Below are 72,089 nucleotides of genomic sequence, written 5' to 3'. Positions count from 1 at the left end.
ATCATTTGACGAACATACACAGGTAGTAGATCCAGTTAAAATTATAATTCCCTCCATTCACCAGGTAATACTTTTCTTCCATCATAGAAAGAGAACTCAGCTGAAAGATTATGATTGGAAATGAGTAAAAGCCTGTCATTCACGTAGGACAGTGATTCTCAGCTTTCCTGTGCATCAGAATCATCTGGAGAGCTTGTCAAAAGAAATTGCTAGGCCCCACTCCTGGAATTCCTGATTCAGTGGGTCTAGGGTAGGGCCTGAGAATTTGTGTTTCTAATAAGTTCCCAGGTAATGAGGATGATGCCATTCAAGGCCCCACACTTTAAGAACCGTTGACCTATGTTACTATTAGAGAATTGATCATGTTGTAACTTTCAGAGTAAATAAGGAATATTTACAACACACTCCCATCTTCAGAGCAAACTTAGATTTTTATATATATATGTATATATCAGGGGCTTAGCCTTCCTCCTTGCCACTAGCTATTAGCTGACCAGCTATGTCTGTTAACTATTAATTAACTTGCTGACCTACATTCCCATTGTATCTCTCCAATTGTGTATGATAAATAAAATGTTGACTGAAATAATCACTTGCCCAGAGTTTAAGACTTAACAATTCTTTAGAATGTTGAATCAGTTCCATTAAATAGTTTCGGCATTAAAAAAATTGAATATAAACCAAAGGAGTTCAAGAAGGAGTGCGAGACAGGTTTTGTGAATCAACTAGGTAGACAGATCATCAAATTTTCACTTAAAGTGTCTTTTTGACAGTAGTAATTGACTACCATGGTCCGCTTAAGTGGAGGAAATCTGACTTACAGGTACGCGATGGCATATTTATATATGTGGAAAGAGGCTATGGGCAAAGTAAGGGGCTCATTCAGTCACAGTGATACATTCCCTATGGCATCAGAAAATATTGTAGATTTCATGGATTCTGGGACTGCTCAGACTTCTCCCATTTTGGAGTTGCCACATAAAATACAGAATGCCCAGTTAAATTGAATTTCAAATAAACAAGTATTTTTTTTATCATAAGTATATCCGAAACATTACATGGAGCATACTTTACCAGAAAGTATTTGTTATTTATCTGAGCACCAAATTTAATTGGGTATTGTTATTTGCTAAAACTGGCAACTTTTTTTTTTGGTGAGGAGATGGGCCCTGTGCTAATATCTGCCAATCCTTCTCTATTTTTTTTTTTTTTTTTTTTGCTGAGGAAGACTGGCCATGGGCTGACATCCATGCCCATCTTCCTCCACTTTATATGGGACGCCGCCACAGCATGGCCTGACAAGCGGTGCATCGTTGTGCGCCCGGGATCCAAACCGGCGAACCTCGGGCCGCTGCAGCAGAGTGCGTGCGCTTAACCGCTTGCGCCACTGTGCTGGCCCCAGCTGCTGTATTCTAATTGGACTTGCTCATGTGAAAGGTTGGCAGGAGCCCTATGAGCATGTATATTTAGTTATGAGTAGAGTCTTTTTCTTTTTTCCCCTCTAAATATATCGTTGTTTGTATGATGCAGTGTTTAATCAGGGAAACAGAACTCTATTGAGTATTAACACCTTACACATTTGTTGGAGAAGTTGAGGAAGAGAAGGTCCAAAAGGAGAAAGTTACTAACCAACCTCCTGAAACACTCGTATAGTTTGTAAAGTCAAAACTGGCATGAAAATCTGGGAAGCCAGGCGTGGCCAGCTGCCGGAGTGGGACTGTGAGAGAAAGCTAGTGGAGAAGCTCATGGAAAGCTCCTGCCTCTGCCTTTGGAGGTGAGCCTACGGGAACCAAGGATATTATGGCCGCCTGGTGATTGAACATACAGGATAAAGATCAAGATGTAAAAGAGCAAAGTTGGAATTGGAGATACAGATTTAAGAATGGTGCGGTATGCTGCTACTATACCTGCTCCTACCGCACACTGTTACAGGTTGTTACATTGTAGACCTCCTGTTAGTAAGGAGATGGGCTTAATTGAATCCTCACAGCTGTGTCTTGGTTTATGTCGAAACAGTAAAGCTTTTTAAATCTGTGGTAAATAAGTTTGAATCAAAGCCCTATAGAAAAAATAGAGAACAAAGACAGAGATGACTGGTTGCTTAAAAAAGGCAGGGAGGACACTTAATTTTTTTTTTTTTACTTTCCTAACCCATACTTTCTTATGAAAACAAGATTAGAAGGAACTGAGGAAAAGACATTGATCCTCTTCATTGGTAGATGTTTATTGTTGATGAAAGTAAGAGTAAGGTGTATCTTCTATATCTCCTAGCCTCTCCATTTTGGCATAATGCCAAAAGAGTATTCTACATATCTGAACATAATATAGGCTATAGTCTATTTTGATTAAATTGTCTAGTCAGTTCAAACAACCATTAAAATCAGGCAACTAGTTTGGATTTCCCTGCTATGTGAGCAGCCTAGGCTGCTCTGTCACAGATCAACCCAACACTGTGTTGGTCGCGTTCATTCTGAGTCTGCAATTTAGTCCTTCAATTCACTCTCTCAAGCAGGAAAATCAGTCAAATAGTAGATGGCTTCACAGTTAAATTACAGTCAAAATCATCTGAACAACTTAATCCTCTACATTCTGTCATTTTTTAATATCTATATTTTTAAAATTTTCTAAGTAAAATGTATTGATTTAATAAATAAATTTTAAAAATCTAGTAGTTTTATCTTGTACAAGTGCATAGAATATACATCAGTTTAAAGACTATTAAAACTATTAAGATGATACAAATAGCAAGTACTTATTTTTATTGTTTCAAACTCTACTCTTTTAAACGGTCTTGCATTTTTCACCACATGCCAGTTTCTCAGAATAAGGAATGACTTATTTTAGGGGTGGAGCTATTAGTGCTGCATACTGTGAATCATCTGATACTTTAATAATGCAGAGCTTGTCTTCAGTTATATTCCATTACTTAGCATAGAAATAGCCCACTTAAGAAATATTCTTTGTTAGTATTGCTCCATGACTTTCTATATAAATTGAACGTTTCTCAACGTCTGGAATAAAACATTGGTTTTAAAATTTCTGCACCGCCATTTTCTATTATAATGGGATCAGAGAAATATTACAAAGTAAACTAATTTGGCAAATATTATGAAATTATTAACCTTCTATGGTGTTTCTTAGAGATTTATTTTATTGTCTTCACTTTTGTTTACACAAATAAGTATACTGGTACACTATTTATTAGTGATAAGTTTATAAATATGTTCTAATAGTATTTTTTCTGTAAATTTTTTTTTTATAATTTTATTTTATTTATTTTTTCCCCCCAAAGCCCCAGTAGATAGTTGTATGTCATAGTTGCACATCCCTCTAGTTGCTGCACGTGGGAGGCGGCCTCAGCATGGCCAGAGAAGCGGTGCATTGGTGCGCGCCTGGGATCTGAACCTGGGCCGCCAGCAGTGGAGCTCCAGCACCCAACCGCTAAGCCATGGGGCCGGCCCTTTTCTGTAAAATTTATTAAGCAATTTGTTATTCTTTAAATGTAGACTAAAAGAAAAATGATATATGGACCCTTTTCATAGTGCACCATTCCTTTGAATATTTCCAGTCTATTATTTCAAATTGAATGATAATACATTACAGCAGCAGCCACTCATTGAACAAGCTACTCTTATCTGTACACTTCTGCTACTGATTACTAGGAAAAGAAGAACTCATTGTGGATATAGAAATTTTGGTTACTTAGCAACAAACAAAAGATCAAATTCAAGGATTTAAGATAACGGAGAAGAGATAAACACAGGTATATATGAATGAACGCTTAAAATATTCATTTGAAATATAGAAAACTGCTAACTGTAGTGCATTCCACCAGCTGCCCTGAAGCTTGTTGGTGGGATTCACAATCTTTTTCCTGCTTGCCCACCCCCCCAACTCATGGATCCCCACTAAGGCACAGGAGATCTTCTGCATACTGTTTGTTAAGTGTAAGTGATTTGTCACTTAAACATGAATATATGTCTAAGAAAATTCTAAGCGAAGATTTGCCTCTCTGTATAGGTAACTCTCGGAACACTTAGTGCACATGGAGGAAAAACGCCAAATGGAAAGAGTTATAAAACACATATGAGGCTCTGTCCTGTTTGCTTCACTTTTGATAATACCCTAAATTTAAAGGAACATGATTCATTTAATCCTAAAAAATATTTACTTCCTCCATTTTATACAATGAAAAATTCATATAAGCATTTTTTGAATTAATGACTCTAAATTGCTTTTGATGTATATACATACATATATATCACCTTCATATATTCATAATTTGTATATGTGAAGATTGTAAATATTAAAATTATGTGATTAAGTTACAATATTTCATGAACTAATGTAAAGATGAGATTGAAATAGGAAAGAGGGCATCTATGTCCCAAATGCCAGATCTCCCAGTGGTTTAAACATCTTCTAAGAAAGATTCCATCTTGTAAACCCTAACATTTAAGCAGAAATGAGAGAGAAACCTTTGAAGAGTGTCTACATCTATCATATGCTCAAGCCAGTGGACTGGCTTGGATTTAATAAAAAATAAGCCAATGATTTGTCACTTAAACATAAATGTATGTCTGACTTTTGGCATGTATTCTCCAATTTAAGTCTCATGTATTATTTGCAGAAAAAAATTAGATACACCGGAGGGAGGATCATAATAGCCACCATTAGCTTCTCTGCTTCCAGTTAAACCTTCATTTCTAGCACAAATAATGAAACAGAAAAATTAATAAATGGGCCTTCCTTCAAAGTTGATCTCAGCATACATTTTTTTTAATCTACTTTGGAAGACAACCAGAAATACACAGCATAAGTTGTTTCGTTTTGTTTTAAATAAAACAGAACGGAAGTGGGAAGGCTTTTGGGAAAGTCTATGAATTATTTTGAGCCATTTTTCCAGAATGTTTTAAAATTAGAGTAATCTAGTCACAATCTATGTGTCCCTAGGAAAATTCCTTAACATTTGTCTTCTCTTCTACTTTATAAAATGACAGAATTGTGTTTTGGTTAAATGAATTAATATGTAGGTAAATATAGATATAGAGATCTGCCCCAGGGCAGAGTTTTAGGCAACATACAGATATATAGACAGAATTAGGTCAATAGAAGTTTCAGAGCCTCTGTACAACCAGGCAGGAGGGGCAAGGTTAGTACAGCATTTGAAGAGAAGTGACTAGAAGTTTCAAAATTGTAAAGCCATAGTTTTTACCCATAGATATATAGGCAGTCAATGTAAGATGCCCTTCTCTGTAGAAAAAATGAGGCTGAAGGACAATTCAGGCTAGAACAGCAATGCCCTCTGCTGAGAGAGCAGATCAGTCAGTGCCCTGAAGAATGGCACAGTTCAAGATGTGGAAGTCTTGGAAATTTTGGTTCTGACAATTTGTCAGGGCCAGTGATCTCAAACACCACCCTCCAGAGGATGGTTGACAATCAAGACTTTGTCACTGATAATGGAACCACAGTTGGCTGATTAAATCATCCCTTCTTGAGAAATGAAGCCGTGATATGATAATCCCAGATTTATGTTACTGATAACATTTGGACTGGGTAATGAAGAGTAGAAAGAAGAGAATTAAAATATTTAGTAAAATTTTAAGTAAAGATAATTTTATTTAATTGTTTTAACTTTGATCTCTTTGTAACTTTAAAATTAGTGGACTTCTTCCCAGGAAATTCGTAACAGTGCTGAGTTTGTTTTTAAATTTGGGACATTTTATGTTGCTGGCATTCTACTCTTGGAGCATCTTCATGTTGCCATTTATTTCTTGCAAAACCTTGAATGGGCTTATTGGATAATACAGTATATAACAGATAGAACAGAGTGAATTTTCTGAGTATCTTTGGAATTAATTAAAGAAAATAATTATTTTTGTTTCCTAGACACAAAAGATAAAATTCCCTTTCTTAGTGTTACGGGACTATACGAAGAGCATGCAGTATTAGATTTTGGAGGAGTTGCTGCAGGAAAGTGGAAGAATTTTCCTGAAAGAAGTTCCTCTCTACTTGTGAGGGGCACTCAACCCTCAGAGACAGTAGACTTTACAGCAAAGACCACAGACTAAGAGAACAAAGCTGGAGAAGATGTTAGGAAAGCACAATATGTCCCACTTCCCAAGTATAACTCTCCCTGCTTCTCTCCATCCTTTATATAGTCTTCCCCAGCGAGCTAGAGACACATGCCTGATTGGTGAGTCTGGAAGAAGAAACTGGACATTGGATGATAAAGTATTTCTTATCTCTCCTTTGGAGGGCTTTGCCTCCATGAGGTTAGCATTTGTTCCAGTCTTCTCTGTTCCTACTTGCTAGTTTTACAGTGGCCTGTAATCCTCAAACTTCCCTCCTGACTAGGGAAAAGTAAATATAATTCATGCCTGCTGTACTGCAGGTCTAAACTTCATCCCCAAACCCAGCATTTAGCGGTGATGTCTGATTTTTTTTTTCATCATTTCCATGATTTCTACCTCTATTTTTCAACAGCTTCAGAACTTGGATGGGGAAAGAAGTCATATTTATAACTCAAACTCAGTAGCAATCATGACAATGACAGTTGCACGAAAATATGAAGTCTACCTCTCTTTTTTCTTTATCTAAAATGTCCTTTCCTATTTCTGCTGAATGGACACTTTTGTATTAAATCTTATTGTTTCAGCTAAGTGTTATCACTACTATAAACACTTCTGTGACCTTAACCCTAACCCTAACCCAACTGTTCCATTTTCAGTGCTTCCATATTATTTGCTATATTTCTGTATCATATCAAGAATTATATTCATTCGACATGGCACATTTTCATGCCTGTCTTTACTTTGTGGTTGTAGTTGTTATTGTTGCATTGGTTTCTCTAGCACAAACCAAAGACCACAAACCATAGCAGGAATTCACAAACGTTATTCAATAAATGAATACATTTGCCCAAATTTTAATACTTCTTTCCTATGCAGTTTTTACTTTCAAGTGTCTTCAGCAGAGTCTACAAACCACTACTCAAAGGTCAAATCTGTCACTACCCCTATCCCCATTGGCTTGTTTTATTAAATAATATTTTATAGAGAAACAGTCACTCTCATTAATTTATGTACTGTCTATGACAGCTAAAATGGCAAAGTTGAGTAGTTGTCACACAGGTCTTCAGGCCAGCAAACCTAAATCAACTACTTTCTGCCCCTTAACAGTGTCAGGAAGGAAAAACTTTTCTTCTACTCTCTTAAGTGAAATACCAGGGGCCACACAAATTAAACTAACAAAAGACAAATTAGGAGAAAGGCACACAAGTTTCACTAATATTTATGTGCACAGGAGTTCATAAAAAAGAAGTGAAACTCACTGAAGCAGTTAGACATGGGGGTGTATATCCCCTTTTAACAGAGGAAAGCGTTTAGGTTTCAAGGGACAATAAATTTTGGAGAAGTGACTAGGGAATATATGGGGGAACTAATGGAAGATAAGATCTATTTTAATAAGGTCTATTTTAATAAGGTCTGTTTATGCAAACTCATCTTGGTGACTCCCTGTCTTCAATGATGTGTCATTCTTTCCCTGGAGGAGGGGAGGGGGGCAGGCAGGGAAACACCTTCTTCAAAGGGAAATTTATGCCCTGCTTTTAGGCAGATGAGAGGAGAGCAGAGAACTCTTCCTGAATCTGTTGATTCTCAATTGCCTTCAGCTCAAAATAGTCCTTATGCCAAAGTGGCACATTTTGGAGTGGCATGTTCTGGACCCCTCCAACAGAAAGAGTTTGCTGACACTGCTTTAAAGTATGAAAGCCCTTTATTAAGGAAACGCAGGATAGCATTCTAAAGTCTCTAGAGTTAAAATAATTTTTTTCTCCTCCTAGCATATACTTTAATTTCTCAGTATCCTCCTAAATCATTTGTGGCTACTTTCACGTTTAGCAATATTCTTTTAATTTTCTTTATCATACACTTTAGTCTAGTATATAGCACTATAATATTTCTATTGGCATACTTTAAAATAATTTAAATATACCGTTTCCACTTAAAGATTGTCTTAGCCCAGGTTCCCCAGAAAACTGATTCTGAGGGAAAAAAAAAAACCCACAATGTGCAATGTGCTTATATGCTAACACTTTAATGGGAGTGCAATCACAAGGAAGCAGGACAGAGTACAAAACATAAATGAGGCAGAGGAGAAGAAAAGTAAATAAAAAAGGGGCTTCACTAACCTGGTCATGACTTTGTAAAAAGAGTGGCTGATTGCTCTATCTCACAAATTATCTCCAGAGAAGATGTACAAACCATTGCAGCTCCAATCCATCAGAGAGTCGGGGCAGGAGGGGACGAAGGAAGCAGACCATCTCCCACTGGCCACAGTTCGATCACAGGGCATCAACCCTCATGCACTCCAGTTGCACAAACTGGCTTTCATGGCACCCACCACGAAAGCTGATCTCAAGACGGCATCAGTGGCCTCCACGGCACAAGCAATGGATTGTACGTTTAAAGCAAATGAATAAAAACATGGCCAAATGACTTAGACATAATGTTAAGGTTACTTTCCTAGTCAATCAGAGTATTTAATAAATTTATAACTCTTACAGTTAAAAGTATCATAGAATACAGAGTAGTTTGGAAAAGCTTCAAAATTGCCCCCCACCACCTTCTGTTAGAATGTGATAACACCGTGTGTTGGAGCTGAGTTGCATGGAGATCTGGACATGTGCTTCTTGTGCAGAATACAAGTGTCCAGAGAGTCAAGTAGAAAGAAAACCAAGTCAAATTGACCCTGAGCTTCAAATGAGTTTTCAGATACCTGTGTGTGTTAAATTGCATTGGCTATTTCAGGTCAATCATTTTGGAAGGACTTAATTTTTAACTAATATATTCATATTTTCCTTTTAGAGATTTTTTAAATTAAGTCAGCAAATATTGTAGAACCCTGATCTGTAAAGAAGTGAACAAATGTTACATGGGAGGTTGACTTTTTTGCAAAGTAACTTTTATTCCATAAACGTTAATAGAGATGTGGATTTTATCAAACACCAAAACCCAAGAATTCTGCCTTTCAGTTCATTTTTTTGAAAGCTAAAATTCATGAAGCACTATGGTCATTATTTTCTGATAGTAGACAGACAAATTAATAAATAATTACCTATGTGATCATTAAAATATAAAGTTATTCCCATGGAAACCTAACAATGTATCATTAGGAAAAAAACTGACCAGAAATTATTGACATGATATTCAATTACAATAATTATTTTCATTTCATAAGTTGCTTCCCATTTTAGGGCTAATGAGCATACAGCATAAAATTTTTACATATTATTTATGTAATTCTGGATTTAGTTCTTTTAATGACAGGGCTAAATTCCAGTCTCATGCTTTTGATTTTTTCAATTATACTGATTGCACAGTAAGATGTTCTACTCTAAACATCATAAAAGCAGAAAAATATAACATTCATTTATACTTTTGATTAAAAATTTGAAACTTTTTAACTTTAAAGATTTATTTTTCCATAACCCAAAGCTGGCTATAATTGGAAGGTTACTGATAAAATGTTCTGAGAAATGCTTCGAACATCCACAAACACTAAATATGTATTCTAATAAATGCTGCTTTATAGTCTATAACCTTGCAGAGGCAAAAGTATTTGGGATAGCCTATAGATTTTAATAATTCACCTCACGGAGACATAAGTAGATCAAATTAAAGTGCAATTCTGTTGACTTGATATTTCAGGCAAAAATGTTATGATTTGTTATTTCAGGCAAAAAATATTATGATGGGGCAGAATGCAGACAGACATGATATTTGCTCTACTAGATAAAGGGTAGCAAAATCATTACATTTTCCTTTTATTTTGACTCCACGAGAAAACATAGTCTATAACAATCTGTTAGAAAATCAAATTTTTGTCTTTAAAAATTAACAAAAGATCTTTAAAAATTTCATGGAATTACCTATTACAACTTGACTTGATCTTTATGGTTGCTGAAATTATTAACTAATCAGATAACATCTCTCTTGTCACCTTCTCTTGACAAGGTTACCTGGATGACAGGGTCACAAAGGATTCAATCACATTTCTATTGCCCAAATACCTAGACAAAAACTTGCTCAGTTGAAAATCTTAAAGAAAAATGCTTTGTCATTTTCAGACTTCTTGGCCTGAATGGAAAAGAAATGCAGTAAATTTATTTTTCAAAATGGATGTTTCCCAATATCACGTAGTAAACACTCAGAAATAATTAGATTCCAAGAGTATTTTAATTATGCATACTCTTGCCCATTGGATGAGGAAAATCCTCCTAAATGCTAAATGGTCATTGCTTGAGCCTAACAGCTTTAGAATTTCTGAGCCATCTACAAAATTTCTTCAGTGTTCTTTAACAAATATTTTTTGGGTGTTTCTGTGTCCTAGGCACAGGGGACGTGATGATGACAAAATTACACATAGTCTGAGTTCCTTGGGGCTTCTGTTGACTATTTTATATACATTATGAAAGAAGCAAATAGGGAAATGAGCTAGAGAATAACGTGGATGTGCCTACATCAGGAAGGTGATGGATAAGGCCTCTCTGTGGAGGTAATATTGCAGGGGAGATGTAAAAATTGAGAGGGGGATAGTCATAGGAACCATGGGGGGAAGAGCAGCCCGGGAAAGTGGGGTAGCCTTTAGTTGACATGAAGAATTTAACAGAAATCCAGTTTAGATGGAGAAGAGTTAGCGTTGGATGATATTGGAGATGTAGCCATAAGTTTGTATTGTATTTCAAGTAGAATAAAATATAAAGCTAAGGATTTTCCTTCTTCAACTGGAGATGAGGGGCTTAAAATGACTGAGATATTACAGTGACTGAAACTCATCTGCTAAAGATTAATCTATCAGTCAGCAAGTGTAAGTGATTACTACCAGGCACTGTCTTCTTTTAAAAGCCAGGAGGACTCAGAGAGTAGCAGATGCTGTGTGATTGCTGGCTTGGGAGATAGGGAGACATAAACACACCAAGCACTCAGAGTCACTTTCGGGTGTGGGGGTGATCAAAAAGTTAGTCCTGTTTACCTTTAATAACCCTGTGGACAAAATAAGAGTTGGGAGTAAGGGAATTTAGGACTAACACATTTGTGCACTCACCCAGTTTATTGGAACAGGGCCACTCTGATACACGGTTCCCATCAACTATATTTTTGCATGATTCTTTTTTTTAACTTTTGATTGAGGTAACATTGCTTTATAACATTATACACCTTTCAGGTGTACATCATTATATTTCAACTTCCGTATAGACTACATCGTGTTCACCATCAAAGGCCTAATTGCCATCTGTCACCGTACAAGTGTGCCCTTTTACTCCTTTCGCCCTCCCCCACTCCCTTCCCCCGTGGTAACCACCAATCTGTTCTCTATATCTATGTGTTTGTTTGTTTCTTTGTGTGTCTTCCACATATGAGTGAAATCATATGATGTTTGTCTTTCTCTACCTGACATTTCATTTAGCATAATGCCCTCATGATCCATCCATGTTGTCCCAAATGGCAAGATTTTAGGGGCATGGAAGATAAATGATGGAATTTATATTTTTAAAGAGTCACCCGAGTTCATGTGTTGATATTGGCGAATTACAGTAGGATTGGGGAAGCACTTTACAAGGCTGTTATAATAGGATGGGGAGAGCTGATGGTGGGTTTGACTAGGGTAGTAAAGAAGTAATCAGTAACAGCAACTGTGATAGTAACAGTAATGATAATACTTTATAGCGGTTGAGGATATTTGAAAGAGTAATTATAATATTTCATATGGAATTTAGGTTATACAAAGAAGAAAGTGATGTCAGAAGATATCTGAATCATCATGAAAATATTGTGAAGATAACTGCCTGACAGTTACAATGAAATTGAATGATGGTGGCAGTAAGTTTCTCGAGCAAGTGAGATAGCGGCTAGGATTTTGTGGTTGGGAAGCAAAGTTCTTGAAATAAAATTTTAAAGGTGGCCCAAAATCTTGAGATGACAAATCTAGAGGGTGGCAGTAGATAGGTGAGTTGGAAGGGAAGGAAAGACAGATGGATGAGATGGACTGAGAGACCAGAGTGTTAGATAGTTGATCCCTGTGGAGGTTGAATTCACAATGATTAATGACAGACATTGGGAGAGAGGAGCACAAAGTCTTCAGTGAATTAGGTGAAGTTTACCATGAAGTTAAAAGTATAGAGTTACTGGGTTTTCAAATGGAATCATTCTGCTTGAAAATGAATCTAGAAGTTGAGGTTGTAAACAAAACTACAATTGCTCATTGAAGAACGGTAAGACAAAGCAATCTCCTGATCTCTAATGTAGAGAGAATTATATTGGATTTGAGATGATGTAAATTGAAGCATAATTACTTCAACTTTAGCATGATAAAGCCCTTTGAAAGCCTTAGAAAGAAAATGCTGAAAATATACAAACTATTACCTTTATGAAAGCAAGCTTGATCCCAAAATCTCTACCTGGAATGCATTTTATTCTTTTAATTTTGTTTTTATGAGCAATTGTACCACAATACACAATTCAATTTAAATAGATATATAGCATTTAATATGATTTCAGAATTGTTCACTATGCTTTATTGATCTAAGTAAAAGACAAAAATCAATATTTTCCTTAACAAAGCAATGGAGTTATTGTGCAAAGGAAAAGATTGTTTCAGCTTGAATTCCTTGCCAAGCCAGGTCATTAAAACATAGAAACAAATTGCTAAATGTTTTTCATGGAACATAAATACCAATATAAGACATACATCTTTGGAAAGGGTATCATATACCAAGAGTTGGGCCAAAAGAGGAGATGTCATCTGGTGTCTCCAATTTGACATATAAGTAAACTGTGATTGAATTTATCACATAAAAATCCATAAGCATAGGACTTTTAGAAAGTACAAATTATGGGTGATCATAAAGCATGAGCGTCACCTGTGAATCCGAGGTGCTTCTGCTCTAAGGAAAGAGCTTCCTGATTCAAAACTTCTCCCATTTTTTTTGTACTCTGTTTCTTCCTTGTCACAGTTTCCATCAGTCCAGCACAAGCCAGCATCTGCTTAAAGGACCAAAAGCAGGATGAGGAAATCTTAGGGTACAAACGCTAAAACAAATGAATGAATGAAGTTCCCCGTAACTTAAAATATTGTTCATTTTCTTTGGGTTCCTTCCTAAATATTGGCTAGTATTAGGTAAAATTATAAAGCAAAACATATAATTAAAAACATGGCTTCCTTGCATACTGTCCATTCTTGGAATCCTAGGCTGAAAAACAGCCTAGGTTATTTTTATATTTGAATAAAGCACTGCTAGAAAACCCTTACAGATCCAAGAAAGTGATTTTGAAAATCCAGTTTTATTTCCATAGATTTATATTCTCAGGAGAAAAGTTTAGTCACTTCTTGATGTGGCGAAATCTTTTAGCTTTGAATTCTTTTACCCCCTTCCATGTAGAGGTGGATGAATTTTGATACAGCAAAAGATGATCTCTCCCACTCTTTATTTTTTGGATTACAGTGATGAAATTTAACTCAGAAATTTATTAAAGAAAAGGAAATATACTGTGAAAAGGTGTAATGAAAATAGGAAGACTGATGGAAACTTTGATTAAAATAGGGTTGACATCATATAACTCTAGTAACAGTGCCATATTAGAAGCCATTTATCTGATAACATCGTTGCTTTACTTCATAATTATGAGTATGAAGGAGAACTGTCTTACACGTGCATCTGTCAATCAACGCTTTATGATTGCTACAAATACATAATTAAGTGAACTGCTAGCCTTCTTTTGTGTTTAGTAGATAGATCATAAAGAGAAAATAAATGAAATTGATTTGACAGAGTCTAGAAATGAATGCCATAGTAGTGAAGAGCTCAAGTTCTGAATCAGATAAAATTAGATTTAAATTCTGTCTTTCCCACTTTCAGGTGTATAATTTGAGAAATTCAGTTGGTTCCTCTAAGCCTCAGATTCTTCGTTTGTAAAATATTATTCTTAGACTTACAGATTTATGAAAATTAAATAGGTTCCATATATAAAACACTTAACGGCTTGCGTTTAGTAAACCTCAATAAATTATATATACATTGTCTATGTATCACGTGTATTTATATGCATATTTGTAAATGCGTTCATATAGCTAGATGGATATTCAAAATAGGTTTTACTCAGAGAGTTTACATTGCCAAATAATATTATTCTACTAAACAGCTTATTCCATTAAAAAGACACATGCAAAACTCAAATTGAGAGAGCTTGAGAGAGCTATTTCTTAAATAGCGTGTGTATATGCAGGGAAATCATTGTCTACATTAGATTCCATCTTACAATTTTTAGAAAATCAGTTAAAAATAAGTTGGCAAAAGAAATTTAATTTACTGGGTAAAAACGCTGTGAATCTAATCTTTTACTTTTACTTTTTTGTGTCTACTTTGCTGCATGTCTTATACATTTTATGTCCCTGGGTCACCTCAAAATATAGAAGTGCCAGCCTAAACCACATTAAGTTACTCCCAGTATGGTTTTAGAATGTGCTGAAATATTGCCTCACTCAGACTGTCTCCACAACCGCAGCAGCTCACTGTACAGCCGTTAAATAAAAGGAATTTTACTCAACTGCCTCAAAGTTTAGTAGATTGAGAACTGTGCATATCTAGGTCACTGATAATTTTCTAGATACGATGTCTATAAATTTACAAGTTCGCAGACTCACTATGCCTGTAAATTACTTATGTTTGATTTCTCTAAATCTAATTTAAATAAGTAACTGCTTTCCTCAATGAGCAATTTTATAAAGTGGCTATTGTATTACTGCAGATCTGTATAAGAATTGTTTAATGTCACTATGAAGTTTTAAAATTTTTCTGAGAAAACAAATGCACCAGACCTCAAACAGCAAACCAGATAAACAAGTCCCTCTAACACCCGCATTTCACATAAAAATTAGACACACACGTGATATTTTTTATTATATAGAAGATAAATTATTTTGTTCTATAATACGTTTTTAGAATAATTTCTAAATAATCATCATTTCCACATTCTGTATTTTTCTTCTGTGCGCACATTAGTGGTTTCTAGCACTGGTGAGGAGATGTCCTTCCTAATAATTAGCTAAGTATAAATTAAAACAAAAATATGCCACCAAAATGTGAGAAGACCAGTGTTCTTGAAGATGTATTGATATAGAAACTTTCATACTGTCCCCTTATTATTTTTCTGAGATTATTTTCATGGGCAGAATTCTCAAGTTTCTAAGTACTAGAATTCCAGCATTTGATGCCAGAAGAAAATAGCAGGCCTGAGAAGCTGAAACTTACAATGTTGAGAAAGAAAAGTACAGAGAGAATTATTTTAACAAATAAAATATGAGGAATGTACTTTATTGCACCGTAAGCAGACTCTCTTTAATTTACTAATAGACAAAGCATCTCTTGTTCTTCAGATTTCATGTTCTATCTGAATTCATAGTGGGCATTACTTGTTTAGTATCCAGGTAAGAATATTTGTTATGCACCCTTTTATGGCTACAAACCATGCAACATTTTCTAAGCATCCATAAAAGAGAAACACTGCCATTCCTAGTGTTGTTAAAGTATCTTGTATATGTTTTTATACCTTAATTTCTTTAAAGGCCATCAGCCCATGAAAATATAGCCCAGCCTCAATCTGTTATAATTTGGAGACTTCTTTTGGGGGATTAGACCTGAAAACTATGGATAAGATCCAATTTGTCACAAATGCACATGATAAATTCTTGCTAATAAGGTAACGTATTCCTATTGCTGGTTAAAATGAAATCCATTTGTGCAATTGTCACTTAGTTGTTCTAAGTCACCATCCCAGTGACCTTATGATTAACTCACCTCCTTATTATTGACTTGTCCTAAAATGTTAACTAGGGTCTTGTTTTCTCCAGCAGAGCCAGAAACCCCACATGGTGGGACCATCGTGGCTCTTCATGTCATAGAGGTGTGGATCTTTTCCACAAGGAAAGTCAGGGGATAATTCATGGCTGGAGTGCCATAATCCATAATCTAAGAGTTACACAAATTGCCTAGAAACCATGGATAAACCCAGCTCGTACACATAAAAAAACTAAATCTTTTCAGATTATCATAATTTACATACAATTAATATCAATATATCCTGCAAAAATTGAATTTTTAATACAGATTAGGTTTTGTTTATAAACCTGGTTTTCCAGAAACACAGTAAATCTTGGTGTAGTAAAATAATCCAGGGACAGAGATTGCTACAGGGACCACATTTTTAACTGACTAGTGTGAAATAGGAACTTACCACTTTTTGCAAACTAGAACTAGTTAATGCTGATTATTTTAAAGTATATTTTCGACTTCAGCTGTCCCACTGCCACACCTGTCATACCAGGAACTGTCATCTGTACCGGGGATTTACCCCTTAGCACAATTTGGTAATAAGAGTACACCTAACATTTAGAGGCATTATTTACTTGTAAGTTGATAACACAAAGAAATAATGAATCAACATTACATCTTTGTGTTCTTTTAGGCAATATTACAGTAACAATAACTAGGCAATGTCTAGCAGTTTCAATGGGGGCGTGCTTACTTATCAGTAATTCTGGGCCAGTAGTCCAGAACAGAAATTTCAGCTCGAACGGTAGTACAGCATCTAGCATTTCCCAAGACAGCTGCTTACTGGCATAACAATTGATGGTGGTCATTGGGCTGGTTTTCTTCAGGAGAGGAGAGAGGATTAGCAATCTTGCTCAGTCCCTACATTGTTTCAAGTAAGGAGACTTTTATAACGAGAAAGTCAGTTTTGATCTGTGACTGGTGAGTGAGGTAAATAAGACCCATACTTGGTGTATGGAGGGTAAGAGGGAAGAGAGAAAGAAAAGAAATTACAGTCTCCTGTTGACATACAGGCAGGGATGTTGTCGTGTTGGAGCCTTTGCTAACCACACAGTACAGGATAGAACTCATTGACAGCATCTTTGAATAATGGGAGGATGAATGTGTAGCATGGAATTTAATTTGACTGGTCAGCAGGGAGAGGTTAAATTAGAAGGTCTGCCAGCTGCTATCAGGGTCTTCTTGCCAGTCATCACCACCAGAGTGAAATTCAAGTGAGAAGTGGGTTTCTGGTCATGTTTCTAAGGAGAAAAAGAGAAATTAATATTATGAAGTTGTCTAATGGGTACAATTGACATTTTCTAAAATTTGGAAACATAGATCCAAGATGGTAGATGTTGGCGCTTGACAACCCATTATTAGACAGCAAACCATGATCGGCTTTTCCAATGAAGTTCTAGTGAGGTTTTCAGCTGAAGGGCCTTGTTGTGAACCCAATTATCCAACATTTACCTTAACATCGTTTGTCCAAGTCAACCTGTGAAGGAATTCTGTTGACTCACTCTGATGCTCTGGAAAAATATAACACAAAATCACATAAGGGCAGTGCTTCACAAACTTTTTCATGTCAGTATAGACAAAGAGAGTAACAATGTTGATATGGCACACTGGGGTTACCAGACAAGGCTATCCAGGCCTAAGGTGAGGGGTCAGGTGCTCTAAGAAGCCTGGGGCTCTGCCTAGCCACTCTGAGGTGGCTCCTTTGCGCGTGTCTCATCGCACTACTTGGGGAAATCTGATCTGATCTACCAACTGAATATACCAGCCCACTCATTAGCACTTTATATGCATTGAAGAGAATCTAAAGCTCTTCTTTTTCTGAAGCTTCCGTATTTATAAAGACTATAAGCAGAACGTCTGGCAACTTAAGAACTGTTTCTACATAGAATTTAAACATGTTTTGGAATTTCTGATTTGACATTTCAAATGCTCTAGGCAGTGACAGTGCTAATAAATCCAGAAGAGACTATAACCCTCTCTACCAACAGACCTGTAAAGGGGGGCCCATGATGTTATTAAGAAGTAGTCACACCTCAGATCAAATATTTTATTGATATTTTAGAATATTTTAGAAGAATCTTGCCAACAGTCACTGTGTCATTTTTTGCTCAGGGTTATGCTTTACCCATTCTGAATATCCTGAATGCTCTCAAGATTTTTCAGGTGAATGACAGACCCTGAATATATTTACAAAGAGTGTCCGAAGTATGAAGGGGAGGGAAATGGGCCACTTTCTCTGTCTTGAGAGTCCGCCCCCTGCAACACAGTTTGTGTAATTAACAATAAAACAGTTCCTACATTGCTATGCAGTCATGCTGGAGAAGCTTGGGTACCTGTCAATCATGTTCAGTTCTTCCTAGCATCACCTCTTTGTAGGGGGTGCTAGGGCAAGCGTTACACTATGGCAATGAGGAGTGAGTGCTTTGGTGTCTTGAGTAACTATCTGGGAAGCACCAAAGATGATCTGTGTGGAAAAAAAAAAAAAGATAGTAACTGTCTTCAAAGTTTCTTTTTCCCTTTTTTTAATTTGTTTTTCATTTAATAGAGAAGGGCAATATCTGAAAATGTTACCAGGGGAGACTGCTCTGTTGAAGGAGTATGAGAGTAGTCTGAAAATGAGGAACGACCACAGCCTCGGCTGTGTTATCAGGCAGAAAACAATATTTTTTAACAGCCTGAGTAGAAGGTAACATAAGTATCGTTAACAATTTAGCTTCTCCAGAAATAAAAAACCCTTGTTACTTTTACAATTTTTCTCAGCCAAGAAGTACCTGAGGGCATTATAAAAGGGACGATAATAGATGCTTTGTAATATGTGAGTGTACAGTCTCCAGGAGGGCTGCCAGTTCTGCCGCCTGGGCAGACCCCAGAGGCAACAAGGAAATTTCACGACGTCAGAGAACACAGACTGCAGAACAGAGACCAGCTTTAATTTACTCTCAAACCCACTAGTCGTTTACCTTTTTTCTCTACTATATATAGGTTTTACTAAATTTTAGATGCATTGATTTATACCTATGTACAGTCATACAGAAACATATTTAAATATTATTTATAGATCTAACACATAATTAAGGGTAACAAGCATATCAAAAGATAAGCATATTAAAAGTCCATAATATATCCATTGAGATCACTAATTTCAGTGTTATGAAAAACTGCAAGAAAATATAGATACATTGATAAATATGTGGGGGCTGTACTTTTATTTTCTTTCTTTTGAGCTTTTTATATATAACCATTATCAACACTTTACCTCAGGAATAAACAAGTACCTTATTGTATCTGTCCAAACTCCCAAAGCAATTAGAGATTTAAATATATAATAAAATATTTTTATATTTATGTCAATATATATTTAAATGCATGGTTTATTTTTAATTACAAATTAATAATAATGTATTGTTATTAATAAAATATTAATTCATTATTTTATATAATATATATCTGATTTAATATCAGTAGTCCGTTTCTGAAAACAGTCATTTGCATGAGTGTAAATAGGGAGACTATTTCCCATTATTTTAAAAGGAAAATAGGGGCCAGCCCCATGGCATAGTGGTTAAGTTCAGCATGCTCTACTTGGCGGCCCAAGTTTGTTGGTTCAGATCCTGGGCCTGGACCTACACACTCCTCATGATGCCATGCTGTGGCGGCAGCCCACATACAAAATAGAGGAAGACTGGCACAGATGTTAGCTCAGGGATAATCTTCCTCACCAAATAAGAAGAAGAGGAAGAAATTAAATAAAAGGAAAATAATTACAATTTATTTACACGTGAATCTTCATCAATTTCTTAAAATGTAATCAAGATACAGAAGCGTACTTTTATATGTTACAAACTATCATAGCAAAGTATAAAATGTTTAAAACATTACTTCCTGATCACCAAAAATTCAGTTGTTACCCAACAGCTATAGTGACTCAGCAATATCTGCTCAAAGCCAGCAACACTTGAGACATGAGACCCCTCAGTTGAGTTTTAGGGAGCTGTTCAAACCATCCAAATGTGATTCCGACATTCCTCCAATTGTATTCGAAATAGAGCTTACAGACTTTTGCCACTAGACACTTGTGTTCTGAGACATTAATAATCATTTTTTCTATATAACCATTAACTGATAAACTTGTTATTAAGAGTTAGATACATACTGGGCACCGGCCCAGTGGCACAAGCGGTTAAGTGCACGCGCTCCACTGCGATGGCCCGGGGTTTGCCGGTTCAGATCCCGGGTGTCCACTGACGCACCGCTTGGCAAGCCCTGCTGTGGTGGCATCCCATATAAAGTGGAGGAAGATGGGCATGGATGTTAGCCCACGGCCAGTCTTCCTCAGCAAAAAAAGAAGGATTGGCAGATGTTAGCTCAGGGCCGATCTTCCTCACCAAAAAAAAAAGAGTTAGATACATATCAAGCAGTTTGTGTCTTAAAAACTGAGAGGCATTCTACCAGATAAATATTTCCTCATGAAAACATAACTATCCGAAGCAATCTTTTTCATTTTTTTATTATATTGCCAACACCTTTCTACCTCAAAAGTATATCACACATACACTCTTACTCACCTAAAAATGTCAGCTCTTGCCTCTTTTCCTCTGTTATTGTGTAATTTTCAGGCAGTCTCTCTACACAAGGTGGCAAAAATGGTCCCTGGCATTCATAGACTTGTGTGGTCCAAGCCATCCACAGTGTCATAAGAACAGAGTATTTCTCTCCCCTGCAAGCACATTCAGTCCTGAAAAAGAGATCTGATTGGCCCCGTTTGTGCCATCCGTGCATCCCTGGATGAATTAATATATAGAAGTCAGTGGGGTACTGTAATTTGACAATTTGGGCAAGAGAATCCATCCCTGTGTAGAAGTGGAGTCAGGATATCTCCAGGAGGATTTCTGGAAAAGAAACATTCTGGATGGACAAAAGTGAAAATAACAGATTTCCATCAAACTCTCTATTCAGGTTTCCATCAAACTCTCTATTCAGGACAGCTCACCCATCCCAATTACTCTGGAAGGTATACTGAAGAGAAAGCATTGAATTCTCATGCCTGGCCCTCATTCCCAGACCAATAAAAACGAGAGATTCCAAAATCTAAATGTCTTTCTCAGATGGTTTAGATTGTTGGACAATTAGTGGTCATGGGAGACTACAGTTCCTGCAACCGAGTAGTTCTTTGGTGGGATAAAATTAAAGATATGATATACTCAGGCTTTCCCAAATGTTCTAGCCATATTCATGTAAATTTGAGCCACCTTAGTTCAGGATGGGTGATTGTGTCATGTTGTGACCACAGTGAGAGACTCAGTGGTAGATATTCTTTCCTGTTGTTCTGTCATTGTAGATATCAACATCCCCAGGACAGGGAAGAGATCTCAAGACAAACATTAGAGGTAAAAGAAAGATCTTTCTGTTAGAAAAAGGAAATCCCTCATCAATCATTTACTTGTATTGTTATTTTTAAGGATTTTATAGCAAGAAAAATAATAAGACAACAAATAATAAGACCTTTTTTAATTAATGTACTTTTTTCCAAGATGAAATCATTTTCCATCTCTAAATAGAGCCATATCCATAAAGACAGTTAATCAAATACCAATTAAACTTTTTCATTAATATTTTATTGAAAGGTACATGAGGCAAGGCTAAGAAGATGGAGTAATGAAGAAGGATGAGCGGTGACATGCTAAGTTCTGTTGAAAAATGAGAAATAAAATGACCATTTAGTTCAGAAAAACATACCAGTAATGGTATAAAAATGACCTTTATGAGAAAAAAATGAAGACGAACTCAGATTTTTAGTGCCTGGGAAATATCCCGAGGCTACATAGAAGATATTGAGATTCCAAATATAGGTTACAGAAGAATGCTATTTCAGGAGCATGATCCACACTGGCTCTGATACAAAGGACTAGTCATTTAAAGTAAGGGACTAATTCATAAAACTTCATATCAAGCAATTATTTCCAAAACAGATGTAGCGTCTATTTATGCCTGCATTGAAATCCTGAAATTTTGTCACAATTTGTCATTTTCTGCAACTTTTTTGATAACCAAACTTCTTTATTTTAGCTTATTTTGTAATTCAACTTAATTTTCCCATAGGAGCCCACCAGGATTTCACCCATCAGTTTTCTCTCAATTTTCAATTTCAATGTAATTAGTCTTTCTCTTAATAGTTTTCCTCAGTTCCACACTTTAGTGTGGAAGAAAGAAAAAAATCAAAAAATTTTTATGCCATAGAACATCATAACATTTGGTAATTTTATGATGTTACATAATGAGAATATTTATTACCACGTGATTAAAGAGTTTTGAATGCATAAGAATATGCAGGTTAATCATAATTATGTAATTAAATCATATTTAAAATAACAAGATCATATGTGATACTTGAACAATTTTTATCAGGTCCCCATTTCTGTTCTTCTTTGTATGATTGAAAGAAGCAAAGATGATCTGCAGCAATAAAACGTTACTATGCTGACCCTACATGTTTGAGGACATGTTTCAGCAGCAAAGAACTTGAGGGAAGAGGCTTAATGTCCACCAATCACTCAGAGTGAACAATAACTGTCAGGATGATTGCCATAACCTTATCAAAGATCCAGTCTACCCCATTTCTTCTTTTTCATTTTTAAGACCTTATTATTTTAGACAGTTTTAGGTTCACACCAAAACTGAGAGGAACTTACAGAGATTTCCTATAAGCCCCCTGCCTCCACACATACACAGCCTCTCATATTATCAACATCTAAGATATGGTATATAGGTATATGCAGTGGGATATTATTCAGCCATGAGAAAGAAGGAAATTCTTCCATTTACAACAACATGGATGAAACTTGAGGGCATTATGCTAAGTGAAATAAGTCACCCAGAGAAAGACAAATACCATATGATATTACTTATATGTGGAATCTAAAAAAGGCGAACTCCTAAAAACAGAGAGTAGAATGGTGGTTACCAGGGCCTGGGGGATGGGGAAATTGGGGAGATGTTGCTTACAGTACAAACCTGCAAAAAATAGATAAATATGTCCTGGACATCTAATGCACAGCATAGTGAGTATAGTCAACAATACTGTATCATAAACTTCAAAGTTGCTAAGGGACTAGATCTTAATTGTTCTCACCAAAAAAAATAAATAATAATTATGTGACATGATAGAGGTGTTAGCTAACACTATGATGGTAATCATATTGTAATATATAAATATATCGAATCGACTTGTGGTACACCTTAAACTTACACAATGTTATATGTCAATTATTTCTCAATTTAAAAAAATCACTCCCCAGAATGGTACATTTTCTACCAAGGATGAAGCTACATTGACACATCGTAATCACTTAAAGTCCATAGTTTGTGTTAGGGTTCACTCTTGGTGTTATGCATTCTATGGGTTTGGACAAATGTATAATGAAATACATCCATTATTATAATATCATACAGAGTATTTTTACTGCTCTAAAAAATCCTCTCTGCTCTGCCTATTCATCCCTTCTCCCCTCCTCCATTCTTGGCAACCACTGAACTTTTTGTTGTGGCCAGAGTTTGTTTTTCCTTTTCCAGAATGTCATATAGTTGGAATCATACAGTATGTAACCTTTTCAGATTGGCTTCTTTCACTTAGTACTATACATTAAAGATTCCTCCATGTCTTTTCATGGCTCAATAGTTCATTTTGTTTTAGCACTGAAAAATATTCAATTGTATGGATGGACCACAGGTATGTTTATCCATTCACCTACTGAAGGGCACTTTTCTTACTTCCAGGTTTTGACAATTATGAATAAAGCTGCCATAAACATTTGTGTGCAGGTTTTTGAGGGGACAAGTTTTTAACTCCTTTGGGTAAATACTAGAGAATATGATTGCTGGATTGTATGGTAGGAGTATTTTTAACTTTGTAAGAAACCACCAAACTGTCTTCTAAAATGGCTGTACTATTTTTCATTCCCATTAGCAATGTATGAGAGTTCCTATTGCTCCATATCCTTGTCAGCATTTGGTATTGTCAATGTTCCAGATTTCGGCCATTCTAGCAGGTATGCAGTGATCTCTTGTTGTTTTAATTGTCATTTCTCTGAGAACATATGATGTGGAGCATCTGTTCATATGCTTACTTGCCATCTGTGTATCTTCTTTGGTGAGGTGTCTGTTAAAGTCTTTAGTCCATTTTTGAATCAGGTTGTTTGTTTTCTCACTGTTGAGTTTTAAGAGTTCTTCATCTATTCTGAATAACAGTCCTTTATTGGATGTGTCTTTTGCAAATATTTTTTCCCAGTCTCTGACTTGTCTTCTAATCTTCTGGACATTGTCTTTTGCAGAACAGAAGTTTTAATTTTAAGTCCAGCTTATCAATTATTTTTTTCATGAGTCGTGCCTTTGGTATTGTATCTAAAAAGACATCACCATACTCAAGGTCATTTGGATTTTCTCCTATGTTATCTTCTAGGAGTTTTATAATTTTGCATTTTAATATTTATGCCTATGACCCATTTTGAGTTAATTTTTGTAAATGGTGTAAGGTCTGTGTGTAGATTCATTTTTTTGCATGTAGATGTCCAGTTGTTCCAGCACTGTTTATTGAGGAGATTATCTTTGTTCCATTGTATTGCCTTTACTCCTTTGTCAAAGATCAGTTGACTGTATTTATGGAGATCTATATCTGGACTCTCTATTCTGTCCCAGTGAAGTATTTGTCTATTCTTTTGCCAATACCACACTGTCTTGATTTACAGTAAGTTTAGAAATTGAATAGCATCAGTCCTCCAACTTCACTCTTCTCCTTTACCCCATTTCTTTTGATGTTAATGTTTGCACAAGGACTATTCTTAAAGGTGAGGCTAATTGCTGAGACTTAGACAATGCTGTTCAAAAGAATTTGTTTTGGGGAACCTGTATCTATTAAGAAGAGATGCTTCTGGAAACAGAGGAGTAGTTGGGAATTGTGGTGATTATTTTGATGTGTCCCCTTGGCTAGAACCTAATTATTCAATCAAACACGGACCTAATTTTGCTAACTTAGGTGTTGCTGTGAAGGTACTTTGTAGATGTGATTAATATCTACAATCAGTTGACTTCCAGTAAAGGAGACTATACTCCATACTCTGAGTGAGGCTTATATAATCAATTGAAAGGTCTTAAGAGCAAACTGAGTGTTTCCTGAGGAAGAAGAAATCCCACCGTGAACTGCAACCTCAACATCTGCCTGAGAGCATCCAGCCTGCCAGCCTCCCCTATGGATTTCAAAGTTGCCTAACCAGACCCTACAATCATGTAAGCCAAGATCAAGTCCTTGAAATAAATGTCTTTACACACACACACAGACACACACACACACACACACACACACATGCTTATATGTCTCCTACTGGTTCTGTGTTTGTCTGATGAATACAGGAATCACATTAGCTATTCATTTCACTCTTGTTATGTCATATTGGCCTGAACTTGACAACATACCAGATTTCTCCTTGCTCTAAGCTGTGGAGAGGCAGATGGAGTTCCTGAGACATACTGTATATGAATGTTAACTATTTCTTTTTAACAATTCTAAACCATGATCATTTGAAACAAAAGATAACTAAAGTTGGAATAAGAAGCTCAAATGATCACTTTTTAAATGTAAGATGATTTATTTGGAGGTCATCTCTAGAATAGCATAATTTTAAGGATACATTTTTTCTCCTCTAACTATACTAAATCAGCACTGGGAAAATTCCTTTAACTCTGCAAGGGTTTTCATCTGTATTGATCTATCCAATATGAACTCCGTCATGCTTACTGTGTATTTTGTATTTCTATTCTTCAGTGTCACTTCTCACTAATGGACTGGTTCTGTTACTGTCATTTGATGACTTCTCCATTGCCATCTTACTTCATGAACTCATTATTTTCTAATTACTATTTTATACCCCTCTTTGATTCATCGATTTTTAATATTCCACTTAATTAACTCCTTTGTTTAAATGATGTGAGAAAAAATGAAGCTAATTTTATCATTTATCTTATAAATTCTGGTTTAGGAGAGCTTCATTTTGTTGTTCCATTTTCTGGTAGAAGAATTAAAGGAAATATTTTGTGCACTCTATTCAAATTTCTACCACTGAAGTCATCTTATGCCATGACCTTTCAAAATGCTCTTCAAAGACTTCAGAAATACATGCATACTGCCATTCATTTATTGTGAAGTTTTATGTTATGTTTTTATTTATTTTTTAATTTGTAACATTTCACATGATATATTTTTTTTATCTTAACTCAGATCTTATTTCTTATAGTTAAGGGTAAAAAAAGAAGTCAAAGAATTGGTAATAAAATGTCAGAGTATGTCAGGTGATGTATCTGCAGTTTTAAAGTTGAAAAGAACATATTACTGAACAAAATTAGAAGAATATTAAAGAAAAATTCAATTTCTATAACATTCAGTGTAACCTTTTCCATAAAAGACACCAAAATTTGCAAAATGTAAGACTACTTTATTGTTAACAATATTTTACTGCATATAAAACTATATGTTTTTCTTTACATAAGGTCAAGAATCTAAATCTTAGTAAATTAACATACTCGCTAATTTGAATACCGTAAGATTCCCATTCATGAAAACCTCCTTAGAACAGATAGAATTTAAGTATATGACTTGGAGATCTGTCTTTGACTCCCAAATGTATCAATATGGGTCCTAAATGTTAAATTTATTCCAAGAGATTATCACGACGGATGGAAAATCTTTATATATCTGTCACCATATGCATAAAGTTATGTATATTTTTTCTCTATTTTTACAGACATCAGACTGTAATACATGACTTATACTTATGAAAAAAGATTTTTTTCACTCCACATTCATTCTATGTTAACTTTCAAATCTTTTTGAATTCTACACACAATGGTTACTTTGATTCTTAGAGTACAACCATAGATGAGGTAGGTCTAGATTTTGAAATACAGGCAGAAATATGGTGGGTGTTACTGAAACCATACTGCATAAAAGGATATTCATTATCTCAAGTATCTTGAGGGTTAGAGATGTAGAATTTAGAGTCAGTCTTTCTGTTTTTTTTTCCTCTAATGAATTTATATTATTGAATTTACATCATGTAGAATGAAGTTCTATGCAGCATATAGTTGATTGGATATTTTAAATTTTCCCCAGATTTGCTGTTTTTCCGGAGTATATTGATCAGTTTATTACTAAGAAAGGAGTTTTAATCACATGTCAAATAGAGGAATTGAAGACAGCCAGAATCTAAAAATGTCTGGTGGATACCATGGAGAAAAACTTAAATTCACCTCCTTTAAATAAAAGATTTCCCATTAAAAGCCTCTTATGTGTGGGTAGACAAAGGGCAGCAGCGCTCTTGTTTTCTACAGAAGATTCCTCCATATCCATGTGTGTACCTGTGTTATTAAATCACTTTAGTTTTCCTAACATGCATAGTAAGGATCTGAGAGAGTTAATTCAGACTAGAAGAAGTAGTAATTTAAAAACTATTACTCTCTAGCTTAGATTTTAGAGATCGGAAATATAATTCATTTGTAAATTAATTAAAATTGGAAATCATTTAGGAAAATTCAGAATGAAGAATGGTTGCAATAAAGGTCATGGAAAATTTTTAGAAAACCAAATATTTATGAGGATATTTGGCATTGGTAAAAAATATATAACATATGTTAATATTCTTTTGGCTATCTCAAAATTTTCAAATTACATTTAATAAGGAAATAAGTTGCAAAGTATATGTCAGATTTCTAAAGAGTACTGGAGAAAATGTTAGCACAGATTCCAGTAGGAAAAAAAAAGGGAATATAAATGGGAAATGGAGGGTGGGGCTTCTGGCTTTGCACAATATTTAATTGGCTAAAAATAGCCAATATCAGTTGCTCCGATGTGCATTTAGTTAGGCACACAGTGTTATGGCTTCATTTCATGATTAGAGATTAGTAAATGAAAGGTCCAATTCTTTAAATCTCTCTAATTTCTGATGTAGTACTTGATATTTTTCTCAAGTAAGAAATCTTTTCATATTCCCTATCTCTACCTTATGCTTTGCAAGTCTCATTATTGTTAAAGTATATTGTTCCTTTTAATGAATCTGGAGAAAGAAAAACCAGTTAATAAATATTGCAGAATTATTTGTCAACGTTATCTTATAAAAATATATTTTTATTTTAACAGCTTTATTGTGGTATAATTGACATACCTTAAACTGCACATATTTAAAATGTACCAATCGACCAGTTTTTGCATACACATACACTGGTGAATACATACCACAATCAACATTTTGAACATCAACAATTCCAAAAAGTTTCCTCATGCCCTTTTATAATCCCATTCCCTCATGCTTCACCTCCCTTCCACCCCCAGTCAATTACTGATCTGCTTTCCGTCACTGTAGATTAATTTAAATTTCCTAGAATTTAATATATATGAATTCACACAGTATGTACTCTTTTTTCATCTGACTTCTTCAATCAACATAAGTATTTTGAGGTCCATCTACTTTGTAGTGTGTTTCAATAGTTCATTCATTTGAATAGGTAAATAGTACTCCATTGTAAGGATATATCACAATTTGTTCATCAGTTCATCTGTTAATGAACATTTAAATTGCTTCCAGATTTTATCTGTGACAGATAAAGCTGCTATGAACCTTTAATTATGTCTTCGCATGAGTGTATGCTTTCGTTTTCCTTGGGTGAATTCCACCTAGGAATAGAATGGCTTGATCATGTGGTAGGTATTCATTGATCATTTTAAGAAACTGCCAAACTGTTTTACAAGGTGGTTGTACCATTTTATTTACCATCAGCAGTGTATGAGTGTTCCAGTTTCTGCATATGACCCCTAACACTTGGTATGGCCAGTCGTTTTAGTAATAGCCAATCTAATTGGTGTAGAGTGGTTTCTCATTGTGATTTTAACTTTCATATCTCTAATAACTAATGATGTTGGGCATCTCTTCACGTGCTATTATCATCTATGTATTTTCTATGGGGAAGTATCTTTTCCAACCTTTTGCCTGTTTTTCTATTGAATAGTTTGTTTTCTTATTACTGGGCATTAACAGCCTTTTATATATTCTGAATACGAGTCTTTTATTAGATATCTAGTTGGAAATATTTCTCTCAATCAGTGGCTCACGTACCATTCTATTAATAAAGTTATTCAGAGACATACATTTTAATTTTTTTAATCCCTTCTTTTTCTGACTTGTCTTGTTTTAACTGAGCATTTTATGTGATTCCTTTTTCTCTCCTCTCAGCATATTATTCATACTTCATTTTAAAAATATTTTCATAATTTGCCCTGGAGTTTATAATATATATGTACAACTAATTTAAGTGCACTTTTAAATAACACTATACCACTATAAGAGATACCATGCTGTTACTATGCTATAACAGATACTTTATAACAGAATATTACCAATTCCTGTCCCTTATAACATTGCTGTCACTCATTTTATTTATCTATATTCTATAATCAGTCAATATATGGGTACTATTATAACTTTGAACAAACATTTATCTATTAGACCAATTAAGAATAAGAAAAGGGGGGGCGGAGTCAAGATGGCGGCGTAGGCAGACTCTGAACTCACCTCCTCCCGTGGACACAGCCAATTTACAACTACTCGTGGAAAAATTACCCCTGAGACAGAACTGAAAACTGGATAAGAGGAACTCCTGCAACAACGGACAATCCTAACGGGTAGAAGAGGCAGAGACTCCCTTCTGGAGAGGAAAAACGCCGCCTTCACAAGCCGCCAGCGTCACGGCCGCCGGGAGCAGCTCACAGGTACGCAGCCTCCCTGGAGGCGCGGGGCCCTGAGCCGGGGAGCGCCCCCGCTGTGGGCATTTTGTGGACCCAGCACAATGGACACCAGTGGCATAATATCTGACTTTGCTGCTACTAAAGCATTGGGGAGCACCCCCAGAAAACCCAGTTCACAAAGAAACTAAAACTGGCTCTTAAAGGGCCCACGCACAAACTCACCCGTTCCAGAAAGCATCCTAAAATCACCAGAAAGAAAGGTGCACAGTGCTTCGGTGACAAGAGACTCACCTAATAGGCCCTGAGTGCATCTCGGTGAGGGGTGAGACCTCTCCGGGGACTGGGACATTGGCGGCGGCCATTGTTTTGGCCTGGTGTGAGCGTGCTGACACAGACGCCATTGGAGTTTTCCCTGAGACCTGCTAGCCCAGGGTCTGCTCCACCCGCTAGAGCACCGATTTAATCCAGCTCAGCCAGGGCAGGCAGCCCACCATAGAGACTGGCCCCACCCAACAACAAGCCCTCAGGCAACGTGTGGGCCTGCATAGATTGGTGACTGGATGCTCTGCAGCCTGGCAACTGAGCTGACTTGAGCGGGACAGGGTGTGCACAAGGAGCGGGTGGAGAGTGTGGGGTGGTGGTGGAGTGTGTGGGGCTCCCGCCTTGGAGAGACTGGGTCCGCTTGGGGAGGTCGGGGCGCTCACACGGGGCAGGACTGTGTTGACTGTGTGTGTGGACCTGTGGGCAACAGGGCTTGTCAGCTGCAGAAGACTTGTGCTTCTCAAAGACCCACATAGGAGGTTTGCCCCACCTTCCAAAGCCTGAAACAATTGGGTGCTCCTGTGCCTGAGGCCAGCCCCACCCAGCTGCAATCCTCAGAGAGCTGACAAGAGACCTAATAGGCTAGAGGTTTACAGCAATTGTAAGGCCCTGAGCCTAACAACCTGCCACACTGGGGGCCTACTCACTTAAAAGAAATACTGCAACACAAATGTGGTATTAGAACTTACAGCCAACTGTGCTGGGGCTCCCCACACCTGATAAAGAGACTGAAGGGCCCACAACAACTACAAGCAGCTGAGTATTACAACAGCTGGCCAGGAGGATAACTCAGCCTCCCTGGGCGCCTATAGGGAGAGCTAACAGGCCACAATAGAAGGACACACGTAGCCCACATAGGGGCCACCCCTGGAACATTGAGAACTGAGGGAAGCATACTGGAAGCCTCCTAAGGCATCACTTACATAAGGTCACCTATCCAAGAGCAGGAGCCGTAGCTGACCTACCTAATACGTAGACACAAGCACAGGGAAAGAGGCAAAATGAGGAGGCAAAAGAATACATTCCAAGTAAGGGAACAGGACAAAACCCCAGAAAAGGAACTAAGTGAAACAGAAATGAGCAATCTACCCGACAGAGAGTTCAAACTAAGAGTATTAAGGATGCTCACTGATCTGGGGAGAAGAATAGATGAACTCAGTGAGAATGTCAACAAAGAAATGGAAGATATAAAAAAGAACCAATCAGAAATGAAGAATACAATACTGGAAATGAAAAATTCATTAGAGGGACTCAAAAGCAGAGTAGAGGATACAGAAGAATGGATCTGTGAGCTAGAAGAAAGACTAGAAGAAATTACCCAAGGTGAACAGGTAAAAGAGAAAAGAATTCAAAAGAGTGAGGACAGTCTAAGGGACCTCTGGGACAACATCAAGCGCACTAACATCCGTGTTATAGGTGTCCCAGAAGGAGAAGAGCGAGACAAGGGGGCAGAGAATTTATTTCAAGAAATAATAGATGAAAACTTCCCTAACCTAAGGAAGGAAACAGACATCCAGGTACAGGAGGCACAGAGAGCCCCAAACAAGATAAACCCAAAGAGGCCCACACCAAGACACATCATAATCAAAATGTCCAGAATTAAAGATAAAGAGAGAATCCTAAAAGCCGCAAGAGAATGTCAAGTTACATACAAAGGAAACCCCATAAGGCTATCAGCTGACTTCTCAGCAGAAACCTTACAGGCTAGAAGAGAATGGCACGATATATTTAAAGTGCTAAAAGGAAAAAACTTACAGCCAAGAATACTCTACCCAGCAAGGTTATTGTTCAAAATGGAAGGAGAGATCAAAATTTTCCCAGATAAGCAAAAATTAAAGGAGTTTGTCACCAAGAAACCAGTGTTACAAGAAATGTTAAAGGGACTGATTTAAGGGGAAAAGAGAAGACCACAAATAGGAAAAATTATCTATTTCCACGATTAGAACGTAATGGACACAAATGCACAAAAAAGAGGTTAGATATGATATCAAAAACATAAAAGGAGGGAGGAGGGTAGTTAAAGAGTACAGGTTTCAGACAGAGGTCAAACTAAAGTGACCATCAATTCTGTATAGAAGAAGTAAGGAACAGAGAAGGACTACTAAAACACTGAGGAAAAAAAAAAAGTTAAAAAATGGCAGTAAGTACATACTTATCAATAGCTACTTTAAACGTCAATGGACTAAATGCCCCAATTAAAAGGCATAGGGTGGCTGACTGGATAAAAACAAGACCCATATATATGCTGCATACAAGAGACACACTTCAGACCTAAAGGCACTCACAAACTGAAAGTGAAGGGATGGAAAAAGATACTCCACGCAAATGGCAATGAAAAGAAAGCTGGGGTAGCAGTACTCATATCAGACAAAATAGACTTTAAAACAAAAACTGTAAAAAGAGACAAAGAAGGGCATTACATAATGATCAAGGGAACAATCCAACAAGAGGATATAACACTTGTAAATATCTACGCACCCAATGTAGGTGCACCTAAATATATAAAGCAATTATTAACAGACATAAAAACAGAAATAGACAGTAACACAATAATAGTAGGGGACTTTAACACTCCACTTACACCAATGGATAGATCATCCAAACAGAAGATCAATAAGGAAACATTGGCCTTAAACGACACACTAGAACAGATGGACCTAGTAGATATATACAGAGCATTCCATCCAAAAACCGAAGAATACACGTTCTTTTCAAATGCACATGGAACATTCTCCAGGATTGATCACATATTAGGCCACAAAACAAGTCTCCATAAATTTAAGAAGATTGAAATAATACCAAGCATCTTTTCTGACCACAACGGTATGAAACTAGAAATCAACTATAGGAAGAAAATCAGAAAAGCCACAAATACATGGAGATTAAACAAAATGCTTCTGAACAACGACTGGGTTAACGAAGAAATCAAAGAAGAAATCAAAAAATACCTGGAGACAAATGAAAATGAAAATACGACATGCCAGAATTTATGGGATACAGCAAAAGCGGTTCTAAGAGGGAAGTTTATAGCGATACAGGCCTATCTCAACAAACAAGAAAAATCGCAAATAAACAATCTAACAATGCACCTAAAGGAACTGGAAAAAGAAGAACAAACAAAGCCCAAAATCAGTAGAAGAAGGGAAATAATAAAAATCAGAGCAGAAATAAATGAAATAGAGACCAAAAAAACAATAGAAAAAATTAATAAAACCAAGAGCTGGTTCTTTGAAAAGATCAACAAAATAGACAAACCTTTAGCTAGACTCACCAAGACAAAAAGAGAGAAGGCACAAATAAGTAAAATCAGAAATGAAAGAGGAGAGGTTACAACAGACACCTCAGAAATACAAAAGATTATAAGAGAATACTATGAAAAGCTATATGCCAACCAATTCGACAATCTGGAAGAAATGGATAAATTCTTAGAATCATACAACCTTCCAAAACTGGATCAAGAAGAAGTAGAGAATTTGAATAGACCAATCACCAGTAAGGAGATCGAAACAGTAATCAAAAACCTCCCCAAAAATAAAAGTCCAGGACCAGACGGCTTCCCTGGTGAATTCTACCAAACATTCAAAAAAGACTTAATACCTATCCTTCTCAAACTCTTCCAAAAAATTGAGGAGGGGGGGAACCTCCCTAACTCATTCTACGAAGCTGACATTACCCTGATACCAAAACCAGACAAGGACAACACAAAAAAAGAAAATTACAGGCCAATATCACTGATGAACATCAATGCAAAAATCCTCAACAAAATACTAGCAAATCGCATACAACAATACGTTAAAAAGATTATACACCATGATCAAGTGGGATTTATTCCAGGTATGCAGGGATGGTTTAACATTCGCAAATCAATCAACGTAATACACCACATTAATAAAATGAAGAACAAAAATCACATGATCATCTCAATAGACGCAGAGAAAGCATTTGACAAGATCCAGCATCCATTTATGATAAAAACTCTGAATAAAATGGGTATAGAAGGAAAGTATCTCAACATAATAAAGACCATATATGAGAAACCCACAGCTACTATCATCCTCAATGGTGGAAAACTGAAACCTATCCCTCTAAGAACAGGAACCAGACAAGGATGCCCACTGTCACCACTCCTATTTAACATAGTATTGGAAGTCCTAGCCAAAGCAATCAGGCAAGAGAAAGAAAGAAAAGGGATCCAAATTGGAAAGGAAGAAGTGAAACTGTCACTATTTGCAGATGACATGATTTTATATATAGAAAACCCTAAAGAATCCACCAGAAAACTTTTAGAAGTAATAAACGAATATGGTAAAGTTGCAGGATACAAAATCAACATACAAAAATCAGTTGCATTTCTGTACACCAACAACGATGTAGCAGAAAGAGAAATTAAGAATACCATCCCATTTACAATTGCAACAAAAAGAATAAAATACCTAGGAATAAACTTAACCAAAGAGGTGAAAGATCTGTACACCGAAAACTATAAAACATTTCTGAAAGAAATTGAAGAAGACACAAAGAAATGGAAAGATATTCCGTGCTCTTGGATTGGAAGAATTAACATAGTTAAGATGTCCATACTTCCTAAAGCCATCTATAGATTCAATGCAATCCCTATCAAAGTTCCAACAACATTTTTCACAGAAATAGAACAAAGAATCCTAAAATTTATATGGAACAGCAGAAGACCCCGAATAGCTAAAGGAATCCTGAGAAAAAAGAACAAAGCTGGAGGTATCACACTCCCTGATTTCAAAATATACTACAAAGCTATAGTAACCAAAACAGCATGGTACTGGCACAAAAACAGACACACAGATCAATGGAATAGAATCGAAAGCCCCGAAATAAACCCACACATCTATGGACAGCTAATCTTTGACAAAGGAGCCAAGAACATAGATTGGGGAAAAGAAAGTCTCTTCAACAAATGGTGTTGGGAAAACTGGATAGCCATATGCAAAAAAATGAAAGTAGACCCTTACCTTACACCATACACAAAAATTAACTCCAAATGGATTAAAGACTTGAAAGTAAGACCTGAAACTGTGAAAGTTCTAGAAGAAAACATAGGCAGTACGCTCTTCGACATTGGTCTTAGCAACATCTTTTCAAACACCACATCTGACCGCGCAAGAGAAACAATAGAAAAAATAAACAAATGGGACTACATCAAACTAAAAAGCTTCTGCACAGCAAAGGAAACCATCAACAAAACGAAAAGACAACCTAACAATTGGGAGAAGATATTTGCAAACCATACATCTGATAAGGGCTTAATCTCCAAAATATATAAAGAACTCATGCATCTCAACAACAAAAAAACTACCAACCCAATTAAAAAATGGGCAAAAGACCTGAACAGACATTTCTCCAAAGAAGATATACAGATGGCCAACAGACACATGAAAAGATGTTCAAAATCACTAATTATCAGGGAAATGCAAATCAAAACTACAATGAGATATCACCTCACGCCCGTCAGAATGGCTATAATTAACAAGACAGGAAACAACATGTGTTGGAGAGGATGTGGAGAGAAGGGAACTCTCATACACTGCTGGTGGGAGTGCAAACTGGTGCAGCCACTATGGAAAACAGTATGGAGATTCCTCAAAAAATCAACGATAGAACTACCATATGATCCAGCTATTCCACTGTTGGATATTTATCCAAAGAACTTGAAAACACCAATTTGTAAAGGTACTTGCACCCCTGTGTTCATTGCAGCCTTATTCACGATAGCCAAGACTTGGAAGCAACCTAAGTGCCCATCAAGGGACGAATGGATAAAGAAGCTGTGGTATATATACACAATGGAATACTACTCAGCCATAAGAAACAACGAAATCCAGCCATTTGTGACAACATGGATGGACATTGAGGGTATAATGCAAAGTGAAATAAGTCAGAGGGAGAAGGTCAAATACCGCATGATTTCCTTTGTTAAGTAGTAGATAATAACAACAATAAACAAACACATAGGGACAGAGATTGGATTGGTGGTTACCAGAGGGGAAGGGGGGAGGGAGGAGGGTGAAAGGGATAATTCGGTACATGTGTGTGGTGATGGGTTGTCATTAGTATTTTGGTGGTGAACATGATGTAGTCCATGCAGAAATAGAAGTACAATGATGTACACCTGAAATTTTTACAATGTTATAAACCAATGTTACCACAATAAACAAAAAATTAAAAAAAAAAAAAAAAAAGAATAAGAAAAAATTTTAAGTATATTTTACCTGCATTTATTCTTTCTTACACACTTTTTCTTTTTTTATGTAGATCTGAGTTTCTGATCTATATTATTTTCCTCCCTGATGAATTTATTTTAGCAATTTTTAGTAGGATGAGTCTGTTGGCAATGAATTCCCCTAGTTTTAGTTTGTCAGAGAAAGTCTTTCTCCTTCATTTTTGAAGGATAATTTTGCTGGATACAGAATTCTAGGACTTTTTTTTCTTGTAAGACTTTAAAAAAATTTATTCCACTTTTTCCTTCCTCGCATGAGTTCTAAAGAGAAGTCTGATGTAATTTCTATCCTTGTTCCTCTATAAGTAAGGTGTATTTATTCCTCTGGCCTCTTTCAAGATTTTCTCTTTGTCCTTAGTTTTCAGCAATCTGAGTATGTCTAAGTGTAGTTTTTTTTTTTTTTTTTTTTTTGTCCTACTTGGTGTTCAGTGAGCCTCCTGGATCTGTGGTTTGGTGTCTGCCATTAATTTTGGAAAAATCTTAACCATTATTACTTCAAATATTTCTTCTGTTCTGTTCTTTCTTCTCTGTCATATTCTTATTACATATGTATTACATACTTTGAGATTGTCCCACAGTTTCTGGAATTGCTGTTGCTTTTTTCTTTGCTTTTTTTTTTTTTTTTTTGCATTTCTGTTTAAGAAGTTTCTATTCACACATCTTCAACCTCACTGATTCATCCTCAGCCATGTCCTGCCTACTGATGAGCCCATCAAAGGAATTCTTTGTTTCTGTTACAATGTTTTTGACTTTTAGCGTTTCCTTATTATTTTTTCTTAGAGTTTCCATCTCTCTGCTTACATTACCCATCTGTTCTTGTATGTTGTCTACTTTTTTCATTAGAGTCCTTAGTATATCAGTCATAGTTATTTTATTTTATTTATTTATTTATTTATTGTGTGTGTGTGTGAGGAAGATCAGCCCTGAGCTAACATCCGTTGCCAATCCTCCTCTTTTTGCCCTGGGCTAACATCCATGCCCATCTTCCTCTACTTTATATGGGATGCTGCCACAACATGGCTTGACAAGCGGTGCATCAGTCCACACCTGGGATCCGAACCCGAGAACCCTAGGCTGCTGAAGTGGAGCACGTGAACTTAACTGCTATGCCTCTGGGCCAGCCCCTAGTCCCAGTTATTTTAAATACTCTGTCTGATAATTATAAATCTGTCTCATATATGAGTGTGGTTCTGACACTTGCTCTGTCTCTTCAGACTCTTGCTTTTTGTCACACCTTGTACTTTTTTGTTGAAAACCAGACATGATGTAGTGGGTAATAAGAACTGAGGTAAATAAGTCTTTATTTTGAGGTTTTGTTATTCTAGCTAGAAGTTGGGCCATTTTAAATGTCTCTTGTAGCTATAGGTTTCAGAGTCTTCAATTTCCCCTAGTGTCCTTATTTCTGTCTCTCTTTTTATCTTCAGGTTTCCCTAAAAAATCCTTCTTAAATAGAGTGTACCCTTGCAACTCTTTCAGCTGTAATCTACTTTATTATACTGGAGTCCTCTTGACCTGGTGGTAAGGTGTGGAGGGAGGAGAAGCATTCTATAATATTATGTTTAAATTTCAGTCTTGTAGTGGGTTTGTGTCCCTGGGCTGTGATTTTCACAAATGTTTCTCAGCTTTTTTCCCTTCTCTTAGCTGAAACAGGAAGGCTAGAGGAAGCTGGAGTTGGGTCATTTTTCTTTTCCCAGGTTAGAAAAGGCTCTGGTAAAGTCTTTTCACGTGCTGAGTAAGGCTTTGTTATGGAGAACTCTCTGGGCACATTTCAAAATGGCTACTTTTTACTTCCCCCTTCCAGAAATATGAAAGTTTTCTTCTTAGCTCTTTATCTTGAGAAACTGGTAGGGTATCAAGAGGTAAAAGCCATGCAAGTGTGGCGGCTCCACTAACACTGGGCCTTCAGGAGTTTCTCATTCTCACACTAGTCTATGCTCCACCTCCAGCAATTCATCAAAGTTACCATTTAAGTGTTCTTATCAGTTCCTGGCTCCAAGGGCTTCTATCTGAGGTAAGCTGATCTTGTCTGTGATTCCCAGTATTGGCCTATCCCTTCAGGGTGGGAATTTTCTCTGAAAATTCAATACTCTGATGGGTCCAAGAAAAGTTGTTGATTTTCAGTTTAGTTCTTTTCTTGTTTTAAGAAGGGCAGTGATGGCTTCCAAAGTCTTTACAAGTTGGAGCTGAAAGTGGAAGTCTCAGAACTTTTAAATTTTATTAAGTCCACTTTATCATTTTTTTCTCTTATGGATTGTACTTTAGGTGTCATGTCTAGGACACCTTTGCCAAGTCCAAGTTCATAAAGATTTGTTCCTAAGTTTCATAGTTTAGGTTTTACATTTATATCTATGATTTTTTAAATTAATTTTTAATTTGGTACAATATAGGGATTGAAATTTATTTCTATGCTTATGGATATCCAATCATTCCAGAACCATTTGTTCAAAAGACTATCCTTTGTCAATGAAATTGCCTTTGCACTTTTGTCGAAAATCAGTTGCCCATATATGTGTGGGTCTTTTTCATTATCACATTGTCTTGACCAGTGTAACCTTATAACAAATCTTAAAATAAGGTAATTAATTCTTCATTCTTTTTTTTTTTTACCTAAAGTTGTTTTGACTGTTGTAGGTCTTTTGATTTCTATATGATTTTTAGAATCAGTTCATTAACGTTCACCAAAAAAAAAAACTATTGAGATTTTGATTGGGATTGCAGTAACTCTGGATTTAACTGAGGAAAATTGATATCTTAATAATATCGAACCTTCTGACACGTGATCATAATATGCCTCTCCATTTATTAGGTCTTGTAAAATTTCTTTCTGCAATGATTTATCTTTTCCAGGGTACGTAATGTTCATATCTTTTTTTTCAAATTTCCCACTAATATTTCATATATTTGATGATGTAAGTTATATTTAAAAATCCAATTTCTGATTATTTTTGGCAGAATGAGAAATACAATTAATTTTTGCATACTAGTACTGTATGCTACATCCTTGTTGAACTTTTTTATTAATTCTAGTAGCTTTATTGTATATATCATTGAATTTTCTACATAGATATATAACTTCTACAAATAAAGATGATTTTACTTCTTCCATTCTAATCTGGATGCTTTTCTTTTGCTTAGTGCATCAGTGACAGCTCCCAGTACAGTGGTGAAAGAAGTGGTGAGAGTAGACATCCATTTCTTGTTCCTTATCTTGGGGGTCAAGCATTCACTCTTTCATCATTAAATATGATGGTAGCTGGAGGTTTACGGGACATGCTCTTTAGTTTATGGGACATGCTCTTTAGCAGGTTGAGGAAGTTTCTTTATATTCCTATTTTAAGGAAATTTTTTATTAGGGATGGATTTATTAGGGTTGGATTTTGTCAAATGCTTTTTCTGTGTATGTAGAAATTATCATGTGGGATTTTTTTTCTTTTTTAAATTGTTAATGTGGTGATTTTACACTGATTGATTTGCAAATGTTAAACCAACCTTACGTTTCAGAAATAAAGCCCACTTGGTCTTGATGTATTATCCTTTTAATATAAAGTCAAACTCAGTTTGCTAAAATTTTGTTTAGAATGATTTGAAAATTATTTTCTCCTTTTTAATTTTCTAGAAGAGTTTCTATAGAATCAATATTATTATACCTTATATGTTTATAAGAATTTATCAGTGAAGCCATCTGGACCTGGAATTTTCTTTGTCAGATAATTTTTAGTACAAATTATTTCTTGAATAGATATAAAACTATCCAGGGAACATTTTAATATATTTTGTTGTATTTTTGAGCACGCTTTGGTAGTATGTCTTTCCAGGATTTGCTTATTGCATTTAGATTATCAAAATTATTAGCCTACAGTTGCTTATAATATCCCCTTATTATCTTTTAAATATATTTAAAATTAGTAGTGATGTCATGTTCTCATTCCTAATACTGATAATTGTGTCTCCTCTCTTTTTGTTGTGATCAGTCTAATTAGACGTTTCTCAATTTTATTGATCTTTTCAAGGAACTAGCTTTTGGTATCATTGATTTTTCTATTGTTTCTCTGTTTTCTATTTCATTGATTTTCATGCTGATTTTTACGGTTTTCTTTTCTACTTACTTTGTGTTTAATTTGGTCTTCTTTTCCTGTTCCTTAAAGTGGAGGCTGAAGTCAATGATTTAAGATTGTTCTTCTTTTCTACTGCAGGCATTTAGTCTTATACATTTTCACTTAAGCACAGCTTTAGTGACTTCACACAGATTTCTATAGATTGCGTTTTTATTTTAATTTAGTTCAAAATATAATATAATTCCACTCTTGATGTATTTTTTGATCCATTGATTATTTATAATTATGTTATTTTATTTACAAATATTTGAGGATTTTCTAGAGATCTTTCTGTTAGGGAAAAATCCACTGTGGTTGTAGAACATACATTAAACGACTTACATCCTTTTAAATTTATTGAGAGTTATTTTACGGACTGCCCACTTTGTTTGATTCTCCTTTCTCTCTGAATCTTTTGGTAGTTTCTCTTGCTATGGCTTAAGGTTCACTAATCTTTTCTTCTGCAGTATCTAATCTGCTGTCAATCTCATATATGGTATTTTTTGCCTTACCTAATTGTTTTTATCTCTAGAAAATTTATCTGAATATTTGTATGTCATCTATTTCTCCTTGAACATATATAATACAATTATAATTGTTTCAGTATCTTTATCTGCCAATTCTAACATCTCTGTCAGTTCTGTGTTCATTTTGATTGATTGATTTGTCTCTTTATTATGGATCACATTTTCCTGCTTCTTTGCATGCCTGGTAATTTTTTATTGGATGCTAGATACTATGAATTTTAGCTGGGTACTTGATATTTTTATATTACTATAAATATACTTTATCTTTTTGTTGAGACATAGTAAAGTTTCAGGGAAATCATTTGATCCTTTTGTGTCCTTCTTTGAAAAATTATAAGCAAAACTAGAGCAGTGCTCATTTTGGGCTAATTATTCTCCACTACTGACACAAGACACTTCTGTGAACTTTACTCAATGCCCCATGAATCATGAGATTTTCCATGCTGTTTGGTGGAAACATCACTATTCCCAGTCCCCTTACCACTAATTCTTCAGATTATTCTTTCCTGAGCCTTGGATAGTTTCCTCACACTTGTGTATTAGTCAGTACTCAGCTGAGTACTCAAGGGGGACCCTCTACAGGTCTCTGAAGTTCTCTCTCTGAAGTTTCATCCTCTCCAATACTCAGCCCTACAAATTCTAGATGTTCTGTCTCCTCAGACTCTCAGCTCTGTCTCCTCAACTCAGCAAGTCCTCTGGTCTCCACCTGGGTTATCCTTCCTTCACCATGGCTGGGGAACTCTGCTAATGCAGCAAGCTGGGACAATCATAAGATTCACCTCATTTAATTCCCATCTCTTAAGAATTACTGTCCTTCATTGCCCGTTTTAAAGTTCCTTAAAAATCATTATTTTATATATTTTGTTAATTTTTGTTATTTTAGTCAGGAGGGTAAGTCAAGTCCCTTTTTCTCCATCTTGAGAAAAGTCCCTTATATAAAATATTTTGAATTTCCAAAATAATTTTGTATACTTTATAAAAATTGAATTTAATAACTTTGAGATATTTAAGATATATACCCTAAGAAATGTGGGGGTAATTACATATAAATAATTTATTTCTTTATTTCAAAATTCTAATACCAAATATTTAAATAAGCAAGAAGAAAGCTCAGTGTAGCACAAAGTAGAATAAAATATGTTTTGTTATGTTTTTCAGTCTAATTTTACAGATACAGATGCTTTAAAATAAAATGGCTTTTTTCTATTCCAATTTGATTATAATACATAATGCATGAGACAAAACTGTATGGGTTACAAACAAAACCAAACCCTTAGCTAGAAGGAGGAAATTTTGATGAACACCTTTATTATTTTTATTTTTCTAAGACAAACACCTTAAATACTCTTTAAAAATTGGTTTTTAGTTGTTGTCAGTGCCGTGGAATCGATTCCAACTCCTAGTGACCCTGTGCACAGCAGAGAGGAGCCTGCCTGGTCTTTTATGTGCCATCCTCTCACCTTCTGGTGCTGTATCAGACAATGCTCCACTGCTGTTCATAGGGTTTTCATGGCCAACTTTTTTGAAAGTAGGTGGCCAGGTCCTTCTTCCTAATCTGTCTAGTCTGGAAGCTCCGCTAAAATCTGATCATGGGTGACCCTGCTGGTATTTGAGATACTGGTGGCATACCGCCACAGCCACACACCACCACCACAGTGTATCAACCAACAGACGGGCAGTGTGATTACTTAACTGAGAAACGAACCCAGGCCAGAGTGGTGAAAGCACTGAGTCTTAACCACTAGACCAACAGTGCTGGCCTAAAAATTGGTTAATGTTACTTAATTGATGAAGAGGGACCCCAAAACAGAAGAAAGCAAAGTCAATCTATCACTGCAAGTATTTGTCTTTCAAACAGTAGAATACAACATTTTTCACTCCTTTTTTAGAAAAAATAAAATTCAAAGCCAAAGGAAATAGACTTCTAGTCAGAGAGATGGTTCAACAAACTTCTTAACGAAGGTATCTTCCCACTCTGGATCCCTCTACCAGCAGACCCAATAGGAAAACAAAACAATTATCCCAGGATATCTGATTCCAAAACCAGAATAGGAAAATTTCAATAAAGAATGCAAAAACATAAGCCAGAATTTCAGAATGCAGTTTAGAGTCATCTTCTGTCTGCACTCTTCCACCCTATTTCAGGACTTCATTACTTTTCACATGAAATTCTGTAATAGCTTTCTACGTATTCTCCACAATTCCCAACTTTCACACCTCCAAATTGTTTTTCATACTTCCCCTAGACTAATTTTCACAGAGCCCAACTTTCACACATCAAGTCCCTGTGCTCAAGAATCCAAGATGATCTGATTTAACTATCACAGCTAATCAAAATTCAGTGTCTGCTGTTGTACACAGGTCCATCCAAATTGGCTCTTTCCTCTTCTCCAAAATGAGCCACTAGTCCACTCAGGACAGACTTAATTTAGCCATCATATTCATCAACCAAGTAATATATTTGCTCATTCTGCATCTTAGCCAAGAATGTCCTTGTTCCTCCTACGAAATCTGATCTTCTCAGGTCCCATATTCTGTAGTATTCACTTACCAAACACAAGCCATGAATCCACTTCTCTTCCAAATAGACATTTACTTTTTTCTCTTATTACTTAATAATAGTCTATAGGGTTCATTAAAATAAAGGTTCTTATAGTTAAAAAACTGTCCATCACACTTCTCAGCCTACAGTGCTTAGCCCATGTCTCCCAAACTCCCATTCTCACACTTTCACTCCATTTCAGTAGATAAACTTACATCCTACTTCAGGGAAAATAGAAGCCATCAGAGGAATACCTCCTTATTTTCCTGCAATTGAACATATCCAAGATCTCCGCTATTCTCCTTCCCTCTTAGATAATAGAAGAGCTATTCTTCTTCTTAACTAAGCCAACCCCTCCGCCTGTGACTTGACTTTCATCAACTCCTATTTTCTCAGCTATCAATTATTCCTTTTCCCTTTACATATTTACCATCTCCTCAAGTGAATCTTTTTATTGCCTTAAAATAAAACTCCTCCCACCATGCTACATGTCTGACACCCACCGTCCCCTCTGTATCCACCCTTCTTGATCTTCAGACCAGGATATGTAATAGCTTTTTCAAGTCATTGCCTTGGATAACTCCAAGTCATTTCAGGCTCAACATGTGTAAAATAAAATTCATAATTTCATGAATTCCATCCCACCAAAACAAGCAAGCAAACAACAACAAAAAACCCACTCCTGATCCTATTCCAGTGTTTCCTGTCTCGGTGACTATTGCTGCCTGCAAGTCAGAAACTTAGTAGTCGTGATTCATTCTGTCTTTTCCTTTTCCTTCCATACAGAGGCCGTCATAAACTCTGGTCAGTTTTACATCCTAAATACCAAGGACATTCTCCTCCTTCTCTCCATGTCCACATCCACCCTCTCAGAAAAGCTGTCTCCATTCATTACTCTAACATTCTCGTCTAGCTTCTGTCCAGAACATTCTACCAAGACCTTGCTGAAGTGTCCATTGATTTCTCTGTTGCTAAACCAATGGAATTTTTTTGTCTTTGTCTTGCTTAACCTCTCAATAGAATTCAGAACTGTTCTGAATTCTGTCCTTCTAGAAATATTCTTTTCCCTTGTCTTCCATGAAAATTCTCTTCTAGATTTCTGACTACTCTGGCCACTTCTCTTTTGACTTTTCGATGTTAACTTGGCCATTAAAATTGAAGTTTCACAACTCTCTGTCTCTGTCTCTATCTCTATCTCTATCTCTACCTCTTGTTACATAATTTTATCCATGCTATGGTTTCAATATCCGCTCACGTACCCTATACCATCATTTTAGCCCATTAGTGACTACTCCTCTGGAGCAAGGTTTTCCCAAATTTCCCAGGTAATGTCAGTTTCCTTATTAATTACTTTCATAGTATCCTGTAGCTTTCTTTATATTATTTGCCAGTTTAAATGTTAAACTTACTTACATTATTCTTCTATTAATATCTTTTTCCACCATCACACTGAGAGTGAAATGAGAACTAATTTCACAATTTTAACTTTTATTTTTCTTTTTATTTCTTTTAAATGCAAAGGTCCTAGAACTGCACCTAGAATTGGATGTAACAGATGCTTAATAAATATTCACCAAATCAATAAATGTTAAATAAATCTATACATCAATAAAACTTAGTGCACTATATTGGTTATGAACGATGGTCAGGAGACTGCTCACTTTTATAATGTCTACAAAAATTAAGCAAATTTATTTGACAATACATGATATTTCTTTTACAAAGGTGACAGCTTTGATGTGATGTATTATATCCTTGTTTATAATGTAAATGTCATAAGCTGTGACATAATAGATGTTTGTTTCAGATATAAGGATCAATACACATTCTCTCACTGGTTAAGTTTGTTTCCGATATAAAGATCAATATACGTTCTCTCACAACTCAATAAATTAGAACGTGATCTGATTTTGAAAAACTGAGAACTAAATGATCGACTGCATTAAGACGATAGTTTTCCCCATAGGTATTGAGTTAATCTACTTCTAAGGCAGTATAAATTAACTTGTAATACCAAATTCTTTTATCCTTTTTCTCTGTAAAAAAGAAAATTATTGCACTTATTGAACTCTAAAACAAATTAGATTCTGCGAATTTATTTTCTCCGTAACAGAACTAGATTGTATTAGTACTTGAGAACTCAACTGGCACACTAGACCGTTCACTTAATACATTCCTTCTCTTAATTTACATTTGGTATTACGGAATGCTTTATACTTGATAATAATAGAAGATATACATACAGAATTTTTATTTTAAAGCAACTTCCTAAAGTCATCCTGCCTATGGATATATTAACGAAACTAACAACACATTAAGCATCAAGTGTATATCCCTTAGGCAGATGTCAATATGTATCTATTTGAAGGAAAAGGTTGGCTTTAAAGATTGTTTTCCAAACAATATATTTTTTACCCCTAAACACTGCACTGTTAACATATTGGTAAAATTAGTCATATCATGTCATGTCATACTAGTGTAATATTCTCTTTTTCTTCTAATGTTTATGCATCATACCAGTATCTCCCATTCTATTCCCTTCTTTCTCTCTTTAGGAAAATACAATGACAATTCTTGCTATCTTATTAGAACAAAATTCATTCCAGTTGTCAATTTGTAAAACCTAAATGCTATGGAAGGAAATGAAGAGAAAAGACCTCAGATTACAATGACCAGCAGGAGGCGGTTTGCTGCAGTGAGAAAGGCATCCATCAAGTTCTCCACCACCTATTAGCTAAGGCGTCTTTAAATTCTCAGAGCTGTAGTTTTCCTGTATATAAAGAGCCGTATTCTCTTACTGAGATTTTGCAAGTGGTAGGGTCAATATATGTGAAGTGCTTGGCATATATTGCCAAGATTCTTTGGCAAAAATGTTAAAGTTTCTTTGTAACATTATCATTTGCTCCTGGTTAGAATGAATTTCTCTCTTGGGTAAGTTACTGCTGTAGGAAAGGCAAGTTAATAAGCAACAGGGCACTTATGGGATTGAAACTGTTGATGTAAGATAGGGGGAATATGCTGTATATTTTAACATAGTTTTACTATTCTTTCATTTCCTTAAACTAGATATTCCTTAAATATTATATAGAGTAAAATGTTGAGGTTTTCTAAGAATATTTAAGGCAATTTGTTTAAAACAAAATCTATATGCATGGTATAAAAATAATTTAAATTAAGTGGAATAATTCCATAAAATTATTGCTATTTTAACAAATAAGCCAGAATTTTAGAGGAAAATAAAAACATATTACTTTACTCAAATATATAGGTAGGTACAGATCATAAAATTATCTGCACATTTTCAGTAATGACATGTCTAATATAGAGAGGAGATGTAAAATGTATGTAATTGGACCAGAAAAGATAATGAGGGAACTCAGTTAAGTAAATAGCTTTAGAGATATTCATAATGCTGCATCATAGTTTTGCTTTGGGCAAAGCTATTCTTCCCTACTTACATGATACTAAAACGTTTTTGTATGGCCAAATTTTAACCCGTGTTTTTAAAGTAAATATTGCAATGGATTATAAGCTTTTTTGCCCCTACAAAAAGGTCTAAAAGTTCAATACATAATAAATATAATTTTTAAAAATTAAGAATGGAGATAATTTTTATAACAAAACAGTTTGCAGCAAGCATTTAGGACTTACCTGTATTCAAATTTTAGTTCTGTCACTTACTATCTATAACCATAAACATGGTTCTTGATCTCTATTAATAACCTGTTACTATGTTGAGTCATTATATTACAGAGTATCTGGGAATTTAAGAAAAAAAGTTTCAACAAATAATACATAACCAATATGATAGCTACTGATCTTATAATTACATTAATTCCTAAGACCAACAAATTTCTATATTTTAAGTGAGGGAAAAAAAAGATTTGGAGTCTCCTCATCAACAAGAAAGAAAACACTTAGAGGTTTTTAAGTGAATAAAATTATGCCATAGAAAAAGTTTATGAAGTAACACCATTAGGTAAAATTGCTAAAACAAATAGTCAAAGAGTAGTTATTCATTTTTCTTCAGTTTAATTCAACAATCATTTATTAAGAGTGTAATACATACCTAGCTTTGTGCTATGCTACCGGGAGTATAGAATAAGAAGATGGCAAATTCTTACCTCTGTTAATTATTGAGTTAGTAGAAATGCATCCTTGAGCTTTGAATCAGTAATCTTGCTGCAAAAATAGATTTACTTCTAAAGCAAGAGATAAGAATATAAGTGAATTTGAAAGCAAAAGCTAACAAGGATATTTCACAATGCTTGGTTCAGAAAATATGTGCTCTGGATGGTTATTAGCTTGAAAATGATAATATTCATTGCAAGTATCCGAGAAAGTGTCATGATGGAGTTGAGATTTATTTGAACTTCGAGGAGTGTTTGGCTTAGGAAAAGCAAAAAGGATATCACCAAAAGAACAAACAAACAGAAAACCACAAGAAAATCTAGAGATGAAAAAATGCGTGTTGTATATTGGGTGACAGCAAAGAAATAGACTACCAGACAGGAGAAAACAGCCTTTCAAATGTAGCGGAATGTGAGGAAGGGTTTACTACTACAGAAGCTTGCATGTGTAAGAGTTTGATTTGGACTTGATCTGAAGGTCAGTGGGAATCTCTATGCATTGTTGAGCAAAGGTACACTGCCTTCTGCACTCTACAGTAAATTTGAGTCAAATATGTAGTAAACTTAATTCACTATATGTTTCACATTGGATAATCTATTGAAAGATTGTTTACCTTAGATTCATTGGATAGTCATAAAGATAAGGGGAGTGACAGAGAATCTCTGCATTCCCTCTAGATTGCTCTCCACCAGGTGACTAAAGACAGTTGGGACAATAGCTGAAAGTGGGTCACCTGTACCTCTGCCTTGCTAAAATAATGGTCTATGGAAATTGTCTAAAATCTCTATCGTCAAGATTTGCCCATTTTCATAGGCATACTCCTCTTAACCTGAAATCAGTGCATACTATTTTCTTTTGTGGGTTTATTATAAGTCTACGGTAACATCCGTTGACTATATGTTACCATTTTATTGAAGTCTATGGTAACATGTGTTGACTAAATAGGGTAAAACTTAAAAGATTAATTTCTCTAACTCAATAGTTCCCTAGTAGCACAGGTGTTGATGAGTGACATAATTCAAGGAAATGTTTCTTGAGCTATCACATACTGTCATCTCTAACATTATTACACACTAATTAGAACCCAACCTTCCTTGTTATTGTGTTTTCTGAAGATCAATTTGCTAATCACTAACACAAAAGCGTGGCAGGAATAATACAGATCATTTCCGTCTTCTAATCGTCAAACTTGGCTCATGTCTTGGAACCCATGAGGACTTCCACATTGAGAGTCAAGGTTAATCCAGTAGCCTTCTTCAATATGGCAGGAGAACTACCAGCAAGAGACACGATGATGAGCATCTTACGTTACCACAGGCAGTAGGTTCTTGAGAGGCAACATCAGCCTCTGTTAACTTGCTTTTGAATTTTTTTCTTCAGTGAGATATTTCTGTACAGCTGGTGCTGGGACTCACAAGTCTCTTACTTTCTGTTGTGTCATAAAAAAGATTTTTTTTTTCATATGCAGACTTAGGAAAGGTAAAAACAGAAATATGTATGTTTATTCTAGAAGCCAATTTATCTTTTCTTTGAAAACCTGCAAAAATACAAAATTCCCATAGCCTTTCCAAAATGCAGAAGTTAGAATAAGAAAGTAAAAGTACCAATAAAATATGCATGTGAATGCCCCAGGCTGTTCATGAAAACAAAATCTCAAGTGAGTACATTTTTCTTCCTTCATTGATTTTGTTACTATTTCAAACTAAAAGACTGAGAGGTTTTTTCTTGGTGATATATCTAACAATGTTATTATATTAAGTCAAATGTATTATCAATCTATTTTGAACACAGGCTTCCCCCTCTATCCAAAAGTAGAGCATTCATATGAAACCCTTCATAAGCTGAAATGGCATAAAGCAAAGAAGAAATTACCATTAATGTATATGGGAATAAATTTTGAGCATTCCTAGGCCCCAAAAATAACTTAACCAAAATAAAACGAGGTAAAGTTCAGACGCTCACAGACAGAGCTCAAAGCTATGGCGACTTGTTGCTGAGATGCTGAGTGTAGTTCCCGGGGAAGCAGCCTGGTAACGCCACTGGGGCTGCTCAGGGTGTGCGCTGCCTCCATCATGGCTCACTGCCAGACAGACGCCAAATACTACTTTTGCTTTTTGCCTTTTTACACAAAAGCGAAAAATCCTCTTTAGATTTCTTTCAGTTAGGGAAAACAGGCACTAATGCAGGTCTTTCATAAAAACGAAGTGGTGTAAAGCAAACTTTCAGAGAGTGGCAGAAAAATAAGGCATAAAAGTTCTGTGCGTTTACCGGTGTACCTGTCTTCAGTAAGTGAGAAATTGAAGCACAAAGCATTTGTTCAATGCCTATCGGACATTAAATAGAGCTAATAAAAACAATTTATTTCCAAAATAATTCTGACTTGCACCCATGTGGTCCATCATATCTATCTACTACTTACTTTTCTTATGAAATATTCATGATCTTTCAGTGTGCTATTTACTAAAATTATTTTAGTTTAAGTCTCCCAAGATCGATATAGTTGTTTCCCAAATGTAGTTTATCAAAGTTGTTATTTTTTTTAAAAACAGTTCATGAGAACAGTTATAGAAAAAAAAAAATGGGGGTTTGAGTGAATGTTGATAAGTTAACATTATTAAATTACTGTTAAGAGTGGTGAGAAACATATGGTTTTGAAAAATTATGATAATTACAGGTGAGAAATCTGGAAAGATTAGCTGCTTAGCACTTAATTGAGAACATGAACATTTAAAGTTAAAAAGTAAATAAATATGTGAGGTGATAGATGTGTTAATTAACTCAATTGTGGGAATCCTTTCGCAGTGTGTGTATATATATATAAAATCATCACATTGTACAGTTTAAATATATTACAATTTTATTTGTCAATAATACTTCAATAAAGCTGAAGAAAAAACACTGAAAGTTAAAAGAGAGAGACTACAAAATGGGCAAACATAAGAAGCCTCTCCAATGTCTTCTATCTTGATGATTCTAGATCTTCATTATTAAGTGTGGCATTTTTTTTATTTATTAATTTTTTATTTTATTTATTTTTTTTTGGTGAGAACGATTAGTCCTGAGCTAACATCTGTTGCCAATCTTCCTCCATTTTGTATGTGAGACGCCACCACAGCATGGCTTGATGAGCAGTGTATAGGTCTGCACCTGGGATCTGAACCTGTGAACACCAGCCACCAAAGCAGAGCACGTGAACTTAACCACTGTGTCACCAGGCCAGCCCCGAAGAGTGGCATTTTTTTGATTGCACGAGTGGATGGAATTTGGGAGTGTATTAGTTAGAGTTATCTAGAGAAACAGAACCAATAGAATAGATAGAGATGACAGAGAGAAAGAGAGAGAGAGAGAGATGATAGAGATTTATTATAAGGTATTGGCTCACACGATTATGGAATCTGAGAAGCTTCACAATCTGCTTCCTGCAAGCTGGAGATCTAGGAGAGCCAGTTGTGTAATTCAAAGGCCTGAGAGCTAATGGTGTAGATTCTAGTCTGAGTGTGAAGACCCTGTAACCAGGAGCGCTGAGGCCAGGAGAAGATCCGTGTTCCAGCTCAACGGTCAAGTAGAGAGCAAATTCAACCTTCCTTTGCCTTTTTTGCTCTACTCAGACCATCAATTAGATGCTGCCCACCACATTAGGGAGTATAATCTGCTTTATTGAGTCTACCTGTCCAAATGCTAATCTCTTCCAGAAGCACCCTCACAGACCCACCCAGAAATAATGTTTTACCGCTTATTTGGGAATCCAATGGCCCAGTCAAGTTAATATGTAAAATTAACCATCACAGAGAAAAACTGGTAAAATAATATAATCATCAGTAGATGCTTATCTATATAAATTTTTGGGAACCTTTCTTTTCTGGGCCAAACTCTGCATTGCTTTCTACATAGCATTAGATCATGTCTCTCTGTGTCACTCTGTCCTCTTACCCTACTTTATTTTTCTGTTAGCTCATGTCACCCACTGACATATTATGAATGTGCATCCTGACTTGTTTGGCTATGTCTTTCCCTTCCCCCCACCCATAATAGAATATAAAATTCATAAAAGTAGGAAGTTTACTTTGTCCACCACGGTATCTCAAGAATCCAAAACAGTGTGTGGCACACCATAGGAGTTCAGTAAATACTTGTTGAATGAGTGAATGTTCTCTTATTGAATGAATCCATGAATTATTCTAACATTGTCTTTTATATAACCATTCCTCCATTGTTGAAAATTTAGTTTCCAGATTTTTTGTAGAAAAGGAATATGTTTACTTTATATATCAGTCCAGTTCTGCTTTATTTGTCCACACATTAAGTGGAAAAACTAAAGAACAGAGAATTAAAGTGACTCAGTATTGTTACACAGCCAATTATTAGTAGAAAATGTAACAAAACTGAAGTGTGCAGCATCATAGTCTATGCAGATTATTTAGATGTTTGGCAGCTTTTCCATCCTACCATTTCACATCAGGCGGAGTCTGGTTCAGGATGCGATTTGCTTGTGGCAGCTCAAGTCTGTACTTTCTGAAGGCATACACTCTTTTGCCCTCCCTTCTGCACTTTCTCGTGTGCTGAAGATAGGTAAGGAAAGCTTTATTGTTGTCTCACAATCTGGGCCATCCAACACATCCTATATAGAATCCTAAAGAAGACAAAAGGGAACAGAAAAATTCCACTTATTTCTATCTTCATTGGACGTGCTAGGTAGTCATGATCAGAAAGAAGGCCTGGCCTGATTCAGAATGAAACAGAGGGCACACACTATCCTAAATGGACACTAGGTCTTTGCAACATGAGCTGAGCAAATAGAGCTATATAAAATGAAAGAATTGAAAGCCCTACTGAGGCAAACTAATTTTAGGACACATCCTCTAAAGCTATTAGGTTCATTCTCCACATGTGCTGCAGATCAACGAGGTCTGTAATTGCTAAAAGGTCTCTCTATGGGTCCTTTATTCCAGTGTGGGCAAAGACAATGGGTTGCGTCCAGTAGCATTTACAAACCAGTTGTGAAAGTCATGGTTGTGAGATCGGATGAATAGAGTGGGTGGGCAAAGACAACATTCCTTCAATCAGCTCTCCAAAAGGAGCGATTTCCCTCCAAGCTCCCTTTGTTTGGGAAGGTTGCAAAGCTGAGCTCCTCCTTAATTATTGTTGCAGCCTTTGCCTCTGCTTCCAGAGTTGGCATAGGCTCTGCTGGTTTCCAGGTGATGCTGCCAAGTTGCTTTTATTCCTTTTATTGTGCGTTGGCTCACTGAAAACTCTCCTGGCAACTGCCCAAGCGTACACACATGCCCTGCCATGGTGGAGCCAAGTTCCCTCCTAAATGCCTATCCCTGGGTGTCTTTACCTTGTTATAGTGTATGCAACTGAGATTTAAGGTACAGTTCCAAAAAGAGTCCAGTTCTATTCCAAAGGGCTGATTCATTTAATTGGGTGATGAGTACCCTCCCCTTAACTTTTTGGTTCCAATGGTTCATCGGAGTCTTATTTCTGCTGTTGTGTTCTCTATATATAGATATGCATTTGGAAGTTGCCAGATAACCATCGCCAAAATTTTGCAATAATAGAACACAAAATTAGGTGACCTTGAGAAGCAAAGTCTCATTCTATCTACTTGACTCTATGCACGGCTCCACAAATATTTTTATCTTATGTTTGACTTACTATGACAACTTGTTTCAAGGGAAAGTGGTTTAATGTGATTCTAATTTTCATCATACTTCCAAGGTCTGTGCTTTTTGGGGAATCATAAAGGACCTCCATCTTCCCAGTGGCCTGATCATTGGCTTCATGTGTCCTCTTTGTTCAAGGCTCTCATCCCACTGCAAGATTTCTGAAAGTCTTTCTCTTATTTGTTCTCTTTGTAAATGTGACCAACAAGGATATCATCTAATCAGTTGTGAGGTGTGCCCCAATCTTTTATTTGCTATAAGTAAATTTCTTGTCTTTGTCCTTGAAATTATTTCAAATATAAACTAAAACAGTTTCAAACTTATGTCTACAGATTTGTCATTTCACTCACTGAAGTTACCATGCTTTCTTAGTTGTGAGAAGAAGGATTTCAGTTAAAATTGGAATGCAGTGAGAGCACATAACTTTCTACTAGCTCCAAAATGACATAGCTTCCCCAAACTGTTCATTAGCTCTTTTTCTTGGTCTTTCAAATCAGAATCAAAACTCACTTCCAATAAAGCTCTTTCAAAATTAATCTCACTGTAACTTTTGATGAATATTCTTTCCTTCTGTGTTTGCTTCTTTACCATGGGCTGATTTAGATATTAATTTTTACAAGGATATTATATTGTCTTGATCAGACCATGTGGACTGTGTGTTTTAGAACTTTATCGCAAATTATGTAAAAAAACAATAAAATGGTGGGTTTTTAAAAAACAGACATTAAAAAAAATACCAAGTGCAGAAACTGATCCAAACCTTGAAATTTCTTTAATGGAAAGAACTTCAGGTGATCTACAGCTCTTTATTTCTGAATTGAAACTAAATATTAAAATGCAAAAATAAAAATAAAATCTTTGATAAATCCATTTACTTTAAGTTTTCTCTCTCTTTTTGATTATACGTATACTATAATTTCCAAAGTCTTGAAATACTTTGTAAATTAAATAATGCTATAAGACAAGGTACTTAGAGATTATGATGGTTAATTTTATGTGTCAGTTTGACTGGGCTAAGGGATGCCCATACAGCTGGTAAAACATTATTTCTGGGTATGTCTTTGAGGGTGTTTCTGGAAGAGATTAGCTTTTGAATTGATAGACTGTAAAGAAGATCACCCTCAGCCATGTTGGTGGGCATCATCCTGTCTGCTGAATACCTGAATAGACCAAAAAGAAGGACAAATTTGCTCTCTGCCTGAGCTGAGGCATCTATTTTCTCCTGCCCATAGGCATCAGTGCTCCTGATTCTCGAGCTTTCCAACTCAGACCTGGACTTACACCATTGAACCCCAGATCTGGGGACTTTGGACTCAGACTGGGACTTACACCACTGACTCCTCTGGTTCTCAGGCCTTTGGTTTTGGACTGGAACTTCAGTTGGCTTTCCTGGGCCTCCAGCTTGCAAACAGCAGATGTGAGACTTCTCAGCCTCCATAATCACAGGAGCCAATCCCTCATAATAAATCTCTTTCTATATATCTACATAAACTGTGTTGGTTCTGTTTCTCTGGAGAACCCTGACTAGCACAGGGATAATGGAGGAAAAGTAAATCATGTGAAGAACTTGAACCAATAGATGGTTTTCAGTAGCCAAGTTACAGAAATAATATTTGCATCTAGGACAAACTAAGTACTTAATAAGTATCAATTGAATGATGTCAATGAACAAAAATTTAACTGAGTAAATTTAAAGATCTAATTAGCTTTATTCAATGGTTCATGAATCAGGCAGCATCCCGCCTAGTAAATAGAAAGGTGCTCCTAGGAGTTGGACAGAATGGAAGGTATTTATAGGTAGAAACTGTGTGGGACAATAAATTTATTAGCAAAAGAAAAGACAGGATTGTTTCCAACAAGAACACCTTGCTTTAGGGGAAGGACAGCAGGGGCCTTATCAGGCAGATGACCTCACTAATGTTGATCAGGAATTTCCAGCCTGATTGATTTAAGATGATATTCCCTAGGAGGGGCTGGTACTGCAATTAAATCTTGCTTTGTTGTCCTGGGGGCAGTGACTCCAGCTGGAGTCTGTTGTTTCTTTTTTTTTTTTTTTTTAAATAATAAAATAATAAATGAATGGATGATTAATTAATTAGGCTTTAAATGTATCAGCATATTAGATTATATTTTAAAACATACCCAGGATTTGATTTACTCGGATATAGTAAGACGTGCAGACATGGAAATGACTGACCTGAGGAAGAAATTTATACTCACAGATCCCTAGAAGCAGGAGGCATGTCACGCCACGCTACACGTAAGCAAGCGCCAGGGGCAGTCAGGAGGCAGAAGGAGCGAGCAGAAAACATGGCTAAGAGCCTTTATTGTGGTTTTCAAAGGAAGGAAAGGGGGAGGTAGGTTAAGTAGGCTTAGATCTGGCTGGGTTGAATAACTTCAGTGGGCTCTGGGGTCTGGGGGCTGTCCTAAACTGGCTGGTACCTGGCCCTAGGGTGATTAAGGCAGGAGAATACTGGCCTAGAGTGTAAGAGCCAGAGGAGGGGTGGAGGGAGGGCTCTGGATTGGTTAGTTTGCACAAGAAAGGCGGGGTCCCTGATGAGTTGTTTTCTATCTCTAGGAATTAGCTAACCATGGGAGAAACTGTCCCAGTGTCAGCCAGGCCCCAAGATGTCAAGATATCAAAATAAAAAAACATGCTTAATACAGATTAGAAGATTTACTGTCTATTACTTTTGTTTGCTCAATCTCTCTTTCTCTGGGGGTGGGAGGAATGTCACATTTAGTTAGTGCGATTCTGGTCAGACTACTCAACAAGCAGCCCTACCATATCTATTAATCATGGTGCCCCACATGCTTGAACACAGTGATTGATCTGTCAATAAGCATAAGATCTAAAGCTTGTCAGACTTCTTATCTAGGGTTTCTATGTTAGGGGAAAGAAATCAAAGAAATAAGCAAAGTTATAAGATGGAGAGAAATGGAGTGTAAGTGAGAGGTGGTCCTGATCACATCATCTGAACCCCTGAATCCAACCGTGCTGAAGGTATTCCTTTCAGTTGGACTTTTCTCAGTTAAGGATAAGGCAATAGAATGTTTTTTTTCCTTAAGAAATTTTGAGTTGGGTTTATCAACTTACAATGCAAATAATCATGATACAATACTTTTAATTTTTTGTACCAGTAATCGTAATCAATCCCAAGAAGAAATACTAACCTCCTCCAACCCTGACACCAATTAATGTCAAGTGTTAATGAATGCCCTCAGCCAGTTCTACTAAGGATAGAGAAATGTAATCCCTAGTGGATTCCCTAGTGGATTTTCTAAGATACATCAGATATCAATTAATCTGATAAGATTTCACTCTGTAAGAGGTGACATCATATTAATATTGTAAAAGATATAGCATTGTATCTACATTGGTATAATTTGTAGCTAATTAATACTAATGAAATAAAATTGAACATTTTGATGTGTAATATTTTAATTGGGATTTATAATAAAATATTTATTTATATTTAAAAATAACTTCAATTTTTAAACTTGAATTTGTCAATTAACTTATACTCCTCCACTTCCTTTATAGTGTTAGTGAAAGCATGTGTGTGTGTGTAGATGAAGGGTGAAAAAGTAAAGTTAAAGTACTAATAAAAATTATTCAAACTGGTGAACAAGAAATATATTAAGTAAATTCTGGCTTCTATGTTATAGTGAAATTCTTAAAATGCAGTCATCAGTAACTTGAAGAACTAGCACTGACTGTGGAGATCTGTGCTGTAGGAAGTGGAGACCCAGCGGTGTAAGGAAGGCTTGGGGAAATCTTCATCATAGCCTTCTTTGTACTTATCCATCCCTAGGTTACCAGGAAATCTCATCTCTTATGCTCTGCCTTCTCAGCTTTTAATTAAAAAGGTTATGGTTCCCAGTAGTCAGAAAATGATAAAAGATTCTTTCTATTTGTATTGAGAGAGCTTCCCATATATATTTTCCCACCCCTATACACTGCTATACAAAAATATTTCTATTCAGTGTTCTAAAAGCATTGGTCTTGCCCTCTATTTCAATTTTCCCAAGTCTGACATGTTTCTAAATTATTCGTATTTTAATTAGAAGCCTCTGTCCGATGACTAAAAGTTTCTCACCCTTGTTTAAGACTACTAGGATTATAAAGAGTCATGTTTTAATGATGTACCTTCTTATTTAAGTGGTTCCTAATCTCATGATGTGGCAGATGGTGATCTTGTCAATGCAGGAGGGTTATGCTGTCACAGTGGTGCCTCTAAATTACTCTCTACTTGTGGTAGGCACTCTAAGGCTCCACAAAGTAAAATGCAAAAATTGTATTACTGAAAACTACTTGGAATGAAAACATGAGACTTTTGAGCCCACTCTGACCATGCAGTGCCCCTATGCTCTACACATTGTTCAGCTAGCAATCCTCTGATCCTAGGGTACTTGTCTTGCTCTTTCTGGAGAAATTGTTTTGAAAACCTTATTGGCAAGTGATCTAATATTGGAAGGCCTCTAGCTCTCATAACTTTTATGACCTATTTTAGACAAACAAGAAGGGGTGGAAAATAATATATTGAAAACTTACATACTCACCTTCAAGTTTGGTAAATAAAAATTGCAAATATAATTAGAGCTTCCTGTGTACTCTCCCTGTTCTGCTCACTTCCTTCCACCTCCAAAAGAAATACCTTCTTTAACTTCTTAATCATTATTTAGATGCATGTATGCACTTTTACAATATGTGGCTGCACTGAAACATAATTTATTGTACTGTTTACATGTCCAAAGTTGATGTACAATTTAGAGTACTAATAGTAGCACATGAATATTTCCATTACTACACATACTTACCAAGGCTTGCTGAATCCAATAAAATATTTTATTGTTGCATTCTCCTCATTAATAGTGAAACGGGTGTCAGTTATTATTTTTATTGGTCATTTGAGCTTCCTCTTTTGCAAATTCTTAATTCATATCTTTTGCTTGTATTTCCATCATGTTGTTTATCTTTTCTTTATTGCTTCATAGGGGGTCTTATATATTAGGGACATTAATTATAGATACCTATATTTATTGTATATATTGCCACCTAAGCTATGGCTTTATCTTTTCACTGATTTTATGAGGACTTTTTATTAATAGAGTTTTTAAATTTTAGTAGTTACCTTTAAATATATTCCTTTATGATTCGAACTTTGTAAAATCTCATGTAAGAAATTCTTTTCTAGTTGGTCATAAAGATATTTTCCTCTGAAATTTCTCTAAAAGTTTTTAAGTTTCGCCTTTTGTATGTAAGTCTTTTAAACACTTGAGAAGTGATTTTCATATATGGTCTGACTTCAGAAATGGTTTTGTTTTTATTACAGGTAATCTATGGTTTCAGTAGCATTGATTGAATGTTTCCTTTTTTCTCATTGTTTTCTAATGTCGCCTTTGTCACATGTTCAAAGACCTCTTCCTAGACTCACTATTCTATTCCTTAAGTCCGTCTATTCTGTCAAAAATACTCCCACTCTCTTAGCTTTATAATGACTTACACTATCTGGATATACTCCACATTTTTTGACTTCTTAACGTTGATTTAATTATTCTCAGGCTTCTGCACTTCCACATAAATATTAGAATCAGCTTGCCAAGTACCACAAAAAGTCACGATGAGATTATAATTGGATGACGTTAAATTTACGGATTAATTTAGAGATCATTGACATCATTATGACATTGATTTTTTTCAAAAGTCTGTGAATGTGGAATAAATTTTCCAGTAAAGATTTGACTTATACTAGATTACTTTATATTTTTAAATAAGGAGGGGGAAAACAACACTTGTTCTCATTGCAACCCTCTCAATCCCTTTTAGGCAAAAGAAAATGGGATTTTTTCCTTGGGATGAGAACTCTCAGGATCTACTCTCTTAGAGACTTTCAAATTGTCAAATTGAAATAAAATAGCCAGTTATCTTACCAGCAAAATGAGTTTATTCAGGAATAGCCAGAGGAGTTACAATTTGGGAAATTTAAGCTATGGTGGACCATAGACAAATCCAGAGAACAAAGGAGGGACGCTTGCTTTTATAGAGAGAGGGAGGAGTTGGTGGGACAGTTCTAAACAAAAGTTCATTGGAGGAAAGTAAGAGTTCAAGGTGGCAATGGCTTCTCATTGGCTGAGCTATTGCTGGGCAAGAAGAAAATCTTACTTCCTCCTGTTGGAATAGTCAAGTAGTTGCACTTTCTGCCCCAAATTGTAAAGTCAGCTGCAACAGATGGTAACTGGGTGAGAGCTCTCTCTGTAGGGCCTTGAGACTCCATTTTAAATGAGGTTTTCATTTATCAATTTTCCCAAATTATACCATACAACAATGTTAATTATATTCATCATGTTATACATTACATCCCCCGTACTTATTTATCTTATACCTGGAAGTTTGTACCCTTTGACCATCTTCATGCAATTCCCACTTTCAGAGAGAGTAACATAAGGGAAATTATTGTGGAAAAGTCAGTTGACTTGGAACTTAATGAGGCAGATGTTTGCTCTATGTCACTACTATTTTCTCAATGTCATCTCTGAGTAATTTATGACTTTTCTTTTACATGTTTGAGAGTGGATCTCTTTCTTCCTCCCAAAATTGCAGAGATTGGTCAAATAACGATGCTAACATTAAATGTACTTATCAACCAAAAACATGTTAAACATTCTTCAATAGAGGGAGTACACATGATCACTGGGATGTCTGTTTAATGTGTAAGCGATGTCAAATATACCATTCTTTAATTCTGAAGTAGTCTTTACTGCAGACATCCAGGAGTTGATTGAAACCCTGACCCACAAAAAGAGAAGAAATTTTGCGTGGTTGAGACAGTTTCTGTATAAGAGAATCTACCACGAAACACTTTTAGTCCTGGTATCATTAGAATGAATTAAATGAGAGGTCATTTTAAATAGTTTGGGGAGGGTTGAACTTCCAAGTTCCTGAAAAAAACTCTGTTAGTAGCTCGTTCTCACCTTCTTCAGAGACTTTGCTGCTGTTAGGGATCTAGTTAGATGTGCTCTCGCATCAGGCAGGTGGAGAATTGTCTGTGTAGGTGCCAAGGTGAAAATGTTTAATACGAGTTTCTCACCTTCTTCATAACTATTAATCAAGTTCTGAAGTCCTTCTCCTGATGGTCTCACTTTTGGCTGTATTTCATCATTAAAGATCCTTGATAGTTTTGTTATCACTGTCTTTAGAAATGTGAAAATGTGTCATTAAATGAAAACTCCATTACACTTGGTGTAGAGGTTGTAGTATGGCCTACAATTCTAATGTATAGTGCTCTGGATTCATTTTCTGCTAAAATATCCTCCACAGAGTGGTATATAATCTTTGTCTTTCTTAATAGAAATAAAGCCTGCTCATATATAAGGATATTTCCTAATTGCTTTTTCAAAAACATTAGTGAAAATTTAATTGCCATCTAGCAATGGTTATTTCAACTGAACATGTTAGTTCATTGGGTTTTCTTCCTCAAAATGTCCAAATCAATCCCATAATGAATATTTTTTGACCAAATGAATATCAAAATAAGCCTAGTTGAGATTTATTAAAGTGATTTGCTTAAAATACAATTCAAACTTTGATGCAAAAGCTATAGCCCAAAAATCGCATACCTCAGCTATTTTTGTAATGACACGAATTGTTGCCAACAATTAAATATTTTATTTTATGGAATTCTTCTCTGATAATGAATTTCTAGAATGCTAATGTTTGGGCTTTGTTTTCTCAATGCTTATCAGCTTTATCCTTTATAACTTATTGTTCTTTCAAGTACTGCAGTTGGATAAATATATCCATTTCCATTCAACTCCTGTTATATGCCAGAACCTATCCTAGGCATGAAAATAAATCAAGCAATGAATGAGATACACTTGTTCTCTTCGTGGAGCTTAAAATCTGGTAGGAATGTATAAGAAAAGGACAGGAGAGATCTAGCTGAGGAAAGAGGAAGAGTGAAGTCTTGAAGGAGAAATTAACATGAAATTTTTAAGGCATAGTGAAATCAACATCAATGTCTTTGATGGAGAGAAAAGTGGATTTTTAGATTCATCTTCATTAGTTATCTAATCTTCCACTCGTATCCAGGATACCAGTTATTGAATTCTTGCACCTTTCTCACTGAAATTAATATTTCAGCCCTAGAATTTGTTAGTTATTTATTGTGTGTGTAGGCAGGTGAAGAACAATGGATTTAGGGTAAAGAAACTATGTGGGCCTCTATTTTTCCTCTTACCCTTTTAATGAGCAAATTTTGTGGAAAATAGGCTGAAATGTAAAAATCATTGTGAATGAAAGTATATTGAAACCATGTTATGATATGAAAAAAATAAAATAAAATTTGCTCAAAACTGTATCCATTTCCATTCTTATCTCTCAAATAATAATAAGTACTTTTGAGAAAATTCAGCCTTTCCTTAAGAGCTCACTTTGGAAATTTGTTCAACTTGACCAAACACATCCAATTAGCATTCCTGAAAGCTGACTGGTGCAGCGCAGTGTTTAGAGGTACATGTTGCAGAATCCCTAGGAGTCTCAGACAGTCTCAATCCTGGCTGACCCATACATATGCTACCTGACCATTCAGGCTTCAATTCATCAACTTGAGCAACTTTACATTTTACAACTTTCAGGTAGAAGTACAGTTCTATAGCTTAAAATATTAGTGGGCATTTTTACATGGTAGGGCCAATTAATATATTTCTATTAATGTCCTGTAATTTGTTTCCAATTTATTTTTATTTTTTTTATTTCAGAGCCAAATGAAAGTATTCTAACCTTCTATTCTTTTTTAAAAACTTTCGTTACTTTTTGATGCTGCCAAGATGGCAGAGTTTTTCAGAATTTTTTACATATTTTTGCCTATATTTTCAGGTAATCTGTCAAAATGACAAGAGTTTTGATAGCATTTTCATAAATAGCATGATGACAATGATGACATATTATAGTCAATGTTTTAATTTTTCATTTAAAAGTAATGATACACATTAAACCCATACATTCCCTTTTAAGATAATTCATAATTGCATTCAGTTTGGGGTCTTTCCCATTAATAATTCTTTTGTGCTTAAGCTTCTTTCTTCACTTTTAAAATATTTGTATTAATTTGAGAAATGATGACTTTGAAGCCTGATATTTTTATTTAAATGTCAATGGCACTGGTATTTCTTAGTCTTCTAGCTTATTTTAATAGTCAATGGCTTCCTATTTACTATGCATAACTATGAGTTAACTTTCAAAACCTCAGTAAGCTCTAGTTTTTGATAATCTCATTGAATGTTTAGCATGGTTAATTTTCTACACATATTCATTTCTGTATTATAATTTTTTGTTAGATATTTCTTTAGTCACCTCCACATATTTAACATTACTTTTTACACAGATTTTTAAATCAGCTTTATTGAGGCATAATTTCAATACACTAAAATTCACCAATTTTCACTGTAAAAGTCAATATGTGTAGAAATTTGGTAGCCACTAGCTAACTATTTCCATTACCCCCCAAATTTTACTTCCTTCCCCTTTTCTGTAAATCCTCTCTCCCCACCTCCAAGAACCTGGCAAACTCTGATCTACTTTCTAAAATAATAGTTTTACTTTTTAAAAATATTTTTATATAAACAAAATCCTGTGGTATGCAGCCTTTGTGTTTGCCTTCTTCCACTTAGCATGATGCTTTGAAATTCATCCATATTGATGTTTATATCAGTCATTCATTTCTGAGTAGTATTCCATTGGATGGATACACAACAAATTATTTATCCATTCATCAGCTGAAGGAAATTTGGGTTCTCTACTATTTGGCTGTGATCAATAAAGCTACTGTGAACATTCAAGTGCAAGTCTCTGTGTGGATATAGGTTTTCATTTTCCTTGGGTAAGTATTTAAGGGTGGTATTGCTAGTCACACATTAAGTATGTGTTTAATCTTACAAGACACTAACAAACTGTTTTCCAAAGTGGCTATAATATTTTAATCTTTCTAGATGCTTCACATCCATGCAAACATAGCCTTTTTTAACTATCAACCATTTCAATATGTATATAATTCTTACTCATGATTTTCATTTGCTTTTCCCCAGTGACTAATGATATGAAACATTTTTAATGTGCTTATTTGCTATTCCTATATGTTCTTTTGTGAAATGTCTGTTCAAATCTTTTTCCCGTTTTATTATCTTTATTTTTCCTCTTCTTTTTTTTGTTGTCACAAAATATATGCTCTTGATATATTCTAGATTCAAATTAACTTTCGGAAAAGCAACTTGCAAATATATTCTTCCAATCTATGGCTTATTTTTTCATTGGCTTCACACTGTCTTTTGAAGAGAAAAAAAGTTAAATTCTATGGTCTAATTTATCATTTTTTTTATTTTATGCTTTTTATGTCTTATTTAAGAAAGTTTTGTCTAATAAAAGTTTATTAAGATTTTCTCCTGGGCCAGCCCCGTGGCTTAGCAGTTAAGTGCGCGCGCTCTGCTACTGGCAGCCCGGGTTCGGGTCCTGGGCGCCCACCGACGCACCGCTTCTCTGGCCATGCTGAGGCCGCGTCCCACACACAGCAACTAGAAGGATGTGTAACTATGACATACAACTATCTACTGGGCCTTTGGGGAAAAAAAAAAAGGAGGAGGATTGGCAATAGATGTTAGCTCAGAGCCAGTCTTCCTCAGCAAAAAGAGGAGGATTAGCACGGATGTTAGCTCAGGGCTGATCTTCCTCACTGGAAAAAAAAAAAAATATTTTCTCCTATGTTTTTTCTAGAAGATTCATAAATGTATCTCTTACATTTAGGTTGATCTTTCACTTTGAGTTTAACTTATGTATATATTTTAAAGTTAGACTTGAGGTTAAATTTTTGCACATTAGTAGCCAATTGTTGCAGTGCCATCTGTTGAAGAGGTTATCTTTTCCTCATTAAATTGCCCTGAAAACTTTGTTTAAAAACCAATTGAACATACAATTATGGGCCTGTTTATGGATTCTGCACACTGTTCCATTGATCTATATGTCAATCTTTACACCTCACCACACTGTCCTGAAGTCAGGTAGTCTAAGTTCTCCAACTTTGATGTTTTTTTCCACAAAATTTTTTGTTATTCTAGATCTGTTGAATTTCCATGAAATTTTCTAATTACATTGGCACTTTTATCAACAAAAAAAGTAGCCTCTTCGTGTTTTCATTTGGATTTCTTTGAGTGGGTAGACAAACCTGAGGAGAATTGACATCTTAACAATATTGAGTCTTGTAGTCTTTGAACGTGATCTATTCCTCTATTTATTTAGGTTTTCTTTAATTTTTCTCAGTAATGTTTTATAGGTTTCCATGTAAAGGTTTTGTATGATTTCTAAGTTTCCCCTAACATTTTCACGTTTTTGGTAAAATTGTAAATGGTAATTTTTCAAAATTTCAATTTCCATTTTTTGTTATGGGTATCTAGAAATAAAATTGATCCATGTATAAGGAACTAATTGTATACTATGACCTTCCTAACTCACATATAATTTTTAGTAATTTTTTTGTATGTTCTCTGGATTATCTATATACGTGATATCTTCTGCAAATAACACGTTTAACTTTTTTCATTTTAATCTCTATTCCTTTTATTTTTCTTCTTGCCTTATTTCATTTCTACGACCTTCCTTCAGCACAATGTTGAATAGAAGTGGTGAGAACAAACAAAATATGTGAAAACATTCAGTCATTCAACATTACATATATTAGCTATAGGGTTTTAGTAGTTTTATCAGGTTGAGGATGTGTTTTTCTATTTCCAGTATACTGAGAGTTCTTTTATGAGTGGATTTTGAATGTTGTCAAATGCTTTTCCTAAATTTTTTGAAATTATTTGTGGTTTTTTTTTCTTGGTATATTAATATGGTGAATTACAGTGTTTGATTTTCAAGTGTTAGCACAATTTGCATTCCTTGGATAAATCCCACTTAAATGCATTCTCCTTTTTTCGTATATATATATTTTTTTTCTTGATTTAATTTGATAAAATGTTGTTAAGGAGGCTTGTTTTTATGATAATAAGGAATATTGTTTAGTACTTTTCTCTTTTTGTTATGTCTTGCTATCAGGGTAATGTTGGTTTCTATATTAAAAGAGTTAGGAAGTGTTTTCCCTTCTTCTAATTTCTCAAATAATTTATGTATAATTGAGATTATTTCTTCCATAGTATGTGATATTATTCACCACTGAAGCCATATGGGACTAAAGTATTCTTTGTGAAAAAGTTTTAACTAAACATTCAGTATCTTTAATAAATACGAGATTATTTGGACCATCTTTTTCTTCTTAGTGAGTTTTGGCAGCATCTCCTATAAGGCATCTGTCCATTTAATTTAAGTTGTTAAATTGATCAATATATAGTTTTTTATAATATCTCCTTAATAGCTTTTCCATGTCTTTGAGCTACGTAGTAATGAATCATTTTATTCCTGATATTTGTACTTGTGTCTTCTCTCAGTGTTTTTTGATCAATCTGTCTAGAAGCTTAGAAATTGTGTTCAACTTTTCAAATATTTAGCTTTTGTTTTCATTGATTATATCCACTATTTCTGTGTTTTCTATTTCATTGATATTTGCTCTCTTTTATCTCATTTGCTTCCTTCTGATTACTTTGAGTTTAATTTGGCCTTTTTCTATTTTCATAAGTACAAGATTAGAAGATTTATTTAATATCATGCATTTTTATCCTCCTTCAGTTCAAACATTCTTAGAATTCCCTTGTGATTTCTTATTTGACTCATCAGTTATTTGAATTGTGTTGTTTAATTTCCAAATATTTGGGAATTTTCCAGATAACTTTCTGCTATTTATTTCTATTTTAATGCTGTTTTGTTTAGAGAACATATTTTGTTTGATTTGAATCCTTTTAGATTTACTGAGACTTGTTTTATGGCACAGAATATGGTTTACCTTGGGGAATTTTCTTGGTATACTTGAAAAGAATGTGTGTCCTGCCCATGTTGAGTAGAGTGTTCTATAAAAATAAGTTGGGTCAAGTTGGTTGAAATGTTATTTGTACATCTTCACTATGCGTTTTGACTTTTTATCTACTAGTCCTATCAGTTACTGAAAGAGGGTATTGAAATATCCAACTATGGTTTTGAATTTGTCTATTTCCCTTTTTATGCTTTCATTTTTTGTTTCACATATTTGAAGCTCTGTTAATAAGTGTGCATATACATTTAGGATCATTATGTTCTTCCGGTGAATCGACCCTTGATCATTAAGAAATATTCCATTTTATCCACGTAAATATCCCTTGTTGTAAAATTCCTTTCTCTTACATCATTATAGCCACTCAAGCCTACTTTTAGTTGATGTTTGTAAAGTAAATTATTTTCTGTCCTTTTGCTTTTTAACCTATTGGTTTCTTTCTATTCAACGTGGATTTCTTGAAGTTGTGCATTGCTTTTTTCACGCCATGTGACATTTGTGTCTTTTATTTGGTGTGTTTACACTATTCGCATTAAATGTGATTTTGCTACTTGTTTTCCATCTGTCCATAATTTCTTTGATCATTTTTCCCTCTTTCCTCGATTTCTTTTCAGTAATCTGAGTATTTTTCTAAGATTCTGTTATATGGCCACCAATCTTAATAGCTCTAATATTTGTTTAAGTCATTTCTCTGGGGCTTAGAATATATAGGTACTATCTTATCCTAGTCTATCTTCAAAAAATATAAAACCACTTTATAAATATTATTGGATTCTTAAAACAGTACACTCACATTTCTCTTATCCTTTTCCCTATTGTTGTCACAATTTTATTTCTTTACATTTTATAAACTCTGCAACATATTGCTAGTATTTTTGCTTTAAATAGTCATTTATCATTTTAAGAGAATTTAAAATTTGAAAAAATTTTTATATTTACCTACACACTAATAATTTTTAGTGCTCTTCATTTCTTTTTAAAGATCCAAACTACTTTGTGGTATCATTTTTCTTCTGCCTTAAGAATTTTATTTGATGTTTCTTGTAATATCTGGCTTCAGGCAATAAATTATCTCAGCAAATTTTTTTCTTAAAAAGTCTTTATTTAGTCTTCCATTTTGAAAGATGTTTTTTGGATTATACTTTTAAGATGATAGCTGTTATTTTTCCCCCAATATTTTAAAGGCATCCCTTTATGTCTTTTGGCTCACACAGTTTCTGATGAGATTACAGTTATGTTTATCTTTGTTCCATTATTTCTTTTTGTCTGGCTTTGTGTTCAAAGATAACTTTGTTAGTGGTTTCCAACAATTTTATTCTTATATACCTTGATGTAGTTTTCTTCATGTTCTTTGTGATTTGTTTTATATCTTTTTTAGATTTTTGTGTTCATATTTTTCATTAAATTTGGAAAATTTCAGCCATTATTTTTTAATTTTCCGTCTACCTTCTTTTGTGTAACTCCAGTTACATGTGTGATAGGCTGATTGATATTGCTCAAAGATCACTATCAGTAACCTGTTCAGATGTCTTAGCTCTGCTAATATTTTTGTTTCAGTTTTTTTTCTTTTGTGTTTCATTTGGATAGTTTCTATTGCTGTGTATTCATATTCACTAATCTTTTATTCTGAAGTTTCTAATCTCCTCTTAATATCTTCCAATGTATTTTTCATTTCAGACAGGATATTTCATCTCTAGAAAATCAATTTTATTCTTTTCAATGTTGATTTTTTCTGTACCATCTTGAAAATATGGATTGTACTTATAATAGATGTTTTAAGGTTCTTCACTGCTATTTCTGTAATTTTTTAGATTTGTGGGCCTGCTTCTATGTGTTGAATTTTCTCCTCGTTATTGATCATATTTTCCTGCTTCCTTTCACAGTTGTTAGTTTTTTTTGGATGCTGGGCATTGTGAATTTTATGTTTTTGGTAGTCCTTTCAATATTGTTGGGCTTTGTTCCAGGACACAGTTAAGATACTTGAGATCAGTTTGATCCCTTTAAGACTTACTTCTAAGCTTTCTTATGATGCTTAGGACAAGCACTTAGTAGAGAGCTAATTGTCCTTATTACTAATGCAATACTCTTCTGAGGACTACATAATATGCCCTTTGTATTAGTAAGTCTTTCCACTTTGGCTGGTTGGAACACTAACTTTCCCTAGCTCTTTCTGAGCTACAAGCAATTATTCTACTTATTTCTTTCCAATACTTCTTTCCCCAACCTCAGATAGTGCCCTCTCATGCATGTAAATTTCATCCTCAGACAAAAATGAGAGGTTCCCCCATTACAAATATCCAGTGCTCACTCTCTGTCAATCTCTCTCCTCTCTAGCATCTTGCATTGCAAATTTTAACCACCTTTGTCTTCCACTCCAAACTCCATCTCCTCAACTAAGCAAGAACTCTAAGCTCTGATTGGTCCCCCACTCTCTGCATTTAAACCTGGAAACTCTATAAAAGCAATAAGCTGGGGCAATAATAGTGTTCACCTCATTCATTTCCTTTATTCAAGAATCCTTCCCCTGTACTGCCTTTTGTCCTTTGTTCAATATCTAAAAAACAGTAGTTTCATGTATTTTGTCTGGTTTTCTAGGTTTTTGATGCTGGAAATAAATTTGGTTTCTGTTATTCCATCTTCACAGCAAACAAAAGCTAGATATTTAAAAAATGTATTAAAGTATTTATTTCCTTATTTCTAAATTTGCTATATAATTTTTTTCATTTCCATTCATATTGAGAGTCAGTATATCCAAAATATTAAGGTGACAAACTGCCTGGGTTTAAATCTCTGCTTTGCCAATTACTTATTAGGAGATCTTGGATAGGCTTCTTAACATCTCTGTGTCTCATTTCCCCCATAGAACTAGCTCCTCACAGAGTTGTTGAGATGATTAAATTAGTTAACACTTAGAAAGTACTTAAAACCACGTGTCATATATTAAGATCTTATTATTACTCTCTCTAATTCTATCTAGTCATTTATATTTAAATCAGGAAATCAAAACCAATTCTTTTTTTTTTTTAATTTGCTGAGCTTTTTCTAATTATTTCATTGAATCTAAAGATAAGTTTGGGGAGAACTGACATCTTCACAATACATAGAAAACCAATTCTTAGTATCATAATATTTGTGGGCACACTTTATATATATTTTCTTTATGATTTTTAAAATCCATTTTTGAATAAGTTCTTCTAGTATATTAATGTAAAGAGCTTCACTAATCCCGTTCTTCTGTTTTTCTAATATTTGACTACATAATATTACATAACCCCTAAGGTAAAGAATTTATACTTATGACCTCAATGAATCTTCATGACAGTCCTACGAGATAAATAACAGCGATAGCTGCACTCTACAAATGTAGAGAATGAAGTTTAGAGAGGTTAAATGGTTTCCCCAAGGTCCTACTGTTTCACGAACACTAGGATAAAAACGCAGTTCTCAGTGATTCTAGAACCTGTTCTGTTAGCCACTATGTGATACTACCTTTATTAAATATAATACATAAGCAGAGAAGACTTAAGTCTAGTTTTGCTTTGCATAGTTCTGCTTCGTACCTGTTATCGTGGCTTAATTTTTAATAGTGTCCATAGTCTCTTGCAAAAAATCTTGGTTTGTATGATAAATTACATGTTCACTTTATTTATAACAGGTATTATTGACTGACATGATTTATAATAAGTATCTAAAACCTGGGGAGAGATTTATACAGTTAAAGGAGGTGAAGTCTGTAATGTCATTTACCAATGCTTCACTGATTTTTATCACTTTGACTTTTAGATAAAAATGACATAATGATGGCACTTAACAGAGATTCGTTAGAATTTAGCAATTTGTTATTTAGCAATTCCAATTCTGCTGCTAGGTACCAAATGAGATAGATATTGAAGGACAAAGGTTAAATGAAGGAGTGGACATTGTCTGGTACTCAACTTTCCTTTCTTTCCTCCTCAACTTTGCCTTAGATAAAAATAGAATAATTAAATTTTTAGTAAGAATCTGTAATTGAGTGGCTCTTTTGGGGATGGAAGGTGGGACAAAGATGGAGAATAAGAGAGAGATAAGATGAATAGAACTAATAAAAAAGAGAGATGAACAGCCAACAAAGTTTTTAATCACGTCAGAACTATACTTTAGAAAAAAAGGAAGCATTAGAAATATAAATAATCCGTTCATCCATTTCAGTCATTCCTGAACAGGTACAATGGAATATTTAGTATTATCTTATGCAAATGTGAAAAAGATGGTGAACACAAAGCAGAGAATGTTCCCAGAAGGAAGGCCACTCTGTCATTAAAGGTTATCTAAATTATCTGTGAAGTATAGGGAGACACTGGGCCTTTTCATCTAAAGGAAGTACTGAATGATATGCTAGTGATTGTTAGGTAGCTCAGGGACTGTTACAGAATAAATGGAATAAAATTGCCTACTTTGGGCCTTTGCCATGCTGTTCCTTTTGCCCGGAAAACTTTCTTCAGATATAATATGGCTTCCCTTACCTTGGTCACTGAAAGTCACCTTCTCAGTGAAGACTTCCATAGCCGCTCGCTTTAAATTGCCAACTCCTGCGGATACACACACACACACAGACACACACACACACTTCCTATCCCCCCTCTGCTTGTATTTTCCCACTTAGCACTTATGTCCACCTAACATGGCATATAGTTTTCTTATTTTTCTTGTTTATTATCTCAAACCTCCTAAAATGTGAGACCCATGAAAGTAGAGATTTATGTTTATTTTGTTCAGCACTAACCACCAACACCAGGATCAGTACCTGGAGGTGCTCAGCGAGTACTTGTCTTATGAATGAAGAACGAATGAACACTTTGCTCCTCTTCAGCCCAAAGGGTTGAACAGTCATGGGGAGTAAGTTGGAAGGTGGCAGATGAGGCTCTTCACATAAAATACCAGCACTACAGTCTTTTTGAGTAAGTATCTGCTCAGACCATGACTAACATTCCTGAAATGACTCAATGATCAATGAACAAAAATAACTTTAAGACTTACAGATTGGAGGAGATGATTGAATTTGAGGTTTTTTTCCCTTTAATATTGAAAAACTTTGATGATTCGGGAAAGAGATAAAAAGACATTCAAAGACTACAAACAAACTACAATGTTAACATGAAGACTGTCTTTCGCGTTTGATCTTGGGGCTTGCTAGTTTATTTCTGTTATTGTATCTCACCTAAAAGACTTGCTTCTGTGAAATACGAAAAATAAAGACTGAACTGAGAGAGAAGGTGAAGGAGGTCTGGACTTGGGAGTGGGAGAGGGGAGCAATAATAACGCAGGGGGAACATTGCCCATGGAGCCTTCTCTGCACTGTTTAATAAGACAGATGGGTTTGTATCTGTTTTATGTTACTAAGAATATAGACATTTGTCCTGAGAGAGAAAACAGAAGCCATTTTATATGACTTTATTTTTCTAACATTTGGAAATGTACAAGATCATCTTTACTTAGTTTTTTAATATTAATTTAAAATCTTACTGACTCAGTGAAAGAGTTTGAGAAAATTAAATAATTTGAGCCCAGTAGTGCCACTTGAATCAGCAAAGTCCTGCACGTGTGGTTCTGTCAAATCCCCTCGCTACAATAGCTTTGCCAATTTACTTGAAAAATGTGCAACCTTGGACTTTGTGCCCATCTTAACAGAGAACAATTTGGGTACAGCTCCTTATAAATCTTCCAGACTATTTGCTCATCTGTTTTTGCATAGCAGCTTTACCAGTTTGAAAAGATATTTTGCACTATGCCTTTTTAAAATGCAGAAAAACAAAATATGAGTTATATACTTAACTTGTTTAACATTCAGGAAAATAAAACATCAATTTTTTTTTTCCATAAAACTATTTTATGTTAGGCTCAGTTCTTCTCTATCTATTATTTCATAGATACTTTTGTGGTTTTCCACCCAGGCCAAG

This window comes from Ceratotherium simum, chromosome 27, assembly GCF_057802395.1.
Source record: "Ceratotherium simum simum isolate JZ-2026a chromosome 27, ASM5780239v1, whole genome shotgun sequence".
In the NCBI taxonomy this organism is placed as follows: domain Eukaryota; kingdom Metazoa; phylum Chordata; class Mammalia; order Perissodactyla; family Rhinocerotidae; genus Ceratotherium; species Ceratotherium simum.
This window is presented reverse-complemented; position numbering follows the sequence as displayed.